Below are 72,089 nucleotides of genomic sequence, written 5' to 3' on the forward strand. Positions count from 1 at the left end.
TATTAAGTGTTTTTAACCGTCAAATAACACACATTAATAAAATAAAAAATTTATATTTATAAATTAATTATCATGATAAATGCATATCTTCAATTCATTGTCATATTCTAAAAAATATTAAATAAGGATAAAATGGAAAGAACGTTATAATTAGACTCTTAAAATTTTGAAATGAGACTGAAACACGAAAAATATTAAAATAGAACACTTAATAAACAATGAATGAAGTATTATTTTAAGTGTGTCTAAACTCTAAATTAACTCAGTTTCATGGTCCAATATTTTTTTTTTCAAAAACTCTAAATCAATATAAGATGAAATGATATGGACTATGGATGTGTAAGAGCATCCACAGCTCTTGTGTCTTAGATGGTGGTCCCCCACCTAAGACACAACCCTCCATAGTCATTGTGTCTTAGCTTGTATCTTAAATCTCCATTTTCACAAAATCCCCAATTCTACACTTCTATTTTAAAATTCCAATTTTTCATTAAAATTATTAATTCAACATTACAATAATTAAAATAAAATATAAATTTTAAAATTAAAAATATTACAATAATTAAAAATTAGGTAAAAAAAACTATAAGAATTAAAAAAAATTAAAATTAAAAAAAAATGAATCAAAGCCCATACCCCCAACCCCACACTATTTCTCTTTTTTTCCCTTCCCACGGTCCCACCATTTCCTCCCTTTTCCTCTTTTTTTTTTTTTTTTTCTCTTTCCTCCCTATTTCCCCTCATTTATCCTCTTCTTCCCCCACCCCTTCTGCAACTTTTTTATTTTATTTTTATTTATTTATTTACGACGCGTGTAGCGCACGAACCCCCCATTTCTTGCCATTGATCCGTTGCTTTGCAGAGACCCGGCATCGCACTTGGGCGTGTCTCCAGCGCGAGGGTGGCGAGGACAACCCGCGTCAATCCGGTGCACGAGTGGTGCACTGTGGATACTCTAAGAAAGTTCAAATATTTTTTGACATAACCATATTACCACTAGTAGATCAAAATACGAAACTCATTCATATTTTTTATTAATTAGAATAAAGTATATGAGAGTCATTCACATAAATACACCTTAACTATATATTAATTCATCCAACATCAAATGGGATTTAGATTCTATTATGAAGTTTAGTCTTATTCAGAAAACCAACCAAAGAAAACGATGTTCCACTAATTTATTACTTTGAATTATCTTACAACTTGAAAATATGTAAATAAAGTGCTATACAACAAATTTGTGGTGCTCAATTAACTTGAATATAATCGGCATGTAAATGACTGAATTTTTAGATAATTTTTATTTTGCATACTAATTTTAAAATATATATTTAAACTATTTTTTTATATTTTGCTAGTTCGTCCCTTTTTTGGCCAAACTTAATGCTGACGTGAATGCCTGAAATAATGTTATTTCATCTATATTTTTGCAAATTGACATTATTTTAGTAGCCGGTGGATATGGACACGTAGAATTTCAGATGGCCATACATATCATTAAGTTTGGACGGAAAATAAACGAGATAACAGCATGAGAAAATTTTAATTATATAATTTTAATACAAATTTTAAAGTTAATATGTCAAATGAGAATTGTTTAAAAATTTAGTACTCCATGCAATTACCTCTATAACAAATACCGCCATGAAGCATATATTTGTATAAGCGTATGCTTCTAAGTTGGGGGATACATGTACCAATGGATTTAAGACATTATAAAGAAGCTTTTTGAAATGGGGTACTTGTACTATTTAAATAACCAAATCCTTAATATATGAAAAACTATAGTTTATTCAACAGTCCATTGATTAATGATTTTCTTTTGTGTTAACTTGTGTTTAGGATAGACATGTGTAGATTAAAGAATCTCAATCTTTGGATTCCACTCATGCTTTGGATTCACCTAATTAAACTAGTGGAGTTGGATGTTAATGGTCCATTCTCTCCATTAGCGTACCAGTGAAGCCCACTTTTTTTCCCCTTTCATTTTCAATATCTTTTTTATTTTAGATTCAGAAATAAAATATAAAATGAACTTCTGCTCCAAACTCACAAACCTATTGGCTAATGACGCCGTATTCGTGTGACAAAATATTTTAATAGTGAGATAATTTTTTTGAAGAATTATGAAATTTATAAATATTATTAATAAAATTGTGACATTTTATAGTTGGTTAATTGTTATATATATTACAAAAATATATATATATATATATCATAAAACTAGTGACATTTGAAGGTGTTTGTGACGTGTAAATGTAAGTACCGGTATAGATAATTTTGATGTCACTAAAATTATTACTAATAAATAATTTTAATGCAGTGTGTGCAACATACGGTTTTAGAATTTGATGCTATACATGATTACATATATTATCATGGGAAGAAGATAAGAAGTTGAAAAAATATGTGGAGACAATTAATTACCTCCCTTATTGTTTTTTGTGGGGAAAGGTTATAAGATTGATCTTAGATTGAATGTAACACTGCTTAGTGTTAATGAGGTGTATTGTAATTCAAACTTCACCAATCACTATGCTTAATTAAATTAGTATTTTGTTGATGAATTCTAGCTTAAGCGATAAAGATGAGACATCAAGGTTTCTCTGTAACAAAAGGTCAACAATTCAAGTCTTTTATTGCAAAACGTCAATGATTCAAGTCTCATTGACAGTGTGTGAGTTTTATTTTTATTTTTTTAATTATTTATTTGCGATGTGGTTTGTGATTGCAAGATTTGCGATCAGAGTCGATTTGCTATTTGAATTTGTGGGATTTGCGCATGAATTTGTGGGATCTGGTTTGCATATTGTATACCGTCAATTATTGGGTGCGCCTATGCAGCTGGATCGCCCCGCGCCCAAACCCGCCACCTGACCCGCACCTCTTTGACGTGCGCCCTAAATTATTACATTTGTTTATAATAATTGTTACTTTTAATAAGTGTACGATATCGATATACATTTGTTCGCACAAATGTATACTTATATTAATATAAGTAGGTAACATCAATATTGTGAAGAAATGTATATTTCAAAAATATTGTCTTTCTTTATAATAATAATTAGTACTCTTTATTATAACAATAATTACAATAAATATAATATTTTTGAAATATTACCTTTCTCCATATCCATTATTTCCTTTTTATTATAATAATTAATATTTTTAATAAACATAAATAATTACATTATTATTTGATCAAATAATTATTATCGTAAGGAAAAATAATTATCGATATGTATAATATGCTTTATATTGAATTAAGGTAAATATTTATATTAACATAAGTATACATTTGTGCGAACAAATGTATATCTTATGCTTATTAAAAGTAACAATTACTATAAACAAATGTAATAATTTGGGGCACATGTCAAAAGAGAGCTGGTCAGGGGGCGGGGCGACCCGGCCGCATCGGCCGCGCCCAATAATGACTCATTGTATACATCTATCCAACGATTTGAGATTTGCGCATGAATTTGTGGGATCTGGTTTGCGATCTAAGTCGGCGTCGGCGTCGGCCAGAAAATAGAACAAATGCAGTGAGAAGTGAGAACAAGACTTAATTAAATCTTTAATTTTGGTGAACAACACTTAATTAAAATATAACAACTATTTTCTTAATCTCCGTACCGAAAAGAACGTGACCACTTTTAACGAGATGGAGGGAGTAATATGTACTTCATCCGTCCCAATTCAACAGGGCATAATGCCTGGGCACGGATATTAATTAAGAAATGGAGTGAAAATTTAAAATGCCATATTCCTTAAGTTATATGTGAAAAATGTCATCTTTTATAAACATAAGCATTTTATGTCTTATTCTTTAAATACCCTTTGATTTGATGGATTTACTTGGTTTTTTGTGATAGTCTTATACATTTGACTGATTTGACAGCTATCAGTCATAAAAGTCAATGATTTTACAGCTATCAATCAAGAGTACATGTGACCGGTGGATGGCTAGATCATGTGTCCGTCCGGGCGGACACATAATTTCACCGGGCGGACACATGATTTTACCGATCGGACACATGATCCGGCCGATAAAATTATGTGTTTGCCCGATGAAATCATGTGTCCGCTCGGACACATGATTTGGGTGCTAGATCATGTGTCCATCCGGTGAAATTATGTGTCCGCCCGGGCGGACACATGATCTAGCCACTCACCGGTCATATTTACTCTTGACTGATACTCCCTCCGTCCCAATAAAAGTGGCCACCTTTCTATTTTGGTTTGTCCCATTAAAAGTGGCCACTTTCTAAAAGTAGAAATATTAAGTCCACTTAATTAAAATTAGGGCTCTCTAATTAAATCCTCATTTATCTCTCTTCTAACTGATCCACCTCTCTCTCTCTCACTTCTCTCGCTCATTCTCTCTCCAGTCTTCTCACTCATCACTCTCTCTTCTAACCACGACTGCCGTAGGTAACAACTTGGTCCCCTTTTCTGTGCAATCGGAAATATCTAACTCTCAATTCTTTGGGGTTCGACATCCCCTGCAACCTCTGGCGGCGATGACCCTTTCACTTCACCGCGCGATTTTGGGGGCTAGGGCTCCGGTTGGCGACCCTCTCCCTCTCCCTCGTCTCTGCTCTCTCTCTCTCGCCACCCCCATGGCCGCCGCCGCCTCTTGCCCCCTCTGGATTAGGTGTCTGGAGAAGAATATGGAGATTTGAGAATTTGAGATGCAGTGAGAAGAAGAAGCACCGAAAAAGAAGAATGGAGATTTGAGAATTTGAGATTTGAGTGTTTGGATCAGGTGTCTGGATTGGGTGGTTAGTGTTTCAAACAATGGAGATTTGAGAATTTCGCATTACAAATCCAATAATCCAAGCCAACATCTCTACAATTTAGATGCGAATTCCAACATCTATGTCTGCCGCCACCTCATGTGTTCAGCCGTCACCCTCGACGGCCGACGGTGGTGCCATCAGTGAGGCCCACGACCACTCCCTCTTCTGCCTTCCGCTGTCGCCTCGACGGCAGCGCCTCCTGCCTTTGGTTTTGGAGTTCGTTTGATTTTGGCTTTGGTTTAGTTTTGCATTGATTTAGTTTTGATTTTGGGATTTGATTTGGTTTTGGTTTGATTTTAATTCGCCAATTGTACCACTCCAAGAAATTGATTTGGTTTTGATTTAGATATTTGGTATTGGAGTTCGCCGGAGAAAAATGTTAGTTTCTCCAGCGACTGAGAATTGAGGGAGACCGGCGGCTCCTGCTGTTGCTCGCCGGAATTGAAGGAATGAGGCTGAGCTGTGGAAATTGAGAAGTATAGGTTGAAGAAGATAGGTTGGAGAAAGGATTAATTAACTTACTAATTTTTGTGGACCACACTTAATTAAAACATAACACTTAATTTCTTAATCTCCGTGCCGAAAAGAAAGTGGCCACTAATATTGGGACGGAGGGAGTAGTTATCAAATCGTTAACTTTTATGACTGATAGCTGTCAAATCGGTCAAATGTGTAAGACTTTCACAAAAACCAAGCAAACTCATCAACATCAAAGGGTAAAATAGGTACTTCATATAATTAGGGCATAAAATGCTTAAGTTTATAAAATAGGGCATTTTTCATATACAACATAAGGAATATGACATTTTTGCCTATTAACACTTAAGAAATGAGTAGTTTATAATAAAATAAGAGAAGAAAGTAGTTTTTTGTAGGATAAATTTGCGAAAAAGTATGAAAGAGAAATAAAGATATTGTTTCTTAAATAAAAAAAGAGATAATTTTGTGTGGGCCACAAATGGTATTTAGGATAAATAACGAGTTGTGTGGAGTATTTGTTATGCATGATTTTCTATTTTGAGAAGTGTCTTATTGAATTGGGACATCCAAATGAGGAAACATGGCTTATTGAATTGGGACGACGAGAGTATTCAATTTCATAATATAATATGTACCTTGTATCTAAAGAAAATAATACTACCTCCATCCACCAAGAATATACAACAATTACCCGATTTGACGTCTATAAAAAGTATACTACTTTTCTTTTCTCGACACGACATTACTTTCTCTTTTTAACTGTAATCACTCAATTTTATATGTCTCTATACTTAATTCAATAACAATTACTAATTTCTATTTTACACACATCTATTAATTATTTTGTTTCTTAAAATCCATATCCATAAAAATAGTACTCCCTCCGTCCCAATAATGTTGTCCCCTTTCTTTTGGGCACGGAGATTAAGCAGTGTGAAATTAGTGTGGTAAAATAGAAGGTCCCACATGCTTAACCCCTTCCCAAACATGTCTCTCTCTCTCTCGGCACTCTCTCCCCAAACATGAAACATGAATTCAACAAAAATAAATTCAAGAAGAAGAACTAATCAACACTCTGCAAATTCAATAAACAAGAAAAAGAAAACCAATTCAAGCAACACAGCAAATTCAATAACAGAAGAACAAAATCCCTAATTTCTATGGTGGAGGAGAGAAGAGACGAGGCGAGGCGCTGGTGGATTTGCAGAGAAGCGGCGACGGGGCTGGTGGATTTGCAGAGAAGCGGCGGCGAAGAACAAAATCCCTAATTTCAACAAAATCTTCATTAAACAAGAATAGAAAATGCCCTATGGCTGTACAGTCGCCGGAATCGAAGGGGTGCACTGTTGTTGGCGTCGGAATCGAAGGGCTTTGTGTGGAATCGAAGGGTTGTACTGTTGTGGGCGTCGCCAGAATCGAAGGGCTCTGTGTAGCGAAGGGCGGTGGTGGTGAGTTGCCACCGTCTGAGGGGAGAGAAAAACACAGGGAGGCTTGGGCGGCGCCTCTGTGTGGCGAAGGCGGAAGGACGAAGGCGAAGAGGCGAGAGGGAGGGCGGAGGCGAGTGTTAGGGTAGATCTGTGCTCGACGGATTTACAGAGGGAGAAGGAGGGAGGCGGCGACGGCGGTGGAACAGAGGAGGAGAGGGAGGCAAAGGCGGCGGCGGCGAGCCCTAATTCATGGGGGAACGGATTTACAGAGGGGGAAGGGGGGAGGCGGAGGCGGCGGCGGCGGAACAAAGGGGGAAGAGGGAGGCGGCGCCGGTGGAACAGAGGGGAAGTGAGCGGCGGCGCCGGTGGATTTGCAGAGGGGAAATGGTGGAGCGACGAGGGAGAATGAAGGAGATGGTAGAGAGAGAGAGAGGCGAGTGATGTAATTTGGAGGGGTAAGTTTAATTAGAATCATGTTTAAGTGAGAGTTAATTAACCTTAAAATTTACCCAAAAAGGAAATGAGACAAGATTATTGGGACGGAGGGAGTATGAATTTTAATTCAAACTTGACCAAAAATTAAGTACATGTATTCGTTTCTGACCCAATCATTAGCAATGAAGGCCTACGACATGGACACTACTAGAACCTGATTCGCACTAACTTTGTATTTTAAATCATCTAAAAACCTAAACCAAAAGAAGCAAAAAAGAAAGAAAGGAAAAAGGCACCCATCTAAAAATCCATATAACACGCACTAATAAATTAGAAATGATAATTTTAAATTTTCGTTAAAAAATGATAATTCTAAATACTTGTAAGTGTTTTATTAAAATGTGACTGATAGTAATGGTAATTCTAAATTTTCATTAAAAAAATGATAATTCTAAATATTTGTAAGTGTTTTATTAGAATTATTAATAATCTATACTAATATACTAATAGAAAAAGAGCCTACGGCATTTTAAGACACAACTTGTGGATTGCCTATTTTACCCCTATTATATATTTTATTTTAAAATTATTTTACATATTATATATTTATAAGAATATATATTAATTTATTAGATATTACACTAAATCTATGTGATATATTTCTCTAGCTATTGATAAGGCTTATAAATAAATATATCCATCCAATAAATCATCTAATAAAAGTAATGAATTAATAATTTTTTTAAAATAATAAATTATTTAATAAAAATAACATTAATTACACAGCTAGTACTAATAAAAATGTGAATTTGTGATCTATATATATTTATCCTATTAGTAGTAAGTGAATAACCAACTTTGTGTTTCCAATAATATTTTTTTGACATGTCAGTAAATAAAATATGTTGTAATATGTGAGTAAGTAGTCTTAGTTTTGTATCTATTTTGTAATATTGACTTATGTCCATATATTCCTTGAGGTCAGTAAAGTCTCCCCCTCTCTCTCTCTCTCTCTCACAGTTGAGCAAAGCAAACCATATTCCGCCATAACAATAATAGTGAAAAAAAAAAAAAAGTGAAAAACGAGGGAGATAGGTGAGTAAAAAAACAGCAGCACGAGACAGCATTAATAAAGTGGGTGATTTGATTTTGATTTCAAATATGCTCTTCCAACTTTAGTCTGAATTCTCATTGTGATGTTTGTGTTCCTGGCAAATTGATGAATGAATCTTGATCCGTAATTCGATATATATGATGATGGCATCTTCGGAGAGCTTCCAGAGAGATGTGGAAGAAGAGGAGTGCCAATACCTGTGCGTTTCGTCGTCGTATTACAGCGTGTTCGTGGTTCGGCTGGCGATCATGATCATGCTGGCAATCTTGATAGGCTTGCTCACTCTCCTCACATGGCACATCACCAGAGTCTACACCACCAAATCCCTCAACACTCTAGCATACGGCCTCCGCCACGAGCTCCTCCAGCGCCCCCTCCTCCGCATGTGGAACATCCTCAACTCCACCGTCGAGGTCGCCACCGCCCAGGTCAAGCTCTCCGACTCCGTCATCCGCCGCTACAACAAGCCCGCCGCCTCCCAAGCCGACCAGCTCGACCTCTACCAAGTCATGAAGGAGCTCACCTGGGCGCTCTTCGCCAGCCGCAAGGCCCTCAACTCCATCACCCTCAGCTACAGAAACGGCTTCGTGCAGGCCTTCCACCGCAACCACCGGAGCAACAACACATACTACATCTACTCCGATCTCACCAACTACTCCATAGCCACCTCTTATTCCGTTAATCTCCTCTCCTCTCACCAAGGCTGGAACGACCAGTCCATCCACAACAACATGTCTGCAATCTGGTACCGCGAGCCTCTGGACCCCAGCACGGGGGAGAAGACTGCCAAGGCCGCCCCCATCCCCCCCGATGAGCTCATCAACATCGCCGGGATTTCACAGGTCCCTGATGGCACGGCCTCGTGGCATATAGCTGTGAGCAAATACAGTGACTCGCCCTTGCTCTCTGCAGCATTGCCTGTTTGGGACCCTTCCCACAAGAGCATAGTTGCTGTGGTGGGCGTTACTACTGCTCTGTATAGTGTGGGGCAGTTGATGAAGGAGCTGGTTGAGTTTCACAGTGGCCACATCTATCTCACCTCTCAGGAGGGCTGGCTGCTTGCTACCTCCACCAACACTCCTCTGCTCATGAATTCTACGTCCGGCCCTAAGCTTATGATGGCTGCCGATTCTCAGGAGTCTGTGATTAGGTCAGGGGCCCAGTATTTGAGTAAAGCCTATGGGAACAAGCTGCCTCCTAGTCAAGAAGTCCATATTCAGAGCGCCAGGCTTGGGAACCGCCTTTACTACATTGACTCCTTCTTCCTCAACTTGAAGAGGCTTCCTATGGTCACTCCTGCACTGCTTCTTCTCCTGCTTTCCCTTTTCATCCACACTGTTTGCTCATTTCTGATTGCTTGCAGGTTGGAGTTATCATGATTCCCAGGCAATATATAATGGGGAAAGTGGATGACAAGGCTTTTAAGACTTTGATGATTTTGATATCTGCTTCTGTGTGCATCCTACTGGTTGGCTGGTTCTGCATCTTCATCTTGACTAATGGAGTCTCCAAGGAGATGAAGCTGCGCGCTGCCTTGATAAGTCATCTCGATGCAAGGAGGAAGGCCGAGGCATCCAACAACTACAAGAGTCAATTTCTAGCAAACATGAGGTCAGCAGCCTCAGATCATGCATGACTTTGCTTCTTCATTGCATATATTGATAAACTTTTCTTCTTGTCACAGCCACGAGCTTCGGACGCCTATGGCTGCCGTGATTGGCTTGCTGGATATCCTCATGAGCGACGACTGCCTCAACAGTGAACAGCAAGCGATGATCACACAGATCCGCAAATGCTCTAATGCTTTGCTGAGGCTTCTTAACAACATTTTGGATCTCAGCAAGGTACAAGTTAACAATCATCTTTCAACGTACCATTTGTGTCGTGTAGCAACAATTGGAAGGCGTGGAATGAATCAAGATCTCATACTTGGTGGGTGCAGGTTGAATCAGGAAAACTGATACTAGAAGAAACTGAGTTTGAATTAGGTAGAGAGCTTGAAGGGCTTACTGATATGTTTTCCGTGCAGCGTATTAACCACAACGTGGAGACTGTTCTTGATCTCTCGGGTATGGGTCTTACCCGTCTCTCGTCTATCTCTACTACCTCTCCTTGCTTAACTTGTACATGGTTCTATACCATTGCAGATGATATGCCTAAAGTAGTCCTAGGAGACTCTGGAAGAGTTCTTCAAATTTTTGCAAATCTGATTAGCAATTCTATCAAGTTCACAACCTGTAAGTGAGGAAAAAACATACAATCAAACGTCACTTGAAACAAATATTTTGAGAGGTGAAGGTAATGAATGATCTGTGCTTGTGACAGCTGGATACATCATTCTGCGCGGATGGTGTGAGACTGTAGACGCAGATAGTAAGAAAAGAGAGTCTTCCCTTAATCCGAAGGAGTCGTGGTGTGCACAAAAGTTGAAACGGAAACGAGAAGCAAGCCATGGGAAGATATGCTCCAAGAAAGACAACAGAATGATTCTTTGGTTTGAAGTTGATGATACTGGCTGTGGTATATATTTACATATCCTATATCAGCAGGGTGCATACACAATCAAACATTCTAAACTTTCTTGTTTTTCTTACCAGGAATTGATCCTAACAAATGGGAATCAGTTTTTGAGAGTTTTGAGCAAGCTGATCCCTCAACTACAAGGCTGTAAGCTACTTATAATTCCATAGAATCCAATTCTAGATTTAAATTTAAGGAATCTCGCCTTGACAGCTTCGGTTACAACATATTCTATTCTCAGGCATGGAGGCACCGGTCTTGGTTTGTGCATCGTCCGAACCTTGGTGAGAGATACATGGATTCTTGAAAAATAAACTTCCAAGTTGATGAGTTGCACTATGATGTTGTATCTCTTGCTTGCACTTTAATGGCGGCGAAACTTTTGGCAGGTGAACAAGATGAATGGAGAAATCAAAGTGGTGAAGAAGAGTGGACCAGGAACTTTGATGCAGCTGTATCTGCTTCTCAACACGCCTGCTGAGACGACGAAGCAGCATTACCAATTTGACTTCAAAGACCACAATCTAACTGTGAGTTTTGCTTCACTTTCAAGACCAATGATAAACCTCAAAAAAGCAAATGAAAGTTTATGTAGTATGGTAGTTTAGAAAGCTTTAGAAACTATTAATTATTGCAGCTGAATACAGGTGTTGCTTGCACTTAATGGCAGAATGACCAGATTGATTATGACAAGATGGTTGCGCGAAAAAGGAGTTCAAACACATGAAGCATCTGATTGGAATGAGCTGACACTAAATCTTCAAGATTTCTTCAATGCAAGAATCACTAATGGGAACTCACAGATGCCACGCTCAGAAACTCAAGAATCAAACTTGGGAAGCAGCATTGCATCAATTTTCATCATAATCATCGACATTGGACTGCTCGACTTGAGCACTGAGCTGTGGAAGCAGCAGCTCAATTTTCTAGAGGAGTACAGCGCAGGAAGAGCCAACTTCGCCTGGATCATGAATCACGACACCTCCAAAGTTATCAAGGCTGAACTCCGCAGAAGAGGGCATCTACTAATGGTTAACAAACCTCTATACAAAGCTAAACTAGTTCAGATTTTTGAGGCAATCATAAAAAGAGACAGAAACTTGCACCTACAAACTCCCGTAGCAGATGATGAATTCCATGAAATTGATGCTCTTCAGTCTCCTTCTGCTAGCTCAGATGATTCTGAAAAGCTGGATAACGAGAGCTGCACGATGATTAGAAGCTCCCATGCTGGAGTCAGAAGAAGTGAGTATTTCAGTAGAGGACCTCTGTCTCAAAACATGCTGAGCAACTCCTGTGCTGATTATATCCATGTAAATCTAGAAGATGGCGTCTCTAGCCTCAGTAAAGAACGATATTCCACTAAATCATATCATGAAGAGATTCAAGGTGCTGCAAGCTCACATAAGGCTGTGAATGAGCAAAAAAGGCCTCTTGAGGGCCTCTGCATCCTTCTTGCAGAAGACACAATCATCCTCCAAAGAGTTGCAACGATCATGCTGGAGAAAATGGGAGCAAGAATCGTGGTTGTAGGAGACGGGCTTCAGGCAGTGGATGCTCTGAAAAACAAGATCCAGTCAAATGAATACAATGATGCAAAGGCATTGCCATATGACTTGATATTGATGGATTGTCAAGTAAGTTTACTACCATTATATATTAACATGCAATTTCTGCTTGTTGATCAGCAACAAGCTAGGCATTCTCATAGTGTTTAATTTGGTGTGGATTTTGCAGATGCCTAAAATGGATGGGTATGAAGCAACAAAAGCAATAAGAAGATGGGAATGTGGAAGCGGTTTTCACATTCCAATAGTTGCACTCACAGCTCATGCAATGTCTTCTGATGAAGCCAAATGCCTTGAAGTTGGCATGGATGCTTATCTAACAAAACCAATAGACTGCAAGCTTATGATTTCCACCATTCTTTCCTTAACTAAAGGAATGTGATCCGACTCTTCCAAGAAGAGTCAGAGTCATATGTTTCATCTCATATTCCGATTCTATCAATGCATGTTAACTAAGCCTTGGTGCTTGATTTTGTATTAAGGATAAGATAAACAGTTTGAGCAAAGAGTCATAGGTTTGTCCACAGAAGTTGTAGATGGAATAGAGCCAATTTGTAAATTTAGTGCTCAAGCTTTTGTGTTTTGCTCCTCCTTTATCTTTCTTGAAATGATTCTAAGCGTTGTTTTATCGATATTACCAAGTAACTGAAAACATAAAAGCTCTTTGCTACATGTATATTTTGTCTTACAAATATATTAATCGCTTTATCATCACGACAATAAACGAGGTATCTATTTCTTTTATTTATTCTCGTCTTTTGAAGTACATCGTTGATGTGGTGGTAGGACTTTAGTTTTTATGTGCGTGAGTTGGACTAGCAGTAGTTTGCTACTGATTCGTATCGATTAACAAATCCAGATTAATTTTCCTGTCTTCGCAGCAGGCAGAAGCCAAATCCAGATTTTGTGGTATTCCAATTTACTAGTCGTTTTGTAGAAGAATTTGGTTTAGCAATAGCTCAACAATTAGAAATTAGGAGTTAACATGGGCATGGTGAGGAGTAGTTTATTTGATTGATCATCATATAATGTACACTTCCGTGCATGGTACTACCATGTTGACATATAATAGCCCCTGCATCTCATCATATTAAATTCACACACAAACCCTCTAATCCGCGTACCCAACGTGAAGCTAGCTGGCATTACGAATTTTATTTCAATCAATTCAAGATTGTATACACGTGCATCCACTGCCTAATTCAGCACACCCACGTACATTATGACTGAGTTTATAAACTCCTTAAAATAACTTACGCAAACTAATACCCCTTATATATTTGGGGGTCTTCCAACTATACAAGTAGAGAAACCAGCGCGTGTGTAGAAAAATGAGAGGAGAAGGCAAGAAATGGGAGGATTTGATGCAACAAGTGAAGAAAGTTGGGTACATAGCTGGGCCGATGGTGTTGGTATCGATGTTGCAGTATCTGCTGCAAGTGGTTTCCACGATGATGGTCGGCCACCTCGGCCGCCTCACGCTATCAAGCGTCGCCATCGCCACTTCTCTGACCAATGTCACCGGTTTCAGCCTTCTCGTAACTCCTTCATCTCTTGCTAGCTATGTACACAACACAATTAAATAGTGATGAGTTTTGGTTGTATATAAATAGTCAGGGCTGGTTGGCGGCTTGGAAACTCTGTGCGGGCAGGCCTACGGCGCGGGGCAGTACCAGAAGCTGGGCGTCTACACTTACAGCGCCGTGTTTTCACTAGCTGCGGTGTGCATCCCGGTGAGCCTTGCGTGGGTGTTGATGGAGAAGCTGCTGGTGGCCATGGGGCAGGATCCCCTCGTCTCCCTCCAAGCCCGAGACTACTCTCTCCGCCTCATTCCCGCCCTGTTTGCTGCTGCTGTTTCAAAGCCTCTTGTGAGATACTTGCAAACTCAGAGCTTGGTTTTGCCGATGGTGGTAAGCTCGTTTGTGGTGCTGTGCTGCCACATTCCCACCACTTGGGCTCTCGTCTATAAGCTGGATATGGGGAGTAGTGGTGCAGCTACGGCCGTCTGTATATCCAATTGGTTATATGTCTTTGTTCTTGCAGTTTACATCAGATACTCACCATCATGCAAGGCCACGCGCTTGGCCTTCTCCGTTGAGGCCTTCCGGCACATAGGGGAGTTCTTCCGCTTTGCAGCTCCTTCTGCTGTCATGGTTTGGTACTGCTTTCTCATCTTGCTTCTTCTGTTTTGCTCTGTCTTGCCTTGCTTCTATTCTAACTTTTTCTATTTATATATGGTATGCTGTAGCCTGAAATGGTGGTCGCTGGAAGTGCTTGTTTTGGTATCCGGCCTTTTACCCAATCCAACGCTTGAGACATCAGTGCTGTCAATATGGTAATCTGCAACACTCCCATCATTTCTCAATATTTCATATATATTGAGCATCTCTAATGGTTCTTGAATGATCAGCCTAACTATTTCGACATTGCATCTCACCATTCCGTATGGACTTGGAGCTGCAGCAAGGTTGGCTTTCTCTTCATATATCAAATCAAATATCAACGTGGTTTGTGTGTTGATGGTTTTTCACTTGCAGCACGCGAGTTTCGAATGAGTTAGGAGCTGGAAATGCGGACAAGGCGCGGCTGGTGGTTTGGGTGGCGATGTTTCTTGCTGTGGCTGAAACTGTGGCCGTGAGCATCCTTCTCCTCTGCCTGCGCCACGTTCTAGGGCGTGCCTACAGCAACGAGAGGCAGGTGGTGAACTACATTGCTGGGATGACTCCACTTATTTGTGTCTCCACCATCACTGATAGCCTGCAAGTAGTGATCTCTGGTTAGTGTCCTAAATCTAATCAACCACCTAACAAACTCATGGGTAAGGTAAATGGTTGTTGCACATCAGGAATTGCAAGAGGGAGTGGGTGGCAACACATCGGTGCTTATGTGAACTTAGGCGCATTTTATGTGGTGGGGGTTCCGGCAGCCGTAGCCCTGGGCTTCGCGGTGCACTTGAACGCGAGAGGGTTGTGGATAGGGATACTCATTGGTTCTGTGTTGCAATCAACCGTTATGTCAGTTATAACAGGATTCACCAACTGGAACAAACAGGTACCTACCCATTTCAGCTTTTCCTACTACTTTGAAATTGACGACATCAACTTCCTACAGGCAACGGAGGCACAGGAGAGAGTCGCTGAGGCTCCATCGTCACACCCCTAATTACTCAAACTTGGAAGCCAGCCAGTGAGAGATCATAGATATGTCAGGAAACAGTGAAATGCAAGACATAATAAAGTAGGTAGGCGATCTCGTATTATATCAAATTATTGTGAAAGAAAATTGTCTACACAGCACACCACTCATTACATTCCAATGAAAACTTGTAGCTAGATCTGATAGTGATGTAAATGAGTGAATGAGATATGTGCATGGTCAAGAAGCTGGTGAAGTGAGAGCAATTTCTATTTCCTCCAAAGATCGCCCCTTCGTTTCCACCACGTTACCAGTTACGTACATCACTGCTAGAATACAAACGGTACCGAATCCCAGGTATACTGTACTCAGCCCGAATCTATTCACAACGCTCAAGAAGTACAACCCGATCACAAAATTGGCTATCTGTTACAACCAAGAAACACCCGACTTCAATAATAACCAACCCAATTTCCATCACATTTTCTATCTATAGATACCGTTATGCCAGAAATTTTTTGTCACGGATGACTCATAATCGCTTGAAAAGACTGAGGCCAATAGTGACACGAAATTAACATCAAACAGGAAAAGAATGCCAAAATAGATTTCTTACCCAATGCGTTCCCAGAGATAAAGCCACTGCTTTTGCTCGGATTCTTGACGCAAAAATCTCAGGAAGTAGCAGAGCAGGTACTGGACCAGCACCAAGAGAGAACGACAACACATAACTGCACAAATAAACATGGAAACAAGTTTCAGAAAATTTATATACCAAAAAAGAAAAATGTACTTAAAATTGGAATGTACAAAAACTTACAGGACAGTGCCAAGTACAGCAAGTGTGCCTGAGTAAGGTGTCAGAGCCCTCCAGCTGAAGGTCAGGGAAAGCAGCAACATGGAAGAACCCTTTGAAAGAAGAAAACTGATATCTATGAATAAACAATCAAATATAGACACCGCTGCTCGGAAAGGGAAACACAGGAATGACGCAAATTATGAGACCAGAATGCAACAAACTTACAGCACTAATGTCCACAATAGTTCCTATGCATAAATGTTCACTTAGATTTCTTAATGTATTTGTATTTTGCAAGAATGTAGGATAAAGGATACTTAACAATCAAACTTAATATAAATGAATCATACCATTCCTGCAAAACTTGTAATCAAAAGACTCTTCCTTCCTTGTTTATCCATCAATGAGGATGCAATAGTTGTGCCTGGCAAAATGTACACACAATATGTAAAATGTCTGTATAACTTCCTTATTCATTCGTCTTCTAGAACCTCGAAAATAAAACTAACCAATAACATTTGCAGCCCCAACCAGAGCACTGGCAGCAACATCAGATGTAATACCAGCAGTGCGGAATACTGAAGTAGAGTAGTAAACAACTGCATTGATCCCAGCAAGCTGCTGAAACAAGAAGAGAGCTGCACCAACACTCACAACTGCAACACGATATAATATAAATTTTCAGGACACCCAAAAATGCTGCAGGAGTAATTATAAGGAATGAAAACTACAACAATGCAGTCTGTAGCTTAATCATTTTCTATATACAAAGGAACCATGGCTAATGTAATGCATAAGTAAAATAGACATTATTGTAGCTTCCGAAAAGGGAAATGTAATCTCAATCTCATAAAAACTCTTGTATTCTGTAAATACCTTTCCGGTAGCGGCTGCTAAAAAGATCAAGCCATCCAGCTTCTGGTTCAGAGGAACATCGACCTGCTGCATCCAGATCACCCATAACCTCAGCAACTCTTTCTTTCCCAAATAGCCTCCTTATGGACACTTCGGCTTCAGCAATTTTCCCTTGCTACAGTAGAAATGTGCCTCATTTAGCATGTTTATCAAATGCACACCAAAAAGCAATCAAAGCAAGCATATATAAGTTTGTCAAAAAACAGGCAATGTTATGAAGTTCACAATGTAACCTGATAAAGCCATCGAGGACTTTCAGGAGAACAGACCATTCCTACTGCCAACAATACAGATGGAACAATTGCAATAGAAAACATTGTCCTCCACCTTTTCACAACAGAGACCAAAAGCAGCATGAGATCGACAATTAATAGAAATTAAAAAATGTGGGAGTAAATCAAGTTATATTATCCATCCAAGTGATACTGCACTGAAGGCGATGTCAAAGACATCAAAAGAGGGACGATTTTTGTGTTACCATGTCCAAATATTTTTAAATTGATTAATAAAGAATAAATACATTTTGACTCATCGGGCGACAATAAGCTAGAGATGATGGTGATAAGATTAATTCTGTTGTCATTTATAACTTGTAAACTTGGTTGTTCTATGGCATATGACATAGGTCGTATTACAAGAACCAGATGAAAATCAAAATATTAAAAAATGAGACTGTTTTCAATCTGTCAGGAGCCTAAGATTATCAACAAAATACCTATCTCCAGCATATCTCAATAGTTAAAAACAATTAGTATAAAATACATTTTTCATGACGAGGACATATTTGCAAGAAGTAAATACCACAATGGATTCCCCGCCAAAGGCAGCCCAGCTACCAATGCTGCTAGGATTCCAATGCATATAAATAATTGATTGACAGATCCAAGAGTACCACGAATTTCAGTAGGTGAGATCTGGTCAAGAAAAGAGTGTCAGATGTATTATACAATAATCAAGGAAAGAATAAATAACAGGTGCATAAAAAAAGGCTACCTCGGATATGTAAAGTGGCACAATAGCTGATGATATGCCTATTCCAACTCCAGCAACCACACGACCAATTATCATTGTCTCTACACTTTCTGCTATGGCACTGAGATACATGATTACAGTTTAGATAATACTACTATCATCATTTTGTTATCAAATACAAAAATCAGAAGATGGATTCTAATACAAACCAAAGAAATGCCCCAACTGCAAGTGGAATTACATCCAGCACAAAAGTCTTCGTTCGCCCAAATTTATCAGCTAATGAACCTCCAGTAAAAGATCCAACAGTAGCACCAGCAAGAAGTGCGCTAACGACCCAGCCTGAGTTAAAAATAGGCAGCATATAAAACATTGACTTCCTAATAAGAAAGAAGAAACGTGCCTGGAGTATTAACAAATAGGAACTTCTTTTTGTAGATATTATGATCAGTGTCCCAAATCAATACAAGAGTAATGTTTTGATGTGAAAAGTCATTGACCGTGATGGATTATACCTGCCAACCAGTTGGCTTTCCAGGAAGTTTTAGATGGCAAGATAGATGCATCTTATATTTCTCCCAGTTCTACACTAACCCAAAAAATAAAAATATATGGTATGTTCACTTGCACCCACTTTGAATTGCTCCATGTGGACCCTAAAAGGACTTCAATAACAACTTGCCTTGTAACACTGTGTTCTCCGCAATCCCAAGATCCTTGGCTAGGTACTCTAAAGCTCCATTTACGACCCTGAAGAAGATAAGTGTTACAGAAGGACATACCAAAAACCAAAGAAAATGTCTATGTTGTTGTAGCCTAATGTATCGTTCATCAAAAAATGAAAATAGATATGAAATTCATACCCGAGATGATATCCAAACAGAATGGCCCCTAAACAAGCAACACCAACATATGGATAAACATTTCCAGATGATTTCGCTTGGATTTTGGCAGTTGCAAGATCCTCTGGATCATCTTCTGTCACTCAACAAAAACACTAATATCTCAATGAACCACTTAGAAAGTGCTATGTGTACACTAATTCCAACACTCAAGTAGCATTGAGAAACAGGGCAAATCAAAGTCACACAATAATACACAAATTAAGACTAGGAAGAACACATGCAGCTACAACAATGACAACGTCCGGGGGTACCAACCATTACATTATACTAGTGACTGCAGTTTTTGCTCATCTAATATGCAGTTTAACACATAAAACCAACGTGAGTAATAAAGAATACTTACACCAATCCCAGCTCAATTCTTTAACATTAGTGTTGGTTTTACAGCATAACCACATCAACTAATCATGGGCAAAAGGTGTAGTCAAAATTATACCCAAGTACCACAAAGGACAGCTCCCACATTGAACATAATCACGATTAAAAACCAAAAAGTTGAGAATTAAACTGAATAAAATACAAACCAGAAGCTTGAGCTCTGACTGATCTGTTCTTGGCTGAAGATCCGTTCAAACTCTGAACACTCTCTCTTCCTCCCATTGGAACTGGAACTGGAACTGGAACCGGCACTAATTCTGGGATCAGCGGCGGCGGCACTCACTAGCGTGAACCTGTTTCTCTTGAACAAAAAACTAGGATCCTGTAGGGGGGAAAACGATTTTGCTCTGATTGAGAAAGCGGAAGCCTGCATTTCCACTAGTATAGCCTGTCAACACTTGAAAAAAGTCAACAAACAGTAATTTTTACATCAAAAAAGTTCAACCGTAAAATGCACGGCGCTCGGACACTTGAATGCAAGTCAGAAGGCGACTTAATTGCGAAATTAAGAAGCATTAGCGCCACATGAAATCGATGGATGAAGGACTACCGATCATGGAAATAACATGAAAAAATGAATAAAATTGGAGATAAATATGAGGGGGGAAATGTCGAATTAGGAGATCCAGTAAGTCTAAGAAGATGATTAGTATTTTGTTCGCAAGTGAGCAAGTTGGTGGAGTGGAGATCTCAAACCTTTTCATCATCTTCTTCGCATTTCTTATACATGTGCTATATCTTTTTTCATATTATTACCATACATACTAGATTTGATGCACGTGACATGTGAACCTCGTTTTAGAATGTGGCAGACACTGGAGATTGCCACGTCATTGGGTACCAACCATATCCAAATGTGCACATACAGCAGATTATGGCAGCGTATTTGGAATTTACTGCATATACTAATTGTAGTTTTTTGCCGGCAGATATAGGAAAATTAAGGGAGGTAGAATTTTTTATAATGACATAACAAGTTCGGAAATAGTAACAAATATATATTATTTATAATCCATCACTACTCTGAATAATGTAGAATATATCTGCAATGGGTGGATTAATTGAAGAAAAGAGGAGTGTCACGGTGATTGGTGGCATTAGATAATTGCGGGAAAATGAACAAGGATAAAGTGTTTTATACATTTATGTGTATGTCAATTGTAGAAGAGAGAGAAAGAAAAAGAGGGTAACACCAACACGTATGTGAATTGCATTGAGTGAAAAATTGATGAGTGAATAGTGCTTTTTGTCCCTTTTTTATGTACGCAAAAACTTGCGTGCGGACCGCCGCATCGTATGCGGCCGGGTATGGCCCACGACCCGCGCCCCAACCCGCTAACCCACGTCCCACTTGTATCCTAATTCCTAACCATAATCTTCCGCAAATTCCCTCCTCTCTCTAACTTTGCAGCATCGCTACGGTTTCACCTCTCGACGTTTCCTCCTCACAACGAGAATCGACGCCGTCCTCTCTTCTTCGACTGATACAACCCCATGACTCACCACCACTGTCACCTTCGTCTGCCCTACCATGTCGTCGAGCCTTGCGGCGGCGTGCTGCTTCTTCCGGGTTCTCCTATCACCAAATCGACGAAGCATCGCTGCAAAAGAGAGGTTTTTACAGTCGATTCGCCTCTCGTGGGGTTGAGGAAACTGACCTTGTTCGGGAAAGTGGTCGGACCAGCGGATCTATCAATTGGTTTGGCAAGGCGGTCCTAGGGCGGTCGATGCAGGCGTCGATGAGGTAGGTGTCCTCTATGAAGCTGAAAGAGAGGCTGCTTCAGGAAAGGGAAGAATTGGCTGCTGCTTGGACCCTCGCCGACCAAATCCATATCTGTGATGGATCTTTGGTGCGGGGACTTGTTTAGTTTCAAGGGATTGGATTCATCATGTTTTTGAGATCTGATTTTGCACTTTTCATTTTCGAATGATGCATTTTGTCTTAATTTGAAATGTCAATGCTGTAAAATTTGTAATGCACTTCTTCAAAATGAAATGTTATGAGTTTTGATTTGTTTTAGTTTAATTCTGCCTTGAAAAATGTATGCTTCTACTTTTGCATATTTTTACTTCTTTGAATTTGTATTTTAAATTATTTAGTCAAGTAAACATTGTCGTAACAAAAAGTAATCATTGATATGATGAAATGTAATGTTTCAAAAATAATACATTTCTTCACAATAATGTTTATTTTTATTCATAAGAACATTTACTTTTACTTATTTCTTCAAGTAATTATTTTTAAAAGTAAAAGTAATTATTGATATAAAGAAAAGTAATTATTGTCGTAATAAAAAGTAATTATTATTACAATAAAATGTAATGTTTCGAGATTATTACATTTGTTCACGATAATTGTTATTTTTATTCTTAATAATTTATACTTTTAGTTATTTAATCAAATAATTATTATTGTAAGAAAAAATAATCAGGGGATTCATTATTTAGGATTTAGTATTTAAGGTTTAGGGTTTAGTATTGAGTAAAAATTTAAAGTGTCCACTTCCTTATCTTTTTTTGTAAAAATGTCCTCTCTTATTATACAAAGCATTATATGCCCTATTCTTTAAGTACCTTTTGATTTGATAGGTTTGCTTGGCTTTTTGTGAAAGTCTTACACATTTGACCGATTTGACAGCTATCAATCATAAAAGTCAACGATTTGACAGCTATCAGTCAAGAGTACATATGACCGATGGGTGGCTAGATCATGTGTCCGGCCGGGCGGACACATGATTTCACCGGCCGGACACATGATTTTATCGGTCGGACACATGTCTGACCGATAAAATCATGTGTCCGGCCGTTAAAATCATGTGTCCGGCCGGGCGGACACATAATTTCACCGGCCGGACACATGATCCGACCAATAAAATCATGTGTCCAGCCGGTAAAATCATGTGTCCGACCGGCCGGACAAATGATCTAGCCACCCACCGATCATATGTACTCTTGACTGATAGCTGTCAAATCGTTGACTTTTATGACCGATGGCTGTCAAATCGGTCAAATGTGTAAGACTTTCATAAAAAATCAAGCAAACCCATCAACATCAAAGGGTAAATTAGGCACTTCACATATTTAGGGCATAGAATGCTTTCTATGATAAGAGATGGCATTTTTCAAAAAACACATAAGGGATGGGGCATTTTTACCCATTAACATTTTAGTATTCAGTGTTTAGGTAATTACAAAATATAGAATGACAAGAAATATTTATAGAAACATAAATATACATTTATACAAAGAAATGTATATACTAGGCTAAATAAAAGTAAATATTTCCGTTAGGGTTTAGCATTCAAGGGATAGGGTGGGTTTAGCATTCACTATTTAGGGTTTAGTATTTAGTGTTTAGGGTTTACAATATATTGAATGATAGGTAATACTTATATTGACATAAGTATACATTTATGCACAGTAATGTATATATTAGGGTATCAATGTTTAGGTTTTTTTTTGTATTTATTTATATTCTTATATTGACGTAAGTATACATTTGTGCATACAAATGTATATCTCAGGATAAATAAAAGTAAATATTACCATTAGGGTTTAGTATTCATTATTTAGGGGTTTAGTATTCATTATATATTTAAAATTTAATTAGTATTCAGTGTTTAGGGTTTAGTATTCATTATTTAGGGTTTAGTATTCAGTGCTTAGGGTTTAGTATTCATTATTTAGGGTTCAGTCTTCAGGATTTAGGTTGTAGAAAATATTGAATGATAAGAAATACTTATATTGACTTAAGTATATATTTGTTCTAACAAATGTATATGTTAGGCTTTATAAAAGTAAATATTATCATTAGGGTTTAGTATTCAAGGTTTAAGGTTTAGTATTCAGTATTTAGGGTTTAGTATTGATTATTTAGGGTTCAGTCTTCAGGATTTAGGTTGTAGAAAATATTGAATGATAAGAAATACTTATATTGACGTAAGTATACATTTGTGCATACAAATGTATATCTTAGGATAAATAAAAGTAAATATTACCATTAGGGTTTAATATTCATTATTTAGGGGTTTAATATTCATTATTTAGGATTTAATTAGTATTCAGTGCTTAGGGCTTAGTATTCAGTATTTAGGGTTTAGTATTCTGTGTTTAGGGTTTAGTATTCATTATTTAGGGTTCAGTCTTCAGGATTTAGGTTGTAGAAAATATTGAATGATAGGAAATACTTATATTGACATAAGTATACATTTGTTCTAACAAATGTATATGTTAGGCTTTATAAAAGTAAATATTACCATTATGGTTTAGTATTCAAGGTTCAGGGTTTAATATTCAAGGTTTAAGGTTTAGTATTCAGTGTTTAAGGTTTAATATTGATTATTTAGAGTTCAGTTTTCAGAATTTAGGTTGTAAAAAATATGGAATGATAGGAAATACTTATATTGACATAACTATACATTTAAATGTACTAACAAATCTATATGTTAGGCTTTATAAAAGTAACTATTACCATTAGGGTTTAGTGTTCAAGGTTTAAGGTTTAGTATTCAAGATTTAAGGTTTAATATTCAGTGTTTAGGGTTTAGTATTGATTATTTAGAGTTCAGTCTTCAGGATTTAGGTTGTAGAAAATATTGAATGATAAGAAATACTTATATTGACGTAAGTATACATTTGTGCATACAAATGTATATCTTATGATAAATAAAAGTAAATATTACCATTAGGGTTTAGTATTCATTATTTAGGATTTAGTGCTCATGATTTAAGGTTTAAAGTTTAGAAATTATAATACTTTATATTGAATGAAAGGTAAATATTATATCAGCATAAGTATATATTTGTGCTAAGAAATGTATATTTTGCACTTATTAAAAGTAAATATTCCTATTAGAGTTTAGGATTTAGCGTTTAGGGTTTAGTGTTTTTAGGGTTTAGAGTTTAGAAAATATAATGTTTTATATTGAATGAAGGTAAATACTTATATTAACATAAGTCTACATTTTTGCTAACAAATGTATATTTTATACTTATTAAATAACGTAGAAATAAAAATTATCAAATAATTATTCATGTAATCATTATTCTTAGAAAAAGTAACTATTGAAATGATGAAAAGTAATCCTTCAAAATCATTATTTGTGCTAACAAATGTATATTTTATACTTATTAAATAACGTAGAAATAAAAATTATCAAATAATTATTCATGTAATCATTATTCTTAGAAAAAGTAACTATTGAAATGATGAAAAGTAATCCTTCAAAATCATTACTTTTTTGGGAAAAAAAGAGAAAAAAAAAATGCAAGCTATAAAAAATTATTTGTGCTAACAAATGTATATTTTATACTTATTAAATAACGTAGAAATAAAAATTATTAAATAATTATTCATGTAATCATTATTCTTAGAAAAAATAACTATTGAAATGATGAAAAGTAATCCTTCAAAATCATTACTTTTTTGGGAAAAAAAGAGAAAAAAAAATGCAAGCTATAAAAAAAAGAGGGTAAAAAACGCAGGGAATGGGATTTGAACCCTTCCCCCTTTGGGATCGAGGAACATAGCACGCATATAACCATCGCACTACACAATACTTTCATTATTAATTACCAATATCTATCATATAAATGTTAGACGCGGATCGGGTGGATCCGACCCGGCCGCATCGTATGAGGGCGTCCGCACACAAGTCCATCCCTTTTATGTAGTAGTTAGCATTTTTTGCGGTATGTCATGTGTCCATAATTATCACTTTTAGTCATATTTAAGTCTTAAATGAGATTAAGAAAGTTGAATGATATTGAAGAAGTTAAGTGAAATTAAAAAATATAAATACAATTTACTTAATTGCTTTACTAGTTCTTGAAGATTTGTTCTGTTATGTCCCGTATAGGGGTGGCGTTCGGCCCCATACTGAATTTGCCCGAGGTCCGCCTTTATTCTGTCTTGTAGGAGTTGGCGTTGACCCCATCCCAAATTTACCCTTGATACTTGGTGGTCGTCTATTACTATTTATAATCTGCCGAGTGTTTATAGAAAAAATGAGACTGTATATTTTACTCCACAATCTATTATATAATAGGATTAAGCCTTAACCTATGTGGCATATCTAAAATCTCACCATTTCAAAATTTACCATATATAATCTTCATCATTTATTAATTAATTAACTATATACATTCTATATAAAGATTCATTAATCATAATAAATATAATTAATAATAAATATATATATATATAATAATAATATTAACATTACATATAATCTAAATTAATAAATTTTATTATTTATTTTTTCTAGATAAAAATTAGATTTACATGTCTGATAAGAAAAAAATTATAATTTATATACGATAAATTATTTTAATTGAATGTTAGTGATTAGATGTATATTTGTTATTAATTTTATTATAATTTATATACGATAAATTATTTTAATTGAATGTTAATGATTAGATGTATATTTGTTATTAATTTTATATTTCTCAATAGCGTACATATTATATGTATATGTTGCAATATATTATATTGTATGAATATATATATATATATATATATAATATTTATATTCTTAATTTTCAATAAAATTAATTTTGAATTGAGACATGCACGTATATGTAAATTATAAACGGGTCCGGTCATTGATTTACATATTTGCATAATAAGGCACAAACTCTATAAACTGATTACTTTTAAAAAAAAATCTTATTATATGTCTATCAAAATAATTAAAATTTTATTTTTATTTTTTATAAAATAAATCCATACATTTTATTTATATAGGGAAGAAAAATATATTTTTCATTTCTGCAAACTTTATTTGTTTCTGTTCGTCCATTACTACAACAACAACAACAACAACAACAACAACAACAACAACAATAATAATAATAATAATAATAATAATAATAATAATAATAATAATAATACGATTAGACCTTAGCCTACGTGGCGGGCCTCAAATTCTTTCTTTTCAATCTCAATCTCCAACGTGGCATTTGAGAATCCAATTTATATATTCTCATTCTCACTTTTAAAACAAAAGTCAGGCCTCCCTCTTCCTCACACCTCCCTTTTCCTCACCCCATCGCCGCCGTCCCTGAATCAGGTCGGCGTCGTCTCCCCCTTCACTGTCTCTCTCTTCTCTCAATCATTTTCTCTCTCTAAAGTCGATTGCACACTCAAATTGAGCCCTAATTCCCCCCTTAAACTGCCCGCCTCTCTCTCCCTCTAAATTCAGGCGTCGCCGCCGTCCTAAGGGCGGTGTTGCTCCGCCTCATCTCTGACTCCCTCTTCCATTCCTTAATTAGTTCGATTCTGTTTCCACTTCTTAAACCCATGAGAATTCTCCATTCGAAGCAATTAATACAAGAGCCCTAAGATTTCTTTTTCCTATAACCCGTTGCCGTTCCTTCGTCTAGACTCCGGCGAAATAGTCGCCGCTGAGCTTGCGGTTCGTCCGCCGCCGAGTCAACGCTGAGTTGAGCTGCCAGAGCAGAGCTACCAGAGCAGAGATGCCAGAGCCAGAGCTAGCCAGAGCAGAGATGCCAGAGCAGAGTTTCCAGAGCAGAGCTTCCAGAGCAAAGCTGCCACAGCCAGAGCTAACCAGAGCAGAGGGCCAGAGCAAAGTTGCCAGAGCAGAGCTGCCAGAGCAGAAATGCCAGAGCTAAGTCATTAAAGTCAGAGCCAGAGCTAAGTCACCAGATCCAGAGTCAGAGCTAAGTCGTTAGAGTCAGAGCCAGAGCCAAATCGCCAGATCCAAAGTCAGAGCTAAGCTATTGGAGCCAGAGCGCGGAGCCACACGCTAGAGACAATTCGCCAGAAGGCGGAGCTACTTAGAAGAGCGGAGCCAAAGAGTAAAAGTCTGCCCCAAGGAAGGAAATCCAGAGCTACTAGACAGAGCGGGATGATGAGGACATAATCCAGCTCTGTAATTAGGGGACAACGACCAGACAAGTTATAATCTAATAATAGCCTTAATTAGTTTAATGGCGAGCATGCGGAATAGATGACCAAACGAATTTACTACTTTACCCCGATTGTAATGCCTATAAATACCTATGATGATGAAATAAACCACACGCTCTCTCTTTTACTGCTTTAAGAACTCTTCTCTTTCATTTCTCTCTAGAGTTTGAACTAATAAAATTACATATATAAATAAAATATCTAAATTGTTAGAGTTATGTTTGTTAGATAGTTGACAATTGGAGTCATGGTTGAATATAATTTCATATTTGATGATGCTCTCTCAAACTCTAAATGAGATGATGCTCAAAACTCCAGACGAGATGATGCTCTTTCAAGTTTTAGACGAGATGATTCTCTTTTAAGTTTCAGACAAGATGATGCTCAGAAGTTAGAGATGATCTGTCAAGTTTGCGACGAGGTGATGCCCACAACTTGGTTGGTCTTAAAACTCCAAATGATACGATGTTCGATAAATCAGTTATGGTCTTTTAAATATCAGGCGAGATTATTTTCATAATTAGTTATGCTTTTAGAAGTTTGGGATTATATGATACTCACAATTCAATTATGATTTTTCAAACTCCATATAAAATTATGGTCAAAAGGCAAAATAAAAAAAAAAATTGAACAAAATTAATAAATCTTGTAACAACAAATGCAACAAATCAATCCGCCATCATACCTATGTCAAATTTATATATTTCTACTCTTTTTTTTTCTTACGCGTTAACTTTTTATAAAATTTCATATGAAAACTAATTGGTATTTTTATGATCTCAACAAAATTAATAATTTAATTGCTAAAAGTTATTGAGATTAATATAATTTTAAATGTATTACTAATTTAATTTAATTTAATTAATTATATAAATAATTTACATAAAAAATTATTTTATATAATTATCATAAGAATAACATAAAATATATAAAAAGAATAACATAAAATATATAAATGACAAGAAAATATGTACCCGTCGAATTTCGACGGGTAATACACTAGTAATATCATATAATTCCATGTCATTTAATGCAATATGCATGCTCTTACTAAATACTTATAACAAGTATTCAAGTGTTCTTCAATTCTATAATGGTAACTAAAGTTGTTCTAGATCATTCGCCCACAACGGTGTTGTGTGATGATATTTACAAGGTGATTAATTGTGTTTATGAATGGGACATATGAAACGCCACACAAACTACAAGAAGCAGATGTCTTCAAATTTGAAAATCTGATAGTTTTGGGGAACATGGTATATTTGGTTTTAACTTTTTTTTAGGGGTAAATTTGGTTTTAACTTTAAGATCACCACAAGTAGGAAAATTCATTTGTCTTCTTGTTTTTCCATCTCTCCCTGTCGTACGTACAAGTAAACTGGGCTTACGCTTTCTAAGTTTATTCAACTTAGCCCAATATAAAATTGGGCCTTTCATTTGGTCACATCAACACAACTCCAAAGACTAGCTACTTCAGTAAATGTGGACATAAATAAATTGGATAAAAAAATTAATTCCCTCAAAGAGAGGAAAAAGAAACAAATGAGAAAACATACAAAATTGAATGGATAAATTTCACTTTGAATCATATTCAGAAATATTTATTTAAATGATCAACTATCAATTTTATAGTAAAAATGCGAGTGTTCATTTTTAGGTCTCGAAATTTTGATGTGGCAGGTCAGATGTCTTTTTAAATTATAATTATATTTCTCTTCAAAAAAAGAATTATAATTATATTTTTTATTTATATGACTCGAAAATCCATTTTTGTGCCATCCTAATTTATTTATTTAAAAAAAATAAATTAATTAAGAATTTAAAAAAGTGTTAGTAATCAAGAGTATTTAAAGAATAGGACATAAACTGCCTCTAAAAAAAAGAATAAGACATAGAAAATTTATACTCCCTCCGTCCCACTGTAACCACCAGCACCACAAATGCCGCGCCAACCATCTCCGTGACGAGCCCCCCTTTCCTTGCCCGACGCATAATACATTTTGATGGGGCGCGTGTGAAACATGCCTCAATCACAAAAAAATTGTCCCTCTTCCATTCACTTTCATGGCAGTGGAGCCGTTCCCAAACGGCTCTCTTGCCTTTTTTTTTTTTTCCTACCTATTTTATCCATCATCTATAAATTGTTTCTCTTCCATTCACTTTCACAGCCTCTTTTCATTCATCTTCTTATTTTTCTTCTTCTTATTTATTTCATACGTATTTTTTTGTTCAAAAATCATGGAAGATGGTTGGGCTAAATATTAGAGCAATCACTCCCAAAATCCCTCTCTCAGCAATTCAAATTCTCCCGACAATGCATTCTCGCCATTATCTCAATCTTCTAACGCCTTCAAACGGCGGATCTTGAGGGAATAAATTTGAACGCCCAATTTGCGGCGACGACCAACCCCGAGGTGGAGAAGATAACATCCATTATGTCGTGACGCAGTCTACCAAACAATGAGGCGACTACACCCCGACGGAGACGACACTCGTTTGTCGTTTGTATGCGGAGGCCACATGCGATTCCATCAAATGCTCCGACCAAAAATGATCAAGTTATTGGGCGATATCCTAAAAAATTACAATGTTCAACGGCCCCAAGGCACGATCCAACGCGATGTGAGGCAAATAAAGTCTTACTTTCAACGCGACCAAAATGACGTAAAGTTGTGGGAAGCCATCTACAACAAGTGCCAAGTAAATTGGGGCTCCAACATGAGCGACGAGCAAATCACCTCTCAAGCACAACAAATTTATGCTTCCGAGCACGATGGTATCTTCAAGTACCCACATGCTTGGCATATGCTTCGCGAATGTCAAAAATTCGCGACGATTGACGAGGATGTCCATTCATCCAAACGCTCCGAGGGTTCAGATGGTCGCTATACGACCACCTCTAGCGAGCAAAGTATCTCTACAAGGCCCCAAAGACAAAAGGCGGCAAAGAAAGACAAATGCAAGAAGGCGAACAAACTCGAGCATGTGAGGCCATGGAGAACATGATCAAGGTTATGGGCATCTTCTCCCAAGTCCAACGCGACCTCGCCGACGATATCATAATGGGTAAGGATACCTCCGGCATGAAACCCGACGAGTTGGCTCACCATTTAAAGTTGGTGGAAGATATCAAGAAACGCAACAATTTATCATAGATTGTAGTTTTTTTTTATGATGAGGAGTAATATATGCAGAGCAGAGAAGTAGTATAAGCCAGAGGAGCGAGCTTCATCAGAGAAACGGGTTTCCGCAGAGAAGTCAGAGGGATGGGCCTTGTCAGAGAAACGGTCTGCACCAGAGAAGCCATTCTCGCCAGAGAAATGGTCTTCGCCAGAGGAATCACCAAAAGAGCGGGAGGGTCTCCCGCTTGAAGGCAAATTTACTATTTTGCCCCTGACCACGCAAGACGCATGCTCCAACAATGAAATTACCTTTTTACCCTTAACGTGTAATCTATAAATAGCCATGAGCTTGTACCTTGTATTTTCACGCTTACTTCACTTGTAATACTACAACAATCGGTTTCTCGTGCTCTCAACTTTGCTCTTCTCTCTCGCTTTTCCAAACAACACTAGGTATAAGTCGTAATCCGATAACAAACCACCGAGTAAATCTATATATGTTCAATTATAATTCACCATTTTATGTTTTTTTTTAATTGAAGTAATTTAGGACTTTATTTTATTGTAATGCAATTTTCAATTTCAATCAATGTAGGATTAATTTTAAATTCAAATGAAATTTATGTTATTAATTATAGTGTTTAGAATTAATTGAAAACAAACATTAAAATTAAATATAAATTAAAACAAAAAATTAAGAGCCAAGGGAGTTGGCTCACAATTGAGAAGACCACTTTTAAGAGTCAATGTTGACTCACCATTGTGGATGCTCTAAGTGGTTCAAAAAATTTTGACACAAAAATTAAGGAGAATAAATAAATTGGTTGAAAGTGGTAGGACCTATACTTTTTTAAAGATTAAATTTTTTTCATTTATGAAAACAGGCCATTTATAATGGGACGGCCCAAAATAAAATGCAAGTCACTTATAGTGGAGGGAGAGAGTATTTATAAAAAATGACATTTTTCATATACTACTTCATCCGTCCGCGATATCGTTTTCACATTTGTTATTTCGGTCCATTCGCGATATCATTTCCACTTCCATTTATAGAAATAGGGTCCACAAACTTTCACTTATAACAATAGTGAAACCCAAACTCCACTCACTACAATATCCACTACTATCTACTACTACTATTCACTAGCATTTTAAATTTTCACTTAAAACTAGTACGACCTCGCGTGCAATGCACGGACCACGATATATTTATTTATTTTTAAAATTATAATTATGTAAAAATATCAAAATATCAATATTTATGAATAAGATTTATTGATAACAAAAAAATATGTTAATTTTAAATATTAGTATTTCACTTAAAATAGTTTATAATAACAATATTATCAACTTAATGAGTATAATATTAAAATTAATGAGCATTGTAAAATAATAATTAAATATGTAGTACAATAATAATAATAATAACTATTTTTTATTTACAAATTCATATTAAAATTAATACAAATTTTCTGCTCCTTAATTGTATTTAATTTAAAATAATTATAACTAAGCAATCATGTAAATTTTTTTTGTCCCAAAAAAAATGACATCAACTTATTTTTTCACCAACAAATAAAAAAATAAAAAAGAGAGAGTGTTTTGGTGAAAAATTGAGTTGAGAGAAAATTTAGAGGTAAAATACTCCTCTTATATATTATATATAAATTAAAATTTTTATTATATCTTTATTTGTGCATGAATTAAATCTAATAACAATAAAATATAAAAAATTATTAATTTTAAAATTCAAGGAAGCATATAGAATAATAACCGAATATTATATATAATATTGATATTTGTTTTTTGACTTGGGGGAGTTGGGGGAGGGGGAGCAGTGAGATTTGAACCCGGGACCTCACTGTTCATACACACGAGATTGCATAGCTTGGTGTCTCCTTAGGGACATATATTATTACTATTAGTCCTAATATAAATTGGAGTTTGAATGTCCGTGTATTTAACTAAATCTATACTATATTAGAAATGAAGTTTTCAATTTGAAATCAATTTAAAAATTGAGTGACAATTTTGTAGTTATAATAAAATTGAATGTTTATGTTTATATTATATATTTTTATTTTTATTTTCTTTAACTTCTTATTTGTTGTTACATTTCTTTCCAAATTGTGAAATTCGATTAATTATAAAATATTATATATGCATATCAAATTAAAGATCACGATAAGAGCTTTAATATAATATATTTTATGAAAATATTTGATTAAAAATGTAAAAATTAAATTTGTTTAAATACTAAAGTTTTATAAATTTCTCTCTCCTCTCTCATCTATTTTGAATAAATATATTTTTAATTAGTATTTTATTTTTAATTTTTTAACTTATTTTTTATTTTTGTTTTTCATAATATCAAAATTTATAATTGTGAATTCTTTTTTTAATTTTTAATTCAAATATATTCAAATATAATTAAATTTTTATTATATTTATAAGTTATAAGTATAATAATTGAATTAATATTAATTTTATATAAATATAAAAATAAAAAATATTTTCCCGTGCAATAATGCTAGTTACTCCCTCCGTCCCGCTAAAGTTGGCAACATTTGTTTCGGCACGGAGATTAAGAAATTGAGTGTTATGTTTTAATAAAGTGTGGCCTACAATTGTTGACCAAATTAGTGAGTAATTGTTGACTTAATTAAAATAATTTTGGCATTTTTAGAAAGTGGCCTACAATTTTTGACCAAATTAGTGAGTAATTGTTGACTTAATTAAAGTAAACTTTTGTCATTTTTAAAAAGTGACCAACTTTAATGGGACACCCAAAATAGAAATGTTGCCAACTTTAATGGGACAGAGGGAGGGAGTATATAGTATTATGGAAAGATGGGCATTATAATAGAATATGGGGTATAATAATATTTTTGTTGGGCTTAAGATTTTTGACAACATGAAAAATTGGAATTGGGCTGGATTAAGTAAATTAAAGCTGGTTATGTTAAAAATCAATTATTTTCTGGAAGCACTCCACGCTAGAAATTTTATAGGAATATTTTGTATTTTCACCTCCCTCACACCAGAAAACCGTCGCCCTCTCCGCCTCTCTCTCACTTTCTGCGTTTCTCGTAGCCTTGCATCTCTCTCACCTCTCACTCGGCGCCGCACGGATCTTCCCACCTTGCCTTCTCCGGCAGCAGCTGTAGCACGGTACGTCCCCCTTTTTCGTCGCTCCCTCCGCCTCGCCTCTCACTCGCCACCGCAAGGACCGACCGGTCCCGTCTTCTCCGCCAGCAGCTGCAAAATGGAAAATCAGCAGTAGCGCAGCAAGCCTCGAGAAGTTCACCTCTACAGTTGCATCAGTTCGCCTCTCTGACCTCCGCGGCTCCGAGTTTGTGCCTTAGGGCTTCAAATATCCCCCTTTTTCTTCTCGTTCTTCTCCATCCGCGATTTTTGAATTCTATTGTATTTATCTGCTATTCAAACTGTACCTATTTGTGGGTTGGTGAATTTTGAATTTTTCTTTTTTTATTTTGTTTAAAAGAAGGTTTCTTGATATAATCCGATTTGAAAACTGAAGTTCTAGTTGTTTAGAGTTATGATGATGTTGGTTTCTGAAAAATTGAGATAGGAAAATTTGTTGGGCATCTTGTTGGTATAGAAATTGGTCGATTATTTTTGGCAAATTTGTGATTTTTGTGGTGTAAGATGTGGAAGTGGAAAAAACTGCATAATTTATCAGTAAAAATAACTTCCTAAAATGGCGCCAAAAAGTTTATGTTAGCAACTGTGTTTTCATATATAGATAGATTCTCAAAGTAGTAAAAATCAAAGAAAATATCCATAAATCTTAAGCCGCAGCATCTTTGTTTATGCTTCTACTTCTTCTTCTCAATTCCTGCTACTCTCGCCAGTCGCCATTGGTGCGCACTTCACATTAACAGTTTCTTCTGTAAAACAATCTCTCATCAGCAAAGGCGACGGCAATAAACACGTGTTCGTGCTACCTATAACAAATTGGAGGCCTATCAATAAAGGCTCGTCTCTTCTCCCCCGCCCCCCCCCCCCCCCCCCCCAATCATCTCTACCGATTTTCTCAAATTCTGAATTTCACGACTCCAAGTCTAAATCTTCCCACCTATTTCCTCTTTTTAGTTTATTTTTCAATTTTCACTCGGTGAAAGCTCGGGGTTTTTTTGTTTGAAAATTAAAATGTTTATGGGGTTTCAATAATATGCAAAACAATATCTGATATAGAATCGGTGTATTCAGGTCGATGTTGTATGCAGTTTCTTTTCCTAATACTTGCACGAGCAGCAGCATCTCTTATCCCAGAGTGAAAGTTCCAAATTGTCATGAAAAGCATTCAGCTCCAACAAGGTTTCGAGTCTCTGCCTCCACAGCCGAGCCCAATGGGGTCAAGACCGAGTACACTCCTTGGCTAATTGTGGGATTAGGGAACCCTGGAAACAAATATCACGGAACCCGCCACAATGTATTGGCTTCTGCTCTTGATTTGCATTGCTTCATATGTCTTACTGCTTTTCTTCTTGAACCTATTTTTATTCTTATCAACTTCTTATGAAATAGGATATGATATGCACCTTATTACTGTGAAAATTTTGTGATTTTATGAAAACTAGGTCGGGTTTGAAATGGTTGATCGCATCTCTCAAGTGGAAGGCATTGTGATGAACACTATACAGTCGAAAGCATTAGTTGGCATAGGTGCTTATTTGTTCACCTCTCTCTCTCTCCCTAGCCCTCCTTAAAGAAGTATTCATTAAGTTGCATGTCTGAATGCAATCAGTGCAGGTTCAATTGGAGAAGTACCAGTTTTATTAGCTAAACCCCAGACATACATGAACTTCAGCGGAGAAGCGGTTTGTTCTCCACATTATGCTTGTTAAATTTAAGTAGTTTCTAATGTTTGATAAAGTTATGCCATGGTAAGGAGTAAAAACCTTGTCTGTTTGAGGAATCTGCCCTCGTTCTTTTACTAGTTTTTGGTGATGAAAAAATAATCTTTGATTAAGTGCTGTTGTTTTGAACTTCAGCTATGGATGCTATGTTCTGCAAAACAAGAGTTGCCCTTGTATGATGTATTACATTATATACTCATGCCATTGGTTTGCTACCTAGTACTTTTGTCAAGTTTGCATTATTGTAAATAATGCTTAACATACCAATTTTGTTATCTAGGTCATAACTCTAGCCATAGTCATTTTCCATATATAAGAAGTTTTGCAGCAATTTTCTAATTTAGCATGAATTTGTTGCTTGTTGCTAATCAGAGTATGCATTCCCTATTAAAATGTCACATAACTCTGGAATGGGGTGGATTCAGTGAATGATGTTGATGAATAGCAGAATAGGAGACCTTTTATTTTTTGTTCGTTCTGTAGTAATCCTCCCAATGCTAAAAAAAAGGTTGTGTTTTCTACTGAGATATTGTGCAACAAGTGATTTTTTTATCAGATGAACTATCCTTAAGCAGCTCAATTGAATCTTCTTTGGATTGGGTTTCGAACTCATCTTAATGGAATTTGGTGATTATATATTTGAAGCATGATTTTTCTGACCAGAATCAACTCTACCTCTGGCAACTTTAGCATCGATCATACAGAGTATTTTAGAAGACTTAGGGGGCGTTTACATTGGATGATTAGCCTTGATAGATAAAAATAATAAGCCTAATCCCTTGTTTACTTAGATGGGCTGAAACTTTGGGATATCCCAAGGCCCTTGATAACTTTTATCATTTGAGCTAGTTTTGCTTGATTCATATCCCATTGAAAGGGTGGGATTGAAACAATCCTAGTATGAAAGATAAAAATACTCAATCATGCAAAGTAAACGCCCCCTTAATATCATATTCTAAGGACCTAGTAATGTCTACTATGAATTGCCCTTGGCCTTTCTGTATAGTATAGTGTAGTTTGTAGATATTTCTTTTCTTATGAAACTAATTCTTTCTATCTGTCCCATGCTACCAGGTTGGGTCGCTGGCTGCATATTATCAAGTGCCCTTGCGTCACATTCTACTGGTCAGCTCATACCGTAAATCTTTACATGGAATGAAATTTTCCTTTTTTTCATTTTCTATAAAAATAAATAAACTACATGATTTAACCACACTTTACAAATTCTGGCTTCTTTTCGGAAAACCATTCTAGGTTTATGATGAGATGAGCTTGCCAAATGGAGTTTTGAGGCTTCAACCTAAAGGAGGACATGGTCACCACAATGGGTATTGTCTCTAGATAAAGCTTATGAAGAAAATTGTCAAAGAAATCATTCATGAGTTTTATATTGATTGAAATTTTGTCTTGAACTCTATTGTGCCGCACTTGCAATTCTAGAAAAAACACTATGATCATGCTAATTGTTACTTATCATTTAGGAAGTCATGTGATCATAGTTCCCTGTGTGTATGTGTCCTTTCATTTGTCTCATTCTTTTTACATCTGCTAGGAGGATATCTTTTTGTCGATTTATTTTTTGTTCTTCTGTGTCTTCTTCTTTCTTTTCTCTTACTCTTTTTCCTTCATTATTTGCTTATCTTTCTGAAAACAGAGCTTGTCTTCAAGGGTGCATTCTCTTTGGTTACAAATTTATCATGAGAAAACGAGGGATAATGAAATATGGAAAAATGCTATCACATTTTAGTGGTCCCCATTTTTTTCATCCCATGTTCTCTAGGATGGAAAACATGGGAAAATATAATCACATCAAATACCCCCCATGATAATATTATCTTGAATTGGAATGAAAAGGAGGGAAAGGGGGCTGCCCGGAAAATTTATCCATCATAGAACATAGGCAAAGAGTGGAGAAAGAGTGAAAATATATGTTTTCCACCCTTTTCCATCAAAGAGAATGCACCCTAAGATTATTAGTAACTTCATGTGTTGATAAGTTGCTCTCTTCATTATATCTTTATGCTAAATTCAGATTGTCGTGAATTGAAATTGGTTCGAACAATCTATCGAAATGAATAATTAAATTTCTCTAGTCACATCATTATACGATAGCTTGTAAAAGCTTGGGGTTCTTGTTTGACAGGGTGAAGAGTGTTATGGAACACTTAGATGGGCGTCGTGAATTTCCCCGGTTTTGCATAGGTCAGTAGATTCTTAACTGAATCCCTAGTCCTACTGCTAGAGCTCATGACTAAAGCATACCCAATATTTGCAGGTATTGGGAATCCGCCTGGTACAATGGATATGAAGGCTTTTCTTCTTCAGAAATTCAGCACCTTGGAAAGAAGACAGGTATGCTGATTATGAACTTTTGTTGGAGTGTACTAGGGTTGGAAGGGTTAAATTAAATTGTTAGTGAACAGGTGGATGCTGCACTGGAACAAGGTATCGAGGCGGCGAGGAGCCTTGTACTAGAAGGATTCACTGGTCGAATAAAAAGATTCAATCTTGGCCAGAAATACAAGTATCATCAAGTTTGATTGTATTTAGAGATGTAATGTAATGTAGGATATAAAGAATGCTATTAATCTTCTCTGGGCTTTTGTGGGAAATAGCCATTATGTCAAATATCCCAGGATTTATCAACTACAGGTATTAGTGGTCACTGGGTTAAAAATCTCACCCTAAAATATCGATGTTATATCTCAAAATATACGAAGTATACTCAAGTTTTAATTTTTAAGGCATTCGCATCTGTAGGCTTTGGGGCTTCAAGACAGTGGACCCCAGTTAAGAATCCGTCCTCCACATTGGGGGCTCTAAAACGGGCTTTAAATATTTTATTTCTCATTTCTCAAATTTAAATGCATTTCAAAATTTAAATAAATATTGCCTTCTGAAATTAAAAATTTGGTTAAATTGAATTTTAAACATGACAATAAACTAGATTAAAATTATAATAAACAAAAAATTTAGTTCCATCCTCGATGTTTTTTAACTCCTCAGTCATTGACTTGTGCAAGGTCAATTCCTTTGCTTCCATCTTCAATTTGTTTGCTTCGAGAAGCAAGTTCGCGTTGCGTCTGGCTGAAAGCCTTGATGGAGTTTGCGATTCTATTAATTGTCTCGTAGTATTTTCCCTTTTTTGCTTGTGTTGACGACTCGACCTTCTTATCGGAATTCTTCGAACGCTTTAAAGAGTGGACATCCTTGTTGGAGGATGAGAATCTTTTAGATTTGCAGAGAACAGGTCAAGCCCCAAAATATTTAAATAAAGCCCCATTGTTGGCTTGATATTTTTCTTGAGCTTGTTAAGTGATTTGATCATCACTCATGTCGCTCCCCCAATTGGCTCGGCATTTTTTGTACGCGGCTTCCCAAAGTTTGATGTCCTTTTGGACGCGTTGAAAGTGCGACTTGATTTGTTTGTTGTCGCCAGTCGCAGTGCCGGTGGGGCGACCTTCGTTGAATCTCCAAGTGATTTCACCCCAATAGACTAGTGCATTTTGATCGGTGCCCTTGATAGCATTGTGGGTTGTCTCGGCCCAAAGCATGCAAATGAGCTCGGTCTTCCCCGGGGTATAGCCGGTGCGTGATTTCGTCGTCTTGGAGATAGACAAATTGAGTGTCATTCAAGTTAATGCCTTTAAGACCCGTCCACATTGAATGTGTTGGATATTTGAGAGAATGACGAGAAGCCTATCGGAGAAAAAGTTGGGATCACCGACGAATTTGGTTGGTTGCTCCATCAATTTTGAAAGTCATGATGATCTGTTTTTAAAAAGAAAATGGGATGAAGAAGAAAAATAAGAAGAAATGGAGAGAGAATGTATGAATTGTGGTGTAAAATTTATGAATGAAATAGTGGTATTTATAAACAAATAAAAGAAAAAAGAATTGCAAATGAACCCATTGCTACAACTGTTGTATTTTAAAAAAATTAAAATTTTGGCAAAAGAGCCATTGTCAACCAGCTAGAGCCCATTGCGGACAAACAAGTCGCCGATCAATACGGGGGCGCAACGTCGCATGCCGGCTCTAAGAAGCACGACTCGAGGCCCTCCATAGAGCCACGTTGCGGCTCCTCTAACTAATATTATTTTTTTATTGATCTATTAATACAAAACCTTAAACTTTTTTGAAATTTTACCCAAATTAAAATATTGACCGTATTTAATTTTACATATGCATCATAATTTTCTTACTTGGCATTTTACATATCAATTGTTGGTTAATTAGTACTCCCTCAGTACCATTACAAATGTCCCATTATTTTTAGGCACGAAAATTAAGAAATATGTAATTAGTAGATAAAGTGGGTTGGTGGAAATTATTTAAATATTAAGTATAGAGACAGATATGTTACCAAAAAATGAATGAGACATTTGTAATGGGACATCCCATTATGAAAAGTGAGACATTTGAAATGGAACGGATGGAGTATATAAACCTTAAATTATCAAAATACAAATTCTCAAAACATCCACACTAGTGAGCCCTTTAAAGGGGTTCTTAGGTGATCCCCACCACTTAAAAGACACTTCCCCACAATGGAGCTCTCTAATTTTATTTTTTTATTTTATTTTTATTTTAAATGTATTTCTAAATTAAATTAAACATTGAATTTAACAACATAAATTTCATTAAAATTAAAATTCAACATTACATTAATCAAAAAAATATGTGAAAATAAAATTAAACCCTATATTAATAAAAAAATAAAATTACTATAGTAAAAATTCACCTTCATCGGCGACGGTGGATTGCTGCAACCAACTTTTGATGAAACTCCAACTCTTCTTGAGTCAGTGTCAATGTATCATTGCCCATGAGAATGGAGTCGGCGAGGTCCTGTTGCGTCGAAGAGAAAACATTCATGACTTTAACCATGTTTTCTATGGCCATGACAGCTCTTTTCTGTTTCTCCCATTGGGCCGACGACTGGGTCTTCTTCTTCCATTTCCTCTTGTCTCTTTTTTCCGCCTTTTGGCCTATAGGCTTTGTTGTGATACTCTGCTCACTTGAAGTCATCGTTTAGGCTACATCGGATCTCTTCAAACACTTGGCGGAGTGGACGTCGTCATCGGATGATACGAATCCTTGAGACTCGTGTAGAATACTCCAAGCGTGGGGATATTTGAACAAAGATCCATGCTCGATGTGATACATTTGTTGTGCCACCGTATTGATTTGGTCATCGCTCATGCCGCTTCCCCAATTTGAACGACATTTCTCGTACATTGTCTCCTAAACGTTTACGTCCTTTTAGACTCGTTGGAAGTTCAACTTGATTTACTTTACGTCGCGTGGAATGGTATTGGGAGGTTGTTGCTCGTTATACTTCGTCATAAATGCACCCCAATAAACGAGAGCCTTTTTATCGCCTCCCTTCACGACGTTTAGTGTAGCATCGGCCCACAAGGTGCATATGAGCTCCGTCTCCACTAGAATGTAGCCACCGCGTTGCTTGATCATTGCCGGCATGACAGGTATCTCGGCGATGTCATCGTCTTTAACAAATTTTTTGTTCAAGTTGATATCCTCAAGACCCACTAGAAGAATTTGGTTTTCCTGGCGATGATGCCAGATTTTGTGGGTTGTTCCACCAATTTCTCCAATCATGCTCCATTTTTTTTAAACGAAAAAAATGAGAAAAAGATGATGAAGAAGAGAATGATGTAAATTGAATGAGGGGGAATGAAATATTTATTAAAGAAAATTAGGAATAAAAAATAAAAAAGAAGACCGTTGAAGAGTGAAACGGCTCTTTGAGAATTTTAAAAAAATAAAAATAAATAAAAATTGGCATTCTTCCGTTGGTGTCAGATTTCCTCTTTTTTTTTTTTTTTTTTTTTTCCTTATTGGTCCGTAAATGACATGCACTTCCTTTTTCCTCCTTCTCACCAAATTCGCAGCTACAAGTCTCACGTTGCGCTCCCCAACATTGGTGCAAGGTTCGCGCGAGACGGGGCATCCGCTCAGCGAGCCTTGTTGTGGATACTCTTAGGTCACACAATTATTCTATTTTTGAAAATGCTAATCAAGTTAATGGTCAATCATTTTTTATTATTTTTATTTTTTTATTTTAGATAAAATGGTCAATCAATTATTGAATAGTGAAGAAAGCAGATAAAATTCAATTGAGAGACAAAAACTGGACAACCTATAAAGTCTTCAAAGATGTTGGGGGCGTGCGTTTTAGTGAATTCCGAATATTGGCTTACCGTCCGACACCGACACTTGAGATTCGTCGATCAATTTTGATGTCTCACTTTAGAAACAATAGGGCCGAATGGCCCTATTCAACATACAACATCAAATTTTGTCCACTATTTGAAAAAACATAAAATTTGGCCATTTTTTGTATGTCATGACTATTCTACCCTTCTCTCTCTCCTCTCTCTTTCTCATCTCCCTCTCTCTGCTCCAGCGGCTCATCTCTCTTTCTCATCTCCCTCTCTCTGCTCCAGCGGCTCCTCTCTCTTTCTCATCTCCCCCCCTCTCTCCAGCGGCTGCGCGGCAGCGGCGCCGAGCTTGGAGAATTTGTCGGAACTCTCGCGGCGGTGGTGGAGGAGATGCTCCATCTCTCTCTCTCTCTCTCCAGCGGTTGCCGCTCTCTCCTCTCTCTTTCTCATCTCCCTCTCTCTCTCTCCAGCGCGCAGAGGCGGCAGATCTGGTCTGATGAGGCGGCGGCGGTGGATCTGATCTGATCGTTGCGCCGCCTCCTCCATCGGCCGCTTCCTTCGATTTCAGCCATGACAGATCTGATCTGATCTGTGTGCTGCACATGGCACTTATGGCACTATTAGTGCCATAAGTGCCATAAGTGCACACTTCCGCACGAAGTCGGTCCGAAATGCTCGAAAGAGTAGTTAATAATATTAATTGATTAATATATAATTTTTTTAAAAGAATATAGTCTTTCGAGAATATAGTTCTCTCAATTCATTGAACAAGTAATTAATTGTTGGAGTCGTCTCCCTAATATTTTTCGTTCGGAAAATTGTATTTTTAGCAAAATTTTAATTGCCGTGTTTGTTTTCGTAGCTTTTTTTAGTCACAATACAAACCAAACTTTCTCTCAAAAAAAAAAAAAAAAAAAAAAAACTTAGTGTTTTTAATAAAAAGTTTTAGTATTGACTTCCTGCATAGCATGCATATAATTAATCAAATTGATCACTTAAATGAAATATCCTATATTAAAGAACCCACACAATATATCTATATTATATATAAAATAGGAGTTTTTCCCCTCATCTTTTCCCTCTCTTTTTCTCTCTCTTGTTCCATCAATTTTTTCATTCTTTTTTTCTTTTAGTTTTTCATAATTTAATTCTTTTGTAAATATTGTCAAATTTAATTCATGATTTTTTTTCAATATGAATCTATATTATATATAAAAGAGGAGTTTTTCCCCTCATTTTTTCCCTCTCTTTTTCTCTCTCTTCTTCCATCAATTTTTTCATTCTTTTTTTTCTTTTATTTTTTCATAATTTAATTCTTTTGTAAATATTGTCAAATTTAATTCTTTTGTAAATATTGTCAAATTTAATTCATGATTTTTTTTCAATATGAATCTTAAATTTAATACTATTGTATAAAAACATCAAAATTAAATTTAAAATGAATAAGTTATGAAAATTTTAAAATATTTTATTTTCTCTCTTTTCATTAAAATTTTATAACTTTTTATTTATGTTTGTATATGAAAATATTTATTATGACGTGTAACTCTATAATAATAATGTGTAAATGCTAATTTTTGTTATTGAATAATTTTTATTACACTTTATACAAAGTTGTTAATATAATTTTTAAATTCAAGATTTTATTGAATAATTGACGTGAATTATTTTATTTTATTTTAAAAATATATTTTATATTTATTTATATTTATTTAAATATATCGTTAATTTCGATGTTCATCGTGCATCGCACGAATGGACGTTCTAGTAAACTATTAATAAGGAGTATAATCTACACGCATTGAGCTATCTAAAGTCGTAGAAGTTTAATTTTTACAGAATCTTATCTAATTAATTGAATTTATATATTGTATTCAAGAATGTTGGTAGCTTGAAATTAACACACACATATATACTTGATAAAAATGCTAGTCGACGACGCGACGAAGACTACGTACATTTGCATATTGAACACATTAATTTTAGTAGGGAGTCTCAGACTCTTGCTAGCTATAATTATTTTTTGGTACGTATTCTAAATATAGATTATGTTAATTAGTTTACTAGATTTAATGAAATGATAAAACTTATGTCAGAAGTTTAATCATATTGTTCGACATTCAATATGATAGAACCTTTGCATGAATGAATTACTACTCAACTTTTGAATCATATTGTAGGCATGCACATGCTGATAGTATTTTCATTTTAGAGGGAAAGAATGGTGAGTGAGAGAGAATGGAGAGAAAAAATGTCAAAAGATAGAAATGTATTTTAATGGGTTCATATATTGGGCTTTCTTAGGCTTATATTTATATTGGGCCTTTATTCTCTTTTTTGACTTGATTGGGCCTTTATTCTTTTATTTTCTTTTAATTTAAAGAGCTAATGGGCTTATTTATGTTGAGTTTATTTATATAAATTTTTACAAAATGATGATAAGAGTTTTTGGAAAATACGCGTAAATAAGTGCGACGAAAAATCAAAGAAAAAAGATTTTGACAAAAGGGATTGTGAACTGAACATATGCTGTTCATCGGAAAATTCACAGAATTTACTGGTAAGTTATGGTTTTATGAATCACACACTTTACTTTCTACGACACGATGATGTGTCTGTATAAGAATTGAGAAATACGAATTATACGATTAATATTTTTTTGAATTTAAAATTAGATCTACAAATTTATAATTTAATATTTTTGGTTCACAATCAGATCTATTTCACACTTAATGTTCTTAAATTCACAACCAAATCTATGAATTCACAGCCAGTTCGATGAATTCACAACTGAATCATTAGTGTTTGTTGTGAATTTGAGTTCTAAAGTTTGAATTCACAACTAATTATCTATACCCAATTTGAAATCAATTTCAAAATTGAATGACAATTTTGTAGTTATGATAAAATTGAAGGTTTATGTTTAAACTATATATTTCTTTTTATTTTTCATTTCTTTAACTTCTTATTTATTGTGAAATTTGATTAATTATAAAATATTTAATATGCATATCAAATTAAAGATCACGGTACGAGCTTTAATTTGATTTATTTTATATAAATATTTGATTTAAAATGTACAAATTAAATTTGTTTAAATATTAAAATTTTATAAATTTCTCTCTCCTCTCTCATCTTTTTGAAAAAAAAATGTATTTTTAATTCTTTTTATTAGTATTTTTTTAATTTTTTTTCTTTTCATAATATCAAATTTTATAATTATAAATTCTTTTTTATTTTTATTTTTTTAATATGAAATTCAAATATATTTAATTAAAATTAATTTGTATTATATTCATGAGTGTGATAATTGAATTAGTATTTATTTTTTTATATAAAAAATAAAAAATATCTGCAAATGCTAGTTTTGGTTGTGAATTCGAGAATTAGAATTCACAACTGAATTTCTAGTGTTAGTTGTGAATTCACAACCAATAAAACTTGAATTCATAACCAACACTATTTCTAATTGTGAATTCAAAATTTTGGATAATAGATTAATGTTTTTGAATTCACGATCACATCTATTAATTCACAACTTAATGTTCTTAAATTCACGACCACATCTATGAATTCACAACTTAATGTTCTTGAATTCATAACTAAAATTAGAATTCACAATCAGCTCGAGAAATTCACAACTAAATCGTTAGTGTTGGTTGTGAATTCGAGTTTTAAAGCTCGAATTCACAACTAGTTGTTTTGGTTGTGAATTCGAGTTTTAAAATTAGAATTCACGACTGAATTGCTAGTGTTGGTTGTGAATTCGAGTTTTAAATATTGAATTCACAACCAACTCTATTGCTAGTTGTGAATTCAAACTTTAAAACTTGAATTAACGACTAACAATATTTCTAGTTATGAATTCACAACTGATGTTTTTAGTTATGAATTCAAACTTTAAAACTCAAATTCACAACCAAAAATAAAATCATGGTTGTGAATTCGACTGTTTGTGAAATGCGCGAATTTTTTAAAGGGTGGTGTTTTAAATTAATTATGCAAGGATAAAATGGTAAGTGTGGCCAATTTTTCAAATTTTTATCTTAGTGGGCAATTTTTAAATTTACTATTCCAAAGTGACTATTTTCAAAATCCACTCTCAAATATATACCAATAATATGCACTAAATTAAATTGTCAAAAACTAACGCTACAGTCTTATTCAAATATTATAACTATGATATACATTTGACAAGAGTAAAATTTTGAAGTAGCCAAAATGAAGCATAAAACACAATTTATGGCCACACATTGAAAAAACACAAATTTTGGCCATTTTTATAGCTTTGGGACGCTTTTGCCCTTAATTGGGCGGACTGGGTAGGGTCAGACACGCGGGTCGCGTGCCGGGTCGGGTTAGGCACTTATGGCACTATTAGTGCCATAAGTGCCATCTTGGCACTTATGGCACTAATAGTGCCATAAGTGCCATCGAAAATCCAAAATAAAACCAAGTAAAATAGTCATTTTGGCACTTATGGCACTATTAGTGCCATAAGTGCCAACGAAATTCAAAATAAAACTAAGTAAAATGGTCATCAGCACAAATACAGAAACAACAACATCATTTAAACCCTAAATGGAACATCTAAACCCTAAATGGATAATCTAAACCCTAAATGGAACATCTAAACCCCAAATGAATAATCTAAACCCTAAATGGAATATCTAAACCCTAGGGGGAAGTGTGCACTTATGGCACTTATGGCACTAATAGTGCCATAAGTGCCTAACCCGACCCGGCACGCGACCCGCGTGTCTGATCCTACCCAGTCCGCCTCATTAAGGGCAAAAGCGTCCAAATCAATAAAAATGGCCAAAATTTGTGTTTTTTCAAATGGTGGACAAAATTTGATTTTCATTCTTCATTATGGCCATTTGGGTGGATTGTTTCACTTGACAATATCATATTATTATGTTGAATTTAGGTTTTGTATGAAATAGCTTATCATATTTGTTATGATATGTTTATATTTGTCATACACGTATTATTATTTGGAGATGTTTAAAAATTATTAGAAAATATTTTTAATAATCAGCCGTTGGAAAATTAAGAATTACACAGATGAAACAACTCATACACTCACTCGCCCTATGGAGGATATTCCGCAACACCAATATCCAACCTCACAGCCACAAGGCAATCCTCGATGAGTTGTGGGTTTGTAAAGTTTAGACGTAGGGCTAATGCTATTTTGGCCAATATACTACAATATCACAATTTTCGTAAAATGATTAGTTGTAATTAAATTTGAGTCAATACATACAACCATATTGAGTAAAAAAGTAGAGTCATATCAAAGTAAATATATTCATATTTGAGTAAAAATATGCAGTCATATTTCTCTACATTTTTAATACTATTTTCAAATTCTACTCAGATCATGATAGTGCGATGAGTGCTCAATGACGACATCATGCTAGACTAGAAAACCTTGCACCGAATAAATATAATGGTCATGGCAAAAACGACTCAGGTGGATGACTGAACGAGTGCTTGCAGTCTTCCGCAGTAATAGAAACAAATTAAACCACCAACCATAATAGAAATAATTTTAGACACAATCGTATTATTTCCATTCCCCTCTCGTACCACTGTCAACAATTGGAAAATCTCGACAAACAATCCCACAATAGTAGATAGAAATTATCTCAATCGAAAAACTCACATACCCACTCGTCCAATGGAGGATATTCCACAACACCAATATCCAAATCAATATGAAGCTAATAGCCACAAGGCAATCATCGATGAGCTTTGAGTTCGTAAAGTTTGACATAGGGTTATACCCATAATTTGAATGATAGCAGTGACAACGAAGATTATACATACTTTTACATAGTCATGTTATTTTTCATTTTTAGGCCTAAGGCCATTTTGGACAATTTGCTACACTATCACAATTTCTGTAAAATGATTAGTTGGATTCATATTTAAGTCAATATACATCATCACATCCGAGTCAATACAATCATATTTGACTAAAATTACACAATTATATATCTCTACATATTCAATACAATCATATTTTCTAATTCTACTAATATAATGGTAGAAATAATAGAAACAAATTAAGCCACCAACGATAATAGAAATAATTTCAAATACAATTGTATTATTATCATTCCCCTCTCGTAGCCCATGAACAGTTTGAAAATTTCGACTGACAACCCCACAATAGAAGAAATTCCCCCGATCAAACAACTCACACACAATTATGTTTCTTTCATCAGATTCACTATAGGTGGTCATTAGAGTCTCCAATTAAATTTAAGTTGCTCACTTGCTTAATTTTCTCTTATATTATTTTAAGTTGATCAATCTCATGCTCTTGTGCTTGTTATTTGCTTGTGCTGTTTCATTGTGGCCTAGAGTTGGATGACTGATTTATTCTTGTGGAAATATGTTGGCTATGTTGTAATGGCCACAAAAGATGAAAATATATATATATTTCACTTAATGCAGTCTCTTAAAATCTACTTGAAATCCCTAATTGTTTCTTAAATATAATCTGTTGTGTATTACCTTCTTATACTTTGAAATTGTTATGTTTGATGCTGTATACAATATCTAATTTAAAGTAATGTATAAATCTTGAAATCAAGGTGAATGGAGCCCTTCGAGTTTTTGGTCACGGTTATCATTCAGACTATAGGCTTACGCCTTAGTCGCAATAATAGTCACGCGTAGCTTATTGTGGACTACCTGCTAGGTGTGATTCTAGTATATGTTTGGGGGTTGGCTATTTGGTTTATTCTCCGTAGGGACTCGGTAGATGTTTCCCGTTTGTTATGGGTAGATAGTTGGTTCTGGGGAACTGTAGCTCGTGCAATTGGGTTTGTTTTCTGTATGTTTGGATCACTTTTTGGACTTTACCAAGTGACAATGGTAGTGATTAAGAAGAGAGACAAACTTCATTTTGAGGTTTTGTCGATAATGTTAGGATGTTTGACTTGCCTAGCTTACTATGGGACTCTCCGAGTGTGCATTGACCGTGTGATTAGAGATGTTAGGGATTCTCTTAATGGTCACCCATGGTTACCCATACAGCCTCCGTCCGATCCTCATGGTCAGTTGCAGCATGTTTTAGAGACCACTAGTATTACTTCCGTGCGATGCACGGTGATACTTATTTAATTAAAATAGTAAAACAAAATTATATTTTAGAATATTATAGTATGTGAATATAGTAGCATGAAAATGAAGATGAAACCATCTGATAGTTGGTGATAACAAAAAAATTATATTTTAAAATATTATATTTAGAATGAAGATAGTAGCCTTAAAATAAAAATGAAATCATCTTATAATTGGAGGCGTATCAAATGAATGACCAAGAACTTGACAAAACCTTTTTATCTAATGATTATTATTATCTATTTAAAATTTCCACCAAAATATTTAGATATTTTTCTTTCAAATTTTCTATTGGTCTTGAAAGGGTTTTTGAAATTTTTAATTACTTTTTACTGATTTTCATTTTACAACATATTTTTTTGAGGCGTTAATTGATTGTAAATCCAAAAATTATTAGTGAGTTTTGATATATTTTTTAGCTATATAAAGTTGTAGTATAAATACATAAACATTAGCTCATTTCAGAATTTGCCCTTAATTTTAATTTCGTCCAAATCAAAACATACATGAAAAAATTTACTTGAATGATAGCAGTGACAACGAGGATTATACATACTTTTACGTAGTCTTGTTATTTCTCATTTTTAGGCCTAAGCCCATTTTGACCAAATTACTACACTGCCATAATTTTTGTAAAATGATTAGTTGGAATGAGATTTGGGTCAATACATACAATTATATTCGAGTCAAAATGTAGAGTCATATAGAGTTATATCTGAGTCAATACAGTCATATTCGAGTAAAAATACGTAGCCATATCATAGCCATAAGGCAATCATCGATGAGCTCTGAGTTCGTAAAGTTTTGACGTAAGGTTATACCCATAATTTGAATGATAGCAGTGACAATGAGGATTATACATACTTTTACGTAGTCATGTTATTTCTCATTTTTAGGCCTAAGCCCATTTTGGCCAAATTACTACACTATCACAATTTCTGTAAAATGATTAGTTGAATTGAGATTTGAGTCAATATACATTATTTCCGATTTTACCCCAATACAGATTTTGGTTTGTCCCTACAAATATAACACAAAATAGAGATGGAAGAGAGATGCAAAATAATGCCAATTTGATAAGTTATGATGTAAATGTTAATTTAGTAAAACAAAGTAATTCCATTATATTCCTATAATTTATTTTTAGATATCAATCATAGGAATGGAATCAAACAAGGAATTACAGTTGCATTCCTTATGCATACCAAGCAAAGGAATCACCAAGGTTTGTCATTCATTTTCTCCCTTCATTCCATTCCACCCTCATTCCATTCCATCATACCAATCACCTCCTAAATGTTCATTCTTTTATAGAATGGACCTTCTTGAGCTGCTTGTTACTAGTGTCATTCAAATCATAGGGTTGCGTCTTAGTCGCAATGACATGATCACATGATCGAGCAACATATTGTAGATTATCTTTTAGTCGTGTGCCTGCTGCTTGTATGGGGAGTCGCCTGTTGGATCGTTATGCGTAGGGCTGGCGGAGGGGCGAGTCGTTCGTTCGGGGGAGCTATTTGTGTGGTAGGATTGGCTGGTGGAATTTTTGGAATGACAATGGTAGTGAACCAAGAGGAGGGTAGGCTTCCTTACGAGGTCATTTCTATATTGTTAGGAGGTTTGACTTGCTTGTACTACTACGGGACTCTAGGGGTATGGTTTGATCATATGGGCAGCGATATTGGAGGTTTGCTTCGTGGTGAGCGGTGGTTACCCATTTATGCGACTAATGCGCTTGCTGCTGGTTCGCCTGTTGCTGTTGCGCCTCCTGTTGGTTCGCCTGTTGCTGCTACGCCTCCTATTGGTTCGCGTGCACCGTCTCCTGTTGGTTCGCCTGCACAGTCTGCTGCCATTGTGGATGAGCTTCGTCGTCACATGGATACTCTTTGATTGGGCATTTCGCAGCGACTTCTTAATCACGAGGCTACTCTTTCGAGCATTTCGGACCGACTTCGTGATCACGGGGCTACTCTTTCGAGCTTTTCAAACTGACTTTCTGATCTTTCATCACATATCCGACGCCATGAGGATGCTATTTCATCATTCTCAGTGAGCATCGTCAGACTGTAGCATCTGACATGCAGGACATACACTGCGATGTATCTCGTCAGCTACAAGAGTTACAGCATCATATTATTCCATCATTTGAGCCACCTCGATATTCACGACAGCAGTTACGACATCATATTATTCCATCATTTGAGCCACCTCAATATCCACTATTTCACTCAGAGATCATCCGCTTGAGTCATCTCGATACAGCAACTATGAGGATGACGACGATTGATGTTCCGTTATTCCGTTTTTAGTCCACCATTCTCCAGATGCTGTGTCCATCGACTTTTATCATACATGATGATGAGGACTCACATCTCGATGCAACAACTATGAGGATTCAGTCGTTGATTCAGCCATTTTCAGGGCATGCACCGCCCATGAGGTTGCTTGGACCACCGATTGTAAAGAGCGGCGACGAGCATGAGGACGAGGACGGTTTAGTGCCACCTTAGTGATTGATTTTCTTTTCGATGTTGTTATGGATTTTGTACGTGGATCCAACTTAGATTTTGATTGATTTTTTCTTCAGATGTTATGTTGGATTTTGCATATGAGATTTTGTACGTGGATCCACCTTATATTTTGATTGATTTTGACTAAGGTATGATCTTATATTACGAGCAAAATATATTTCTAAAAGATAAATAAATAGAAAACTAAAAAAATATTTGAAAATAAAATAAAAAGAAAAAATATATAATTTATAAATAAGATCTTCTTTTGTCGATGTTGTTAGGTTGGATTTTGTATGTGGATCCACCTTAAATTTTGATTGATTCAGATGTTATGTTGGATGATCTTATATTACGAGCAAAATATATTTTTAAAAGAGAAATAAAATAGAAAAATAAGAAAATAATGGGAATTAAAATAAAAAGAAAAATATAATTTATAAATAAATCTTTAAGATAATTATCTCGTTTAAAAATTGTAGACAAGCATTTTTAGGCCACATTTGAGCTCAATTCAGCATTTATAGGCCACTTTTTGGGCTCAAAATGTGGCCCAAAATAGCCTGATTGGGTACACATGTGGCCTAAAAATATCAAAAACTAAAATAATTGGCCTATTTTTGCAAGTCCGAAAAATAGTGGCCTATTTTTGCAAATGGCCCTAAGATAATGGCCTGAAATAATTTTAAACTCTTTATTGTTAACACATATATTATATGCCTAAATTAAATAGATGAATTTAAATATTCTTAGATGTTGATGAGTTTGCTTGCTCTATGACTAATGACTATAGGGCTTCAATAATTAATTAAAATTCCGTTTATATATAAAAGAAAAGAAAAAAAAAATCTAAAAAAATCCTTGAAAGCACAAAAAAGTTGACTAAGGGCCGAGCCTCGTTAAAACCTTGTTAAGGAAAACCCGTAGGAAAACCCTTAACAAGGAAAAAGAGTACTCGTCTAGACGGAAAGAAAAAACGACGAAGAGAAAGAAAAGCAGCCATGAAGGGTGGAAAAACTTCGGGAGCTCCAGCCTAAACATTGCCCCCAAGAATTTCGGAACACCTTCACACTGCAACCGAAAAAGCCAAGAGCGAGGCCAGACAAACAAACCGACCACCAAGAGAGTGAAAACAGACAAACAAAAAGGCAAAAGAAAAGAGGACCAACACCTCGAGTCAAGATTAGAAATTGCATATCTTTAGGAAGTTACACATCAATTTATATTTAACATAATGTTCAATAAGTTCCATCTATAACTTCAAAGTCTTATGAACTATAAATATCAATAATATTTTGTTAAAATCTACAACTGCCTTAAAAACATTCTATTCATGATGATATTTTCTACAGTCTATTTTTCATGTACATTGTGTTCATGTGCAACACTCTTATATCCCAATCACTTCAGATCACTCTGTATTGGATTACAATCTCAAAAACAGCAAAGATTCAGAACCAGGAGATGTAGGAGAACAGATGGCAGGAAATGGAGGTGTACCAAAAGTGTGGTTCATGGCCACAACAACTACTGTCACGCCCACGCACACAGGGGCCGCCTCCCAACCCAGAAATCGCGTGCTACAACCACCGTCCCCACTAGTACCACAGCTACAGCCAAAGAGATCTACAATAAAATCTGCTGAAAATAGTGTTCACATTTCTTTATAAGTTGAACATTATAGCCAATCAACAAAAATCAGAATCTTCAAATAAATTATCAGATAAATTTCCAAAAACCTGCAAATTGTTCGGTTTTGTTAACGAGTTGGCAACCACATTCTTTTAGCCTGAGACGACTATCATAAACTCAGGATTTCAATAAAAACGGTGACAACAGTCTGTCTTATGGTAGATTAATGTGCAACCTATTTCTCGAGCACTCTCAGCTCTAAAGTATTGAAGCTAATAAACATCAAGCATATGATGTATCCTCAAAAATCCTTCATAATTAATAAAAGGGGTCAGAAAATTAATTTTTGCTCATAATACGACAACACAGGCACAATTTTAAGCCTTTCAGCTAATCAAAATTCAGAACCTTGGTAGAAAGAATATCTCTCGCGTCAAACTTCATCTTGATAGGTACAAAACTAGATAAGTTTTCAAGATCACTTGTATGTAACATGCTATTAATCTGGCTAACCAATATGGTGGGATATCGGAAACTTGGTTCAATCAAGTTAAATACACATTCACCATTTTAAGTGCTTTGGGCTCAAACATAGAGCTTTTGCTCTTTCTTTAAGATATGTGATGTGATAAGGCGAATAAACTTGATACTGAATAAAAACAAATTTGCACAAGTAGTACAATAAGAGGGAAAAAAATGTCAAAGTTTAGGCAACATGTTACCTGTCAAATTCTGCTAACTACTAGTGATACCAAAATATATGTGTAATAATCAATACCAATATGACAGTTATAGCAAACTTAATTACCTTTCATCCCAGAATTGTATTTGAGTCACATCTTTAAGCACTCCAATGACTTTGTAAAGCATAAATTGTTTCAGATGAAATAACTTCACTCATAATCAGGGCCCAGATTCTAGATAGCCAATGCAAATAAAACAGAAGCATTTCACAATCTAAAATGACGAGGAAGACTGCCACATGTACTTTGCAGCCTCAATATCTCTTGCGCAAATCCTTGATTACCAGTCAGCATAAGCCCATTTAGAACACGATTGAAGGTAAGCCTTCGTGGCACAAATCCTCGACCAACCATTTCTATTAACAGCTTCCCAGCAACCAACAAGTCATCCGACTTCTTCCGCACAAACATTGAACCAATCAAGATATTGTAAGTATCCAAATTAGGCAAACAAGAACCACCATTCATCTTGTCAAATATCTCCAACGCCTTCTCAATTTTCCCATCCTCACAACAATACCTAATGACAACGTTAAATGTCTGAATTGTTGGTTCACAATCATCTTTCATTTTATCCATATATTCAATAGCCATGTCAATTTTCTCAGCATGACACAATCCTCTGATGATTACATTGTAGGTAGTTGCATTTGGCACATAACCTTTCATTAACATATCCTCAAACACTATGATGGCATTTTCAACACAATCTTTCTTGCACAAAACTTGAATTAGAGCAGTATAAGTTGCGACTGAAGGAAGCACGCCAGCTCCAATCATCTCATCAAACACTTTCCTCGACTTCTCAACCTCACCTGTCACACCAAACCCATGAATCACTGTTGTGTAGGTCACAACGTCAATCTCAAGTTTTCTCTTCTTCATTTGCAAGAAAAACTCCCACCCTTCATTAATCTGCCCGGCTCTAAAATAACCCTTAAGTAATATATTATATGTTGTCAATGTTGGCTCCACACCCCTTTCAATCATCTCCTTCATAACTTCTAATGCTCGTGGTGTTTGCTTCTTTAAACAAAACCCATTTGCGATAATATTGTAACTGACCACATCAGCTCTAAACCTTCCCCGAAATACTTTAAACTGCCCATATGCCATCTCTGCTCGTTTTGACTTACACAATACATCAAGCAATGCATTAAATGAATACAAATCTTGTTGGCAGCCATATTCGTGCATAGACATAAATATCTTCACAGCCTTATCAGCCTTTCCAGCAGAGACGTACCGTTCCATCATAATAGCAAATGTTTTTGGGGAGGGGCCCAATCTCATGGATCTCATCTTGCATACAAGGGTCCACATAGCTTTGTAGTCTCGTATTCGTGCAGCGATGTCGATAGCATGGTCAAAAGCAATAGCTGAATGGGAATAAGATGGGTGGTCTTCAACAAGTTTAAAGAATTGGAGGGCTTTAAGGCCATGGTTCCAGAGGCGTTTAAGAATTGCTTGGACTAAACCTGGAGTCCACGGAGAAACAGTGTTGATGCATTGGGCTAGTGACTCTGGATTGTTTGATTTGAGTAATAGATTAGTGATGGTGACAGGGTCTGGTAACAGGAATGGAGAGTTGCTGGACGGGGGATTCTGCAGAGTTTTAAGGTTATTGACTTTGGAAGCTCTGTTGAGTAGGCTCATTATTTGGTTTGAAGTTTGAAGGACATAGACATTGGTTGAGAAAGGATATGATTCAAGTGCAGTAGAAGAGATTTAAACCTGCCCAAAGGAATATTTACAAACGTATCTATCAGCCAAACAAAACAAATACCAAGAAAATTATACTATATAAGTGACAACATGTCTCGATTTTCTTCGGCCCTAACATCAACCTTCAGTTTTAGTAATAGCAAATTTTCAATGGTTTGTAACTAACATTTGGCATTTGATGACATAAAATCAAACACTAGCACGAGATTCTTAAAAGTCTCCAAGAACATTATTTCAAGCTATCAAAACTATAAAATATTATAAAATCAAATTTATAACGAAAAAGGAAATTCAAAAATCGAACTTCTAAATGACACAAATAACCTGCCGGCTTATCTACAATACCGGAAATTGGGCGTTGGAAACTGCTTCTACTGCGGAGTCGGCGGACGGAGGCGGGGCGGGGAAGGCTAGGCGTGGGCCTTGGAAACTGCTTCTACATGAACCAAAATGCTTTCTACATATTTTTTCTACTTTAAAACACCTTCCTCAACATCACCCACATACAAAAATCATATCTTGACGGCGGTGGCAGTCATAGCAAGGTGGTTCGTCGCCAGGAAAAAAAACGAAGGAGAAAAGAGAAGAGATTTGAGAGACAAGAGAGTAGGATTCGGGATTTTTGTTTCTAGCGTGATTTAACAGAGAGAGAGAGATGGGTGTCGAGCTGCTGATGCGAATTGCGAGAGAGACGAGAGTAGAGATGGAGGCGTTAACATGAGGAGAAGGAGCTGGAAGATGGGAATTTAGAAGAGGAATTTCAGAGTGGAGGATGGGAGGAAGAAGTAATTAAAAAATAAAAACATTAGTTTCATTTCATAGAATGAGAAATGGGTCATTATCTTCTTGTGGGCTTAATGAATAAGTTTGGTGTATCGGGCTAAGTATGTTAACAATAGAAAATTAATTAAGCCCAAAACTTTTATAGCTAGTTTAATTTGAGAATGGCTGCCTTAAATTAACTAAGTAAATACATAAGAATTTTCCTTCTATTCCGAAAACATGGGATTAAAAACTTTGTGTAAAAAAAATTCATTGTGATCCAAAATGTATTAGTAAAATCGAATCCAGTCGAATCCAAATAATTGATTTTAAGTTTACTTGTGATCCAAAATCGAGTCCAAATAATTTTTTCTTGTGATCCAAAAGCTTTTGAAAAGAATTTTTCTCATGTCCAAATAATTGATTTTAAGTTTACTTAGGCCCTTGCAAAGTATTATTCTATAATTTTATTTTACATATTTAGGTGCAACGCGATTAAGACGCCTATTTTATTTAAATTGTTCAAGTAACTTTCAAAGTCCAGGTTTAAGGTGTGAGATTTCAATTAATTCATATTGTTAATTTAATTATTGTTCATTTTAAAATTATGTGTTATGCATTATGTATCACTAGGAACCTTAAATATGGTCCAAAGACGTTATAATCCTTGGGATATCACAATGCGATTTGGAGTTTATGTTGATGTTTCTCTAGGGGGACCATAAATAAGTTTCAGAATATTAGTCTTTGGTATGCCACCATGTGAATTGAAGTTATGCATGTTATGACCATATGTGTTACTATTTCATTAATTTGAACAATTCTTGCATAATATCTTACATTGAGTGTACTTTTGTCTGTTTATCTCATTTTTAACATTTTCGAGTATTTGAGTTCGTGGGTGTGTGACGAAGCCCAAGTTTTATGTTTTTTTTTCCCCAGTTGTCTAGGTCTAAATTTGGGGTGATACACTGATGATGCAACAAGGCATGAAGAGGACGAAAAAGGGCAAGGTGATTTATGTGAAAGACATGGAGCTGGGATACGATTGCACCCAAGGTCAAGATATGATTGAACTTGCGATTGGAATAACTTATAAATGAAGTTGCTTAAGTGAAGGCATCAAGACTTATTCAAGTACCCACACAATTCAATAGCTTCAAGTTTACTTGGGCCAGAGGTAGAAGCTCGTGGTCAAACGGTGAATGAAAGAAAAGATCAAACGACACTACAAAAAAAATGTCGATTTAGCGGCGAAAATTACCGACGGCAGCGCCGCCGCCGGTGATTACCGATGGCTCACCGACGGCGGAGCGGACGACCCGTGTTTGTCAAAATAGCGGCGGCGTTACCGACGGCAATACTGTCGCCGGTGATTACCGGCGGCGGCGCCGCCGGTAGCAATAATATGAATTAATTTATATATGTAAATAGGTTACCGGCGGCATCCGCCGCCGGTGGGGTCCGGCAATAGAAACACCGTCGTCCGGCCACAGTTACCGGCGGTGTTACCGCCGCCGCTAATCACCGGCGGTGTGTGCCGCCGGTAATCTGCTAAATTTTTTTTTTTTTTTTCCTTCTGTTCATTTTGTTTTTGTTATTTTTTCGTTTTCAGCATTGAGTAATTAAGAATGCTAATTTGATTAGTAAGAATCTTATAATTATAACTTAAAAATGCTAATTTGATTAGTGATTCACTCATCAATCATCACTAATTCAAGATTATTACTAAGAATTCAAGATTCTTAGTAAGAATCTTATAATTATAACTTAAGAATGCTAATTTGATTAGTGATTCACTCATCAATCATCACTAATCCAAGATTATTACTAAGAATTCAAGATTCTTAGTAAGAATCTTATAATTATAACTTAAGAATGCTAATTTGATTAGTGATTCACTCATCAATCATCACTAATCCAAGATTATTACTAAGAATTCAAGATTCTTAGTAAGAATCTTATAATTATAACTTAAGAATGTTAATTTGATTAGTGATTCACTCATCAATCATCACTAATCCAAGATTATTACTAAGAATTCAAGATTCTTAGTAAGAATCTTATAATTATAACTTAAGAATGTTAATTTGATTAGTGATTCACTCATCAATCATCACTAATCCAAGATTATTACTAGGGGTGGAAAATCGGGTACCCGCGGGTACCCTACCCGCGGGACGAAAACTGCCGAAAACGGCACCCTCACCCGACCCTCTTCCCCGATGCGGGTACCCGAATACCCGCAGCGGATACCCGCTGCGGGTATGAGGGTACCCTCACAGTCCTGCGATTTTTTTTAATTGTAATTTTGCGGGTTTTTGGTCCCCCTGGAGGGTATTTCGTCCCGCGAGAGGGTAATTCGTCCCGCATTTCACAAAAAAATTGAAAATATCCTTTCTATTTCATCAATTATCCATAAAAGAGATGAAAAATTAGGGCTATGAGGAGTTTTGGGGATTTGGGGGTTAATTCCTAAAAGTAAAATCTAATAAAATTATTTAATTTTAATTTTATAATGTTATTTGCGGGTAATGCGGGTATCCGCGGGTATACCCGAGGGTACCCTCTACCCGCAATTTTTGAGGATGCGATACCCGCACCCGACCCTCCACCCAAATTTTGCGGGTATCGGATACCCGATACCCGCGCGGGTATCGGGACGGGTGAGGGTATACCCGATACCCGCAACCCGATTTTCCACCCCTAATTATTACTAAGAATTCAAGATTCTTAGGAAGAATCTTATAATTATAACTTAAGAATGTTAATTTGATTAGTGATTCACTCATCAATCATCACTAATCCAAAATTATTACTAAGAATTCAAGATTCTTAGTAAGAATCTTATAATTATAACTTAAGAATGCTAATTTGATTAGTGATTCACTCATCAATCATCGCTAATCCAAGATTATTACTAGGAATTTGATGAGGAGTAATATATGCGGAACAGAGGAATGACGTTACCAAGGGAATCACGGGGAGCAGCGAGATGGTTTTCGCCAGAGGAATCACACTCGCCAGAGGAATGGCCTTCACCAGAGGAATCACACTCGCCAGAGGAATCACACTCGCCAGAGGAATCATATTCGCCAGAGGAATCATATTCACCAGAGGAACCACCAGGAACGCGGAGAAATCTCCCGCGTGAAGGCGATTTTACTGTTATACCCCTGACCACGCAAGACGCATGCTTCAGTGCTGATTTTACTATTTTGCCCTCTATATATAATCTATAAATAGCGGTGGTGAAACTAGAAACCAACACCTAAGCTAAAGCGATAATTATAAGTTATACCTAGTTTGATTAGCTGAAGAAGACGAAGAAAACAGTTGGAATGCTAGAATACAAGAGATAATTTGCTGTTGTATTCGAAAATGAGAGATAACGTAGAGTACAAGAGAGCACGTATGTCCTATTTATAGATTACAAATGAAAGGTAAAATGGTAAATTCGTCTGTGGTGCATGCGCCTTACGTGTTTGAGGGTAGAATGGTAACTTTGCCTTCACGCGGAAGACTTCCCCGCACTTTCCAGTGATTCCGCTGTTGAAGAGCATTCCTCTGGCGAGAACAGCTTCTCTGCCGGACGTAGTTCCTCTGGTGGAGATGACTTCTCTAGCGAGGGTGACTCCTCTGGCGAACATGATTCCTCTGGAAAGAGCCATTCCTCTGGTGGGTGAGATGTCTCTGGTGGATAGGATCCCTCTGGTGAGAATGATTCCTCTGACAAGTGCGCTTCTTCTGCCATACTCGTTCCGTTGGTGGGGCCGATTCCTCTGATTTGCATCATTTCCCTACTCTGCACATATCACTCCTCATCAACCACTCCTCCCTCTAGTTTGGTTGAACTGGGTATTTTTCATGTTCAACCAGCGAAGTATTGTTAAAGTCAGCGCTGTGCTGTTTTCCTTGGTCCCTGCAAATCATGAAGACATGAGAATTCTAATATTGTAAGAAGGTAAAGGTAAGCCCTGTAAATTGTTCTCTGGCATTTTTGCTACTCCCCCCTCTGGTCTAACTAGTTCGCTCTGGAACGGTGCAACTAGTCAAAGGATTCGCCCGCGTGGATGACGTCACCAGCATTAAATGCCCGTCCCTTCTACAGTGCTTTTTCCGTATCCCGAGGTTACTTTTTCAGCCTTCGCGTCTTTTCGCCTCCCCGTAGAAATCCTCGACCGTCGATTGTTTTTTAGGGTCACGTGTCGTTCATCCCATATACTGATGGTTGCCCGCGTACGTTACATATTCAGTTTTGAACTTTTACTTTCCACTATTCATCTTCTCCAATTTTTCCGAACTCCTTCATCTGCAATTTCCGGCGATCCTCCCTCCTGTTCCGGCGTACCTCCAGTGACCCTTTCATTCCGGTATTTACAGTCAATCTTTCTTTGACCTAGGTAATTCGCGTACCTTCCTCTCCCAATATTTGTGATTAGTCGTAGCGTAGTGGTGTAATTGTTGGTGCTCTGATTGAGCGTGCTAGAAACCCTAGGATTAAAATTTTCGACAATGGCCTCCACTTCCGCTGAAAAAGTAACATCGGGATACGGAAAAAGCACTGTAGAAGGGACGGGCATTTAATGCTGGTGACGTCATCCACGCGGGCGAATCCTCTGACTAGTTGCACCGTTCCAGAACGAACTAGTCAGACCAGAGGGGGGAGTAGCAAAAATGCCAGAGAACAATTTACAGGGCTTACCTTTACCTTCTTACAATATTAGAATTCTCATGTCTTCATGATTTGCAGGGACCAAGGAAAACAGCACAGCGCTGACTTTAACAATACTTCGCTGGTTGAACATGAAAAATACCCAGTTCAACCAGACTAGAGGGAGGAGTGTTGATGAGGAGTGATATGTGCAGAGTAGGGAAATGATGCAAATCAGAGGAATCGGCCCCACCAGCGGAACGAGTATGGCAGAAGAAGCGCACTTGTCAGAGGAATCATTCTCACCAGAGGGATCCTATCCACCAGAGACATCTCACCCACCAGAGGAATGGCTCTTGCCAGAGGAATCATGTTCGCCAGAGGAGTCACCCTCGCTAGAGAAGTCATCTCCACCAGAGGAACTACATCCGGCAGAGAAGCTGTTCTCGCCAGAGGAATGCTCTTCAACAGCGGAATCACTGGAAAGTGCGGGGAAGTCTTCCGCGTGAAGGCAAAGTTACCATTCTACCCTCAAACACGTAAGGCGCATGCACCACAGACGAATTTACCATTTTACCTTTCATTTGTAATCTATAAATAGGACATACGTGCTCTCTTGTACTCTACGTTATCTCTCATTTTCGAATACAACAGCAAATTCTCTCTTGTATTCTAGCATTCCAACTGTTTTCTTCGTCTTCTTCAGCTAATCAAACTAGGTATAACTTATAATTATCGCTTTAGCTTAGGTGTTGGTTTCTAGTTTCACCAAGCGGCATACGTGCTCCTTTGTAACTTACGCTATCTTTTACTCTCAATACAACAGCAGCTTTTCTCTCGTTCTAGCATTCCGATTACTTCCTTTGTCTTCTTCGATCAATCAAAACTAGGTATAACTCACGATTTATTCACAATTCACCGATTAGTTAGATACCCACTCTCTTAGAGTTCGAGGGTTTTTTAGGACAGTAACTTAAATTGATTTGGAAATTAGGACAATAACTTTCGGACTTGTAAAAATAGGACACTAATTTTTTTAGAGTAAAATAGGACACTAATTAATAAGTGTTGCATCCGCAGGACATTTTTCGGCCAATTATCGGCCCAGAAATGTCCTATTTTTACAATGCTTATTAATTATTGTCCTATTTTACTTTAAAAAAAATAGTGTCCTATTTTTACAAGTCCGAAAGTTTTTGTCCTAATTTCCAAATCAACATAAGTTATTGTCCTAAAAAATCCCCTGACTCCACTCTCTTATGTTTCACCAGAATTCAAGATTCTTAGTAAGAATCTTATAATTATAACTTAAGAATGCTAATTTGATTAGTGATTCACTCATCAATCATCACTAATCCAAGATTATTACTAAGAATTCAAGATTCTTAGTAAGAATCTTATAATTATAACTTAAGAATGCTAATTTGATTAGTGATTCACTCATCAATCATCACTAATCCAAGATTATTACTAACAATTCAAGATTTTTAGTAAGAAACTTATAATTATAACTTAAGAATGTTAATTTGATTAGCGATTCACTCATCAATCATCACTAATCTAAGATATATTCATAGTAAGAATTCAAGATTGTTACTAGATTGAAAAAAAAATAAAATTAAATTAAATTAAAATAATAAATAAATATTTTTCCGACATTAAAATAAGGACGGAAACGAGCCCGATCCATAATTAACAATATCTCTTGGATATCATCTCGACATATTCTAAGGTTATGAATGTATATTGTATATTGTATATTGTATATTGAACTAGAGTTTAAATGAATTAATAGGCATTAGATATATCAATAATACAAGTGTTCTGTACTGGTGACCACTCGAAAAGAACTTGTATAAATACGAAAATAAATTGTGGACATACAATAAAATAAATAAATAAATTAATTAAATAAATTAAAAAATATTACCGACGGCAAAAAGCCGCTGATAACCCTCCGGCAGTCCGGCGAGCGTGCGGCCGTCGTCTGGTGGACTTTACCGGCGGCGTCGGCGCCGCCACTAATCACCGGCGGCCTCCATATGCCGCCGGAATGGAGATCACCGACGCCAAAATTACCGGCGGCCTCGCGCCGCCGGTAACTGTGTTTCCGGCGGCCGCCCTATATTTATCGGCGTCAAAAAGCCGCCGGTAATTTTCATTTTTTTGTAGTGCGAGTTTATCACTTGCATTAAATATCGAAAGAAAATTGAATCAGCTTCGGATAAAGAATAATCTATAGTTCGCCAACGAATTGAAGATATATACATGCAAAGCTGGAAATCTCTTATCCGCATATGGCATGGGCAGGAAGGCGGGTACTGGAAGCTAATACAGAAGCTGAGAAAGAAGGAGAAGTGGAGAAATGTAATTATTGATATGAAGAATTACTTTTTTTTACGATAATTGTTATTTTTACTTACGAGAACTTGTACTTTTAGTTATTTCGACAAGTAATTATTGTCGTAAAAAAAAGTAACCATTGATATGAAGAAATGTAATGTTTTAAAAAAAGCTGAAATAAATGAAAAAAATTAAAAAAGTATTGAAAAGAAAAAATAAACGAAAAAATAGAAGAGAATAAAGAAAACGCTTTGCTAAAGTAATTATTATCGTAAGAAAAAGTAACTATTAATATGATGAAAGGTAATCTTTCAAAAACATCATCATAATAATAATTACTTTGAAATCAAATTGAAAAAATACAGAAAATAAAATAAACACATTAAAAAAAAAAAGCAAAAAACAAAATTTAAATAAACAAAAATAAAAAACTGAATAGAAATAGAAATGAAACAACAAAAAAATGCACTTAAAAAAACTGAAATAGAAACAAAAACGGCAAAAAAACGCAACTAATAGGTTTCAAACCTGGGATGAGATCCAGTGTCCCACAATTTTATGTGTGCCATTGTGTCCTATGTTTATATTTATTATTTTAAAAATATTTTTTATAAAAATAAAATTTATTATAATACTATGAATTATATTTAATTTTTATTTCAAAAAATTAAAATTTTTAAAAAGTATATACCATCACTTTGAATTTATCAACTTATTATTAGCTATAAAAGTGAAATTAAATGATAAAAAATAATTATATACCCTAGATTGATGGAATAAACCCTAGTTAATCATCACAAAATTAAACTAAAGCATATAAAGTTGAAATTGAAGAAAATATATATAAGAAATTAAATAAAATTGAAAATGGGACACAAAGTGGGACATAAAGTGTGGTACACTAAATCTCATTCCTTCAAACCCACGCCTCTAGGCAAAAGTTACGATCATTGCACCTCGCAATACTTTTGTTTTTATTTGTTAAAATTTATGATATAACTGTTTGATATGGGTCGATTCAAGATGGATTCGACCCGTTTCATACATAGACACACTATCTTACGAATAACCAACTCGTGTAAAAATGTTGAGATTAATGAACAACGTATTCATTGATTAATCCTTGCATATATATATATATATATATATATATATATATATATATATATATAGGGGCGCGCTCCAGTGAGACCCCATATTTTTCGTGAAACACTAGGACAATGAATAAGACATATAATACTAATGAACAAAACGTATATCTAATGAACAAGATGTATATACTGATGAAAAATAAAATTTAAACAATTCGTAATGAATAAGACATATATACTGATGAGCAGGGCCATATATACTGATGAACAATGCAGTATATACTGATGAATAACAAAATTTAAAATATTCTGCTCCCTCCAGGATTCAAACCCTGCGAAAAAAAATCACCCTCCAGATACAATATCAGCCATAGGATTGATAAAATAAACACACCAGATCGTGCCCTAGATCTCACTAAAATTAGGGGGTCTCATTGGAGCGGCCCCCTATATATATATATATATATATATATATATATATATATATATATATAGGGGAAGGCTAAAATAAGAACGCTTCTTAAAATATAAATTAGGAATCATTTTCAGCCCTTAGATCATCAAGATCTACGGTTGATTCATCACCTTGTTGGATAAATTCATGGTCCTGAGTTCGAATCCCAAAGGTAGCAAAAAATTATTTTTCGCAATTCGTACCTTTATACAGTTTATTCATGCATGTTATGCATAAAATTCATGCATTTTGGCTGGTTCGCAATTCTTAAAATAAGAGTGGTTTATTGAATAACCGCTCCCTATATATATATATATATATATAGGGGTGGCTATAATAAAAACACATCTTTTTGTAAAAACTAAAAACGGCTGAATTCTTTGTAGAACACGTATGAATTAAGCCAATTCATACGTGTTCTACATAGAATTCAGGACCTTTCGCAATTCATACAGTTACACAACCAATTCATACGTGTTCTACATAGAATTCAGCCGTTTTTAGTTTTTACAAAAGATGTGTTTTTATTATAGCCCACCTCTATATATATATATATATATATATATATATAGGGTTGAGTTCAACAGAGAATTATCTTTTTATTCATCATGAACAAATCTATATATTTTACGAACAGATCAACATAACTAATGAACAGACGTATTTAGTAAAAATATAGAAAAACTCGCCACCAGCAGGATTCGAACCCGGGGCAAATTGCTGTTCATGCGGTACATTGATCTGTTCATTGAAATTATAGATCTGTTCGTTTTTATTTTACGAATTCTCTATTATCCACAATATTTAGCTTCTCTGTTGAACCCTTCTCTCTCTCTCTATATATATATATATAGGAAGAGGTTATAATAAAAACCTCTTTTAAAATGAGAACTAGGAACCACATCTTAGCCTTTAAATTTGAAGATCTAGTGGTTAGGATTAAATTGATTAATAATGTGCCTAAAATGAGGGAATTTGTTTGACTTTGCCGTTTTTTTTGGTTTTTAATTAGGAGAAGGTTAACTTTGTCTTTTAAGGTTTTCTTAATTAATGATAGATGTTATGTTTTAATTGCTTTTCCGATGACATTTCGTTTTTTATCAAATTAGTTTTTAATAAAAGAGTTTTAGTTATTAAAGAATTCTATTTTTTAATGATAGATGATTATTTATTTTTGTTGCACGTTTCGTCTAGGTTTTTTGTGTTCTGTATTTTTTGTTCTTTATTCTCTCTCTTTCTTTCTTCCATATTCTTAATATCTTATACTCTTAATATCAATTTTTATTGAAGTCAGTAGCAGTTATTTATGCACGATGAACAATGAAGGTATTGATTAATTTAATTTTATTATTTGTTTTAGTTGATCAATTTAATTTATTTATTTTCGGTTTTTTTTTAAAAAGATTTTATGTTTATTTGATTTTGAGGAAGTTGCAGTGTTAATTGTTTAAGTGCATGGCAAAAAAGTTTGTATTGCATAAAAGATTTGCAGTATTTTAGTTTTGTAATTACAATCTTTTAATTTCAATTTTTAAATGTTCACCCTCAATTTATGATGTTGTATGTTTCGGAAATAAAAGCATGTGTGCATCTTTGCATATAGACTGTTTATGGGCGAAGAACAAATGAAAAAGAGAGATTTGCAAAGTAATATTATTTCGATGAAATACCAAAGTATTTTGCTTTATTATTCATCATTCACATATTTGGAATGTGCAGCTTTGACTAATTAACATGTTTAGACATCGAAAGGTTAGGGATTGTTGAAATAAAGGGTTTGGAGTGAAATACATTTTAATAATTGCATAGATGCATATCAAAGTATGTAGGAAAGGAAACAAGCCTCATAACCCTGTTGGACCATAACAATGCGAGGATTAACCATCAAATTATAATTCAATAAACTTTTGTTGGACCCAAAACGACAATTAACACTGTAACACACACAATCGGAAGAATTCAAATTTTATGAAGCTTTAATGGGACAATTAATTAAGCGACTAATCTTTAGTTTACTTTTTTTTAGAGGTGCTTGGACATAAATTACCAATTTTATTTATTTTCATTTACTTGCACTTAATCATTTACCCAATTAAATACATATATACATACTGAGGATGGACCATCATATGGTATCCAAACCTTATGGAGTACTCAATCTCATTGATCCAGTGATGGAGATTTTTTCTGATATTTTAACTTACTTGGACAAATTTTTGTTGTAATAAGGGTATAATGGTTATTTTTTAGTACATTAATTAAATTATCCGCATCACAGTATTCGACATGTCACATGCATAATTTTCACGTTTATTGTGCACTTTTTTTCATACATAAAAATGTAGGAATATCTCTTAATCTTAAACATGCATTACTTGGAAGTTTTTATGTGCATATATGTATTTGTTGATTCGCAGTTTGTTTCAAAAATGAGAAAGTTATATTGTATATGTAGATAAGCTTATACATGAATGTTAGATACATTATGCAGGTATTTTTGTTTCACAATTTGTAGATTTTGATAAATTAAATTTTAAATTAGCTCATCACTTTTGGAATTTTGATTTCAATACTAGAATAATATTTCATCATCGACTTGCTTAATTAATTTATACTCACTCCGTTACATGAATCTTGACACGTTTGGTTTCGGCACGGGAATTAAGGAATTGTAGATTAGTGTTTTAAGTGTGTGGTTAATAAAGTATAAAAGTGATAAAGTAGGAGAGAGAAAGTAATAAAAATGATAAAGTAGGAAAGAGAATATAATAATTACTACTCCCTCCGTCCGCCAAAAGTGTACCACTTTGGCTAGGCACGGGATTTAATAAAATTGGTAATGATTTTGATGTAGTGGAGAAAGGGTCCCACCACTTTATGAGATGTGTGGTTGAAATTGAATTTGGAGTGGTTTTTTTGTAAATAAAGAGTGTTTGTAAGGATAAAATATTAAAGTGGATGGTGAGACCATTTCCAAAAAAGGAAAGTGGTATACTCTTTGCGGACGCCAAATATAGTAAAAATGGTACACTTTTGGCGGACGGAGGGAGTATTATCTTATTTAGAAATGTGTCAAAGGTTCGTGGAACGGCCCAAAAAGGAATATATGTCGTGGGACGGGGGGAATAATTTGTTTTGTAACATTTTTATTAAATATTGACTATATAAATATATTTAAAGATCTAAATATCTTTGAAAGTTCATGCAGATTTTTGTTATACAATTTGCAGGTTTTTGTATTAAAGAATAAAGAATGCAGGAAACTAGTGAAATATGTACTTTTGTAATATATGCAAATTCATGTTTTGATGAGGGCAATTGCCTCTGTCTCCACTATGACAATTGCGCCTTCCATAAGATTATGTTTATCAACAATTATTTTTAATATTTAATTAATTTCCCTCTCTTCCACACCATTAATATTCATCCTAACTCAACCATTTCTCTATTTTTGTTGATTTATCAATGATCACCCCAACTACCCAACCACAATATTATATATCAACAAGTGTCACTATATCACTGAATGAGATCTTAGGAGAGAGAAAGACCAAGGGTGGTCTGTTTTTTCTAGTGGTCGACCACCTCTAGTCCTCCCACTTTTAATTGTTAATTTTTTTGTCATATGACTTATGTGGCAGTCGACCTGGTCTCCAAAATTTTTACCGATAAACTTGGTCTAAGAGCGTCAATTCTGATTCTGACACGGTTAATTACAACACCATGACGTTGAATTCTACGTTGCTGGAGGCAAAGTTCAGGAGAACGTGTGGATAAGTGATCGATAATGTCACAATCGATGTCAGTCGACAATAGATTCACGACCGACGAAGAATAAGTGTAGGAGGAGGGAGTGTGAAGAAGAAGAACATGGAAAATTAGGGTAATAATCTAGGAGATTATGTAAATTACAATTACACCCCTCAATTGAAATATATATATATATATATATATAAGTAGAAAATGAAGAAACATTGAACATATCAGTAAATGCGGTTGAACATGACAATAATTTTATTGAACGTTTGAGGTTTTTGGGATTCGAACCCTGTATACGTTCAACACAATTCTCGTTGAACGTTAAATGAACGAACGCTAACCGTTAGATTAGATAAGATCAACGCATGAGATTTGATCTTCTTTCTCTGAAAATATTTGTGCTTCTATTGAACTTTCTTTAATATATATATATATAGGGAATGGATCAATGAAGAATGCTAAATGTAGAAGGAAACAACGAAGATTGAATAACTCAATACATTTACTGAATAAATCACGCGAGCGCATGAACGAAAAATGTACGTGTTTATTCAATAAAATAACTATTCATGCGGTCGTGTGATTTATTTGGTAAATTTATTGACTTATTCAGAACGAAATATAGTTACTTCTTCATAGATCCCAACCCTATATATATATATGGTGTGGTTCTAGAGAGAACTATATTAATTGTGAGAACGGGAGAACCATCAAATCTAATGCATCCACTGTAAAAATTAATGCATTCGCTGTTAAAATTAATGCACTAAAAAAATTAAAAAAAAATGCTCCCTTCAGGATTCGAACCCAGGATCTGCATTCATCCAACAAGATGATGCATCCACCGTAGATCTTGATGATCGAATGGCTGAAAATGGTTCTCCGGTCTTCTTTTATTTATGGTTCTTTCTTAAACCTCTCCCTATATATATATATATATATATATATAGAGTTAGGTTCTATTGAGAAGTTGATTTTCGTAATAAATGAGATTAATAAACACATCAATAAATTCTTTGAACATACCAATATAACTGATAAACATACGAATCTATTTAATTTGTTAAAAAACACGCCACCATTAGGGATCGAACCCTAAACCAAACGCTTGTTCATAAAAATTAATTAACATGTTCATCAAAATGTATTATTTGTTCACACCTGTTTAGATTGCTTATCAGTTTTCAACATATTTGTTCTTTTTAATTGAACATTTTTCCATACGTATGTATGTGTGTGTGTTGCCATATGGCGCAATCTAATTAAAGAGTCCACATACATATAATAAACTATTTAAATGTGATACTATATGCTAATACCTAGGTGTTAGGTAATATCTGAACTTGACCTAAAAGTTACATTTCTTTAGGTGGTGCAATGCTCTTCTCTTCTCTTTTTTTTCTTTGTTTTTAGAATGGTGGATGTAAATTAATTCTTGTTTTTGTGTTGCCGATGTATTTGTGAATTCTAAGATATTTTGTTAGGGTAATTATCTATTGTTATATAAATATTTATAGTAATGGTAATAATTTCTATAAAATGGAAATTTATTTCAATTAAAGTCAAATTTAGTTGATTCTCGTATTCACTTGACATTATCACATAATAGATGGATATGTTAAGTTGTGGCTATTACAAACAGTGGATCGATTATGTATTATATTTAGTCATAAGACTACATAGCTACACTTGGCAATGAAATATTACAACACAAATAAAATATTAGTAATTGAGTAAACTTACTTTAATTAAACAACTTGGTTTACAATTATGGAAGGCCGGGCCCCACATGAATAAGAACGTTGAGAGAGTAACTCTTCAATTCCCTTTCTCCTTATTAGACCGTTGCAAATTGGCGAACGCACAAAAACTTTGAAAACCAAAAAACTTCCTTGAGAAAATCACGTCAATGGCGGAGATGAACGGTTCTCTGCTGCCGCAACACGCCGCCCTTGACCCCCAATCTCTGCTCCTCTCTCAATTCTCCGATTCCGGAAAGCCACAGCTCCTTCAACTCACAACCGAGAGCTTCGTCATGGAGCGAGGCCCCAGATTCAAAGAGTACTCCGATCTCAGAGAGAGAAAGCTGAGGATGAAGAACTCCATGGATCCACCAGAGGAAAAGATTCTACACCGATCGCTTTTGACCCCGCCGAAAAAGCAGGTGAAATTCAGTTCGACTTTCTCCACCCCGCCCAAGAGGCTCAAGGCGCCGTCTGCTCTGGCCCAATCCGTCCCGGATTTCTCGTCGACTCTGCGGAAGGAGAACAGGAAGCCGCCTGCGCTGCCGCCTGTGGCGGAGCGGTCGCTGACGCCGCCGGCTGGATTTTTGAAGAGCGGGAGCGTTTATGGGAAGTTGGGAGGAGGGAGCAAGTCGGTGAACTCGGCGGAGAAGAGGAACGGAGGATTGATGGCTAGAAAGAGCTATGCAAGCATGGCCGAGTTGAAGGGGCTGGCGGCGACGGCCGGGAATGCCATCAATGGAGGAGGGAGGAGCACTAGAGGCGTTGCCAGAACTGTTTTGGGGTCTAGGCACTTTTGATTTCGCCCACAATTTGCAATTGCATTCATCATTTTATCTTTACTATTTCTCCTTCATTATTTTTTATTCTTTGATTTTTGGATTTCTATTGCTTGAGAGTGTGATGTTGTTTCTGGCAGACTTTTTTTTAACTTGTAATTTGTATAGAGAGCAGAGCATGCTTTTGCAGTGTGATTTTCACATACCTTTTTTCTTATAATGATACTATATTTTTCCAAAAATATATTATGAATTGAATGCCTGAATTATTTGGTTGAATGCATCCACAGATTAAAATGATGAGTGAAAAGATACATACAACAATTGGTAATTAATACATCAGTTTGTACAGTGGTTAGCTTTAAGTGTTGGGAATTAAGAGTCTTACATAAGAATTGAGGTCTCTTTTCTACTAGTGTAGCATGTTGCAAAGATCCATCACAATTTCATCCACCAAAATCTGCACCAACTGTCTGGTGATCTCAAAAGCTTCACTCTCACACTGCGTCCATTCCTCCAAGGAACGGCTCATCTCTCTCTCGATCAGATCGTCGACACACAACCTCGACAGCTCCTCCCACCTCCTAACAACTTCCACAATCTCCAGGATCAGCATGCTGTTGTTCATGCGAAGAGGCAGTTTTCTCGACACCTTGGATCGACTCCCGGGAAATTCTTGAAATCTAACGCCCAGATACTCCATGACCGAATCCAAAACGAAGGTTTTCAGTTGATTCACCTCCTTACCATCCTCAACCCCTAGGGAGCAACCGAAGTTCATCCATAAAACGCTTGCGAGCATATCCAGTTCATCGAGGAGCAAATGTTTGATTGGGGAGCCTTTTCCTACGGCTGAACCTGAAAGCAGCGCGCTATGGAATACCAGCTCAGCATTCAAAAGCACCTCCTTTACTTGCTCGACCTCGTTCCCTTTCAAGCCAAAAGCAAGCCCACTGCAGCATAAGATCTCAGAGACATTGTTGAGGATATCAACGATCATCTCTTTTGAATTCTCAACGCCGTTCAATGAGGCTGCAGACTCTGTTTCACAATAAGAGCAATCCAGAGATTCTTGGACCATTTTGTAGCCTGCAGACACAAGTTGAAGTTAGATAGTCGCATATACGCCCAAAATTAAGCATAACAAAGCTGGTCTTGAACCCCAAAAAGATTTCTTGG

The 72,089-nt window shown here is 35.7% G+C and overlaps 6 protein-coding genes and 1 pseudogene across 16 annotated transcripts in view; 4 read left to right on the forward strand and 3 right to left on the reverse strand.

Annotated features, from left to right (window-relative positions):
* Positions 1-8,019: 8,019 nt before the first annotated feature.
* Positions 8,020-13,025, forward strand: LOC131023845 (histidine kinase 1-like). Its single transcript, XM_057953457.1, has 11 exons — positions 8,020-9,550; positions 9,625-9,872; positions 9,946-10,105; positions 10,204-10,330; positions 10,409-10,498; positions 10,587-10,781; positions 10,859-10,928; positions 11,023-11,065; positions 11,171-11,311; positions 11,429-12,418; positions 12,519-13,025. The coding sequence occupies exons 1-11, from the start codon at positions 8,399-8,401 to the stop codon at positions 12,729-12,731; spliced, it is 3,429 nt and encodes a 1,142-aa protein (XP_057809440.1). The 5' UTR covers positions 8,020-8,398; the 3' UTR covers positions 12,732-13,025.
* A 528-nt stretch (positions 13,026-13,553) lies between these two features.
* Positions 13,554-15,767, forward strand: LOC131023847 (protein DETOXIFICATION 12-like). 2 transcript variants are annotated; one of them, XM_057953459.1, is made up of 7 exons: positions 13,554-13,887; positions 13,963-14,507; positions 14,598-14,684; positions 14,760-14,816; positions 14,887-15,125; positions 15,195-15,400; positions 15,461-15,767. In XM_057953459.1, exons 1-7 carry the CDS (start codon positions 13,681-13,683, stop codon positions 15,509-15,511), a joined length of 1,392 nt encoding a protein of 463 aa, XP_057809442.1. In that variant the 5' UTR covers positions 13,554-13,680; the 3' UTR covers positions 15,512-15,767. The 2 variants fall into 2 exon arrangements, with proteins under 2 accessions (XP_057809442.1, XP_057809441.1); XM_057953458.1 differs by having other exon boundaries at positions 13,600-13,887; positions 15,195-15,767.
* LOC131023846 (plastidic glucose transporter 4-like) lies at positions 15,580-21,620 on the reverse strand (annotated as a pseudogene).
* Positions 21,621-33,376: 11,756 nt separating this feature from the next.
* On the forward strand, positions 33,377-38,134 carry LOC131023848 (chloroplastic group IIB intron splicing facilitator CRS2-B, chloroplastic-like). Of its 2 annotated transcripts, none has more exons than XM_057953460.1 (9): positions 33,377-33,679; positions 34,742-34,964; positions 35,113-35,197; positions 35,285-35,352; positions 36,466-36,516; positions 36,646-36,719; positions 37,535-37,593; positions 37,667-37,743; positions 37,815-38,134. In XM_057953460.1, the coding sequence occupies exons 1-9, from the start codon at positions 33,378-33,380 to the stop codon at positions 37,929-37,931; spliced, it is 1,056 nt and encodes a 351-aa protein (XP_057809443.1). In that variant the 5' UTR covers position 33,377; the 3' UTR covers positions 37,932-38,134. The 2 variants fall into 2 exon arrangements, with proteins under 2 accessions (XP_057809443.1, XP_057809444.1); XM_057953461.1 differs by having other exon boundaries at positions 33,385-34,506.
* A 14,289-nt stretch (positions 38,135-52,423) lies between these two features.
* Positions 52,424-56,111, reverse strand: LOC131023849 (pentatricopeptide repeat-containing protein At1g74900, mitochondrial-like). Of its 6 annotated transcripts, none has more exons than XR_009101543.1 (3): positions 55,672-56,111; positions 53,667-55,335; positions 52,424-52,836 (listed from the first exon to the last, which is right to left on the reverse strand). XR_009101543.1 is itself a non-coding variant. In XM_057953462.1 (2 exons), exon 2 carries the CDS (start codon positions 55,255-55,257, stop codon positions 53,809-53,811), a length of 1,449 nt encoding a protein of 482 aa, XP_057809445.1. In that variant the 5' UTR covers positions 55,258-55,335; positions 55,672-56,111; the 3' UTR covers positions 52,424-53,808. The 6 variants fall into 6 exon arrangements, 1 of the variants encoding a protein (XP_057809445.1); XR_009101542.1 differs by having other exon boundaries at positions 52,424-52,852; XR_009101539.1 differs by having other exon boundaries at positions 52,424-52,864.
* A 14,063-nt stretch (positions 56,112-70,174) lies between these two features.
* On the forward strand, positions 70,175-71,152 carry LOC131023852 (uncharacterized). Its single transcript, XM_057953468.1, has one exon. The coding sequence runs from the start codon at positions 70,299-70,301 to the stop codon at positions 70,929-70,931; it is 633 nt and encodes a 210-aa protein (XP_057809451.1). The 5' UTR covers positions 70,175-70,298; the 3' UTR covers positions 70,932-71,152.
* A 49-nt stretch (positions 71,153-71,201) lies between these two features.
* The window catches only part of LOC131023851 (uncharacterized), a 4,573-nt gene continuing 3,685 nt past the window's right edge, over positions 71,202-72,089 (reverse strand). For all 4 annotated transcript variants that reach the window (XM_057953467.1, XM_057953463.1, XM_057953466.1 and 1 more), the window contains one exon: positions 71,202-71,999. In XM_057953467.1, coding sequence (XP_057809450.1) covers positions 71,323-71,999 — 677 coding nt within the window. In that variant the 3' untranslated portion in view covers positions 71,202-71,322. The remainder of the gene's footprint in view (positions 72,000-72,089) is intronic.

This window comes from Salvia miltiorrhiza, chromosome 4, assembly GCF_028751815.1.
Source record: "Salvia miltiorrhiza cultivar Shanhuang (shh) chromosome 4, IMPLAD_Smil_shh, whole genome shotgun sequence".
NCBI lineage: Eukaryota > Viridiplantae > Streptophyta > Magnoliopsida > Lamiales > Lamiaceae > Salvia > Salvia miltiorrhiza.

Excerpts from the sequence above, each read along its gene's own strand:
- LOC131023845 (XM_057953457.1), top strand. The coding sequence starts at position 8,399 with ATGATGATGGCATCTTCGGAGAGCTTCCAGAGAGATGTGGAAGAAGAG. Across the intron at positions 10,929-11,022 it reads GATCCCTCAACTACAAGGCT|GCATGGAGGCACCGGTCTTG; the intron begins GTAAGCTACTTA and ends TTCTATTCTCAG. Across the intron at positions 12,419-12,518 it reads TGATATTGATGGATTGTCAA|ATGCCTAAAATGGATGGGTA; the intron begins GTAAGTTTACTA and ends TGGATTTTGCAG.
- LOC131023849 (XM_057953462.1), bottom strand. The coding sequence starts at position 55,257 with ATGAGCCTACTCAACAGAGCTTCCAAAGTCAATAACCTTAAAACTCTG.
- LOC131023848 (XM_057953460.1), top strand. The coding sequence starts at position 33,378 with ATGGGGTATAATAATATTTTTGTTGGGCTTAAGATTTTTGACAACATG. Across the intron at positions 36,517-36,645 it reads CCTTGCGTCACATTCTACTG|GTTTATGATGAGATGAGCTT; the intron begins GTCAGCTCATAC and ends AAACCATTCTAG. Across the intron at positions 37,744-37,814 it reads GCACCTTGGAAAGAAGACAG|GTGGATGCTGCACTGGAACA; the intron begins GTATGCTGATTA and ends GTTAGTGAACAG.
- LOC131023852 (XM_057953468.1), top strand. The coding sequence starts at position 70,299 with ATGGCGGAGATGAACGGTTCTCTGCTGCCGCAACACGCCGCCCTTGAC.
- LOC131023847 (XM_057953458.1), top strand. The coding sequence starts at position 13,681 with ATGAGAGGAGAAGGCAAGAAATGGGAGGATTTGATGCAACAAGTGAAG. Across the intron at positions 14,508-14,597 it reads CCTTCTGCTGTCATGGTTTG|CCTGAAATGGTGGTCGCTGG; the intron begins GTACTGCTTTCT and ends GGTATGCTGTAG. Across the intron at positions 15,126-15,194 it reads CCTGCAAGTAGTGATCTCTG|GAATTGCAAGAGGGAGTGGG; the intron begins GTTAGTGTCCTA and ends GTTGCACATCAG.